Raw genomic sequence first — 60,948 nt, 5'->3', positions numbered from 1 at the left:
CTTTAATAAAAGGAAAATTAAAACACAACATTAAAACTCAACATTGATTTTACAAAAACTGATGTTAACATTGTCACGATAACACCAGTTTTTTAATAACTGATGTTAATATTGTCACGTTAACATCAGTTTTTTTAATAACCGATGTTAATATCACCACATTAACGTCATTTTTTAAAAAAAAATCGATGTCAACAAAATTAGTTTATTTACAAAAATGACACCACTCATTCGTTAACATCGATTTTATCAAAAATTGATGTTAAAATAGTGATGTTCAAAGTATTTTTTTTAGTAGTGTTATTTTGTTTTTTGTGTTGGTCATGTTCTGCGTATTTATATGCTACTTTAGGGGGACTTGCATTGTTGGAAATTTTGATTTTTAAGTTGTTTATAGATAAATGATATAAATCTCCATGGTCTTGTAGTCATGAGACTTCTAAACAACCCACCCTATATTTTGAAGTTGTATGGCTTTGAATTCTAAAACCATGTGTTTATTAACGCACTAGATAGTTTTTTTTTGTAAGCCTTAGTTTCAACCAACGATCTTTAAGTATAATTGTACATCAGGTACTTGAGAAATATAAAATCTGACATAATGTGGGTATTTTATGTTTGATCGTTAAACTATTTAATTATCAGATTTTAGAAATATATATATATATATATATATATAGTGTATATTATTTAATCTGTACCTGTCAATATCCTACCCACTTCACATTTAATGTTGCAAATATTTTATCCTAAGTTTTCAATGTGTGTTTTACTATTTGAATCTCGAAACTTATTTATAGGAACTACATAGCAAGTGGGAGGAATTCGGTTATTTATTTTTTAAAAAATCCATTATTTCCTTAATATTTTTCTTCAGGTTGTTCAAAATCATAATTATTTTTTTTATATAAAAGGGTTCAAATTCTGACAAGGTGGGTCTTTACACTAAAGTCAAGATAAGACTATGATAGCATGCAACTCAAGTACTAGTAGAGCTTTACTCAGGTATAAAAGATGTCAATCAGTCGATTTTGGTCAGATTTAAACCTAAGATGTTTAATCTGACCAAAATAGAACACTGTCATTCAAAATCATAGTCGACTGTGAACATCTTTATGTTAGTCAGACTCAGGCTCGTTGGGTAGTGGTTTAGTAAGGTGGTTTACGGCGGGTTTATATATGACATTGGCATAGAAGATAATGAAGAACGCAACTGTGAACGAGGGAGACCAGTTGATGTCAGAGAAGATGTCGATGATGAACTGACTAGTGGTGTACCAGTTGGTTTTGAAGAAGACATTATTGACGTTTTCGAGAAGGGGACCAAGATTGGCGTTGGTGGTGAATACTTGTATAACATGTTAGTCTTGACGGAGGCTTGGTTGGGTTACAAATGGGAGAACAGTGAAATAAAAAAAAAGGAGAAAGAAAAAAGGTATCATGAAAGTATTCAAGATAAAGAGAAATGCCTTGTCATTTGTTAAGCCTTGGCATAGAGTGCATAATCATATGCTCGTAGCACATGAATGCTATGCAGTATGCAATTAAAAAAATTAAGCTAGTTGTGTTTTGGGTTTTGTCGGGGGCAGACATAAATGGTTTTTTATTTTCAAAACAGCATCCTCCCAAATTATTCGTTTCTAATCGATTTTTTTTAGCTATCGCAATCAGAAGCCCCAATTTGATCGCCTAAAAGCATTATTTTTAAATAAGCTTTCTCGATTTACAGTAAGATCGATTATTTTTGCTCACCCCTAACCCAGGATGTCTTTTTAGTTTTTCCACCTAGGGAATGAGCGATGTTAAAAAATTGGTAGAATGAGAGATGTTATTTTGTAATGCTTTGTTGGGCATTACTAGTACTTCTTTTGGATTGAAATATATATATAAAAACCGATTGATATTAATTAAAATAAGTTAACATTATATTTAACTTTGATAATATTAATAAAAAATTAGTTAATTTCTTTAAATACTTTCTAAATTTTATTCATAGGATAGCTAGAAAAAGAGAAGGTTGTTGAAAATAAAATTCTAATTAAATGAAACGTATTTTAGAAATGATATCATTAAAAAGAAGAAAGTTAATTAAAATTTACTTATATTTTAATCCATCACACATAAATTATTATTATTATTATTATTATTATTATTATTATTATTATTATTATTATTATTATTATTATTATTAACTATAATAGAACTTTTTTAAAGTTATTCTTGGAGTAAGTTGATCTTTTTTTTTTTATTATTGGTTATTTTCTGGAGGGAGTACAAGACATGGAAATAATTTTGAATAAAGTAAAATAATATAAGTTGATGATGTTTAGCTTAAGAGTGTTGTTTGCCTTTACTTCTAAATTAGGTTATTGTTCTATGGTGCATGCTAAGTTGTGGGGCATTTTGTTGGGCATCCACATTGCTTGGAGTCAAGGATGCACAAGGTTTGTTGTTGAATCCGATTTGCAGGTAGTTATTAATTTGTTACGCAATGGTTGTGCGAGAACTCACATTTGCTATGGTCTTGTCCATAATATCTTATGGTCCCCTTCAAATAGAGGTAGTTTCTCTTGGTCTCATGCTCATAGGGAAGCTAATCAAGTTGCATATGCATTAGCTAGTTTTGCTCAATCCTTTGAGGATAGGCTTCGTATTTTTGATGTTGTTCCTTCGCTTATTGATCTTGCCGTTATGACTAATGTAACCTTTATTGAATTTCCGTACAATTTTTTTTAGTGGTTATTGGAGGTCTTTCCCTTAATTTCACAAAAAAAAGGTTTTTGGGTAGATATCAAGAATGCACATAATTAATTTTCACGACAATTCTATCAAAAGACATGGAACACTACTAAAAAACCTTTTTTTACGATGCACATTCTAAGACAGTTCTAAGGAACCGTCTTAGAATGTGACGCAGTGACATTTGTGTAATAAATGCAAATATAACTATGATATCTTTACACAACCGTCTTTGTAGGTAGGACGTGATGACACTTTTGTAAATGGAAGACTTTATTAAAGACGGGTTATAGAAGAAAACTGTCATTGTTAATGAAAAAAAAATAGTTGTCCGTATTTAATTTTGTAAATGTGTTTTGTTTGGTGAATAATATTCATTCCGTGTTTGTTTGCATTGTTAGAGTACTACCTCTGAACATTAACATTCTTGAATTCGAAGATAAAGCTCACAACCTACAAAGTTGTTTATAGTCTGGACAGTGGTTTACATCATTTGCAAGGTTATTTCTATGATACCATCGTGTGCCCTCAGTGAGATTATGGTCATGCCGCCCTGCCGAGGTCAGTCGCACAATCTCAAAGGTGGTTCTCGTGTTGCCCCGACTTCGTGCCTTGCCCTAGCGTCGAAGGTTTGTGTGCCCCTTTTAATTTTTGCCTTTAACTTTGTACCTTCATGGAATGTGCACACATTTTTTACTATTAATATGGCTTGTTTGTTGTAAGTAGTGAACTTAGTTAATGTTTGCAACCAGCTGGTACTGGCCCAAGGTCCTGTATGGTCCACCTTGTTTGTCTCTGCAATGAAATTGGGAAGTGAGTTCAAGACCAATTTATTTATTACATGATTTTTAATTTTGATACTTGGCACCTAGGTAGATCGTTGGTAGGTTTTTACAACTTTGAAAGTTTTCAATGTTCATGTAGTTGTAGAAACTTCATTTGTCTATGCTATAAATAGGACTCTATTTTGATTGATACAATTATTGTCCGAAGTACTGCCTTCCCCAATTCTCGGAGCTTTTGTTCCACATTCGCATGTTGTCAAGAGACATGTAGATTGCAGTCCATGACCTTGGATACACCTGAGTGGTGCATCTAGCAACTGCGTCTCTCAGATTGTAGTGTACTCTACTGTCTTTGTTGTCTACTGCCCGCTACCAAACCTATTATTCATCTCATCAAATCAATATGTTTGTTACACTTATATGGCTAAAATGCAATGCAAACTATATAAGATAAGACATAACCTACAACAAAGAAGGAATAGTTGTCGATGTGCTATGACTGCACATAATCGTCCCCAATTTTGGAACAAAATTTCCATGAATTCATGGAAATTATCCCCCATGATAGAAGTTTGGAGATAGGCATTATTGCCCCCGTTAGGATAGGTAGGAATACTTCCAAAATAGAAAACTCTCGGGATGTTGAAGTAGTCAACTAGTTTCAATGGGGTATCTAGTGCATTGTATGAGACACCATTGACGGCGTACCTCTGCTTGCCATTGATATAAGGACCAGAGTTTGCGAGCATGATGGTTCGACTTGGTTTGATCAATCCACATTGGTATGATCCCTGAGGGTTTGGTCTTTCCATTGATATAAGATCTTTGCACGTACTTATATTAGCAATTTTATAACTTGGAATAATATGAAAATGTCTGATATTCAAGTAACCATGCAATTATTTTAACAACATCCCCGAAAAGTAATAGAATAATAAGGCAACCATTCTCCGGTATCTGTTAAAAATCCTTACCAGAACGTACACAACCTCACAACACAAATTAACAAAGTAACAAAATACACTACTTTTCTGGTTTCTTCTCCCTCAAGTTTCACAAAGCAGTTGATGAAGAAGATCGAAGCCATTGAGAATTATATCCAGCCCCAGTAGCCTCAGTTCAGAGCAGTGTTGTGTTGATCGATGGTGATAGATTGAGGGAGGAGTGTGGGTTGGGGGGAGTGCATGATCCAAATAGAGCAGTCGTTCAAGACGAGTCAAGTCAAGTCATATGTTTACATAAAAGTAAGAAACATACACGACTGAGATGTTGGCATATGGAAGAATAGACCGTCGTTGTTTATTCAAATGTTGGAGACTTTAAAAAAGAAACCAAGTTAGTTTCTCTGCGAAAATGTGATTTCAGATGTGTATCTAAGCTTTGTGTTCTAAGGTGGTCGTGGAGGTCAAAAGGACATGGACAAATCCATGGTGGCTTGTGGGTTTTCTAATGCTGTGCAGTGGTGGTTTGTTGCCATTTTGTATTATGCGAGGGAGGAGTTGAGAGTCTCTTGTGTTGAGTAGTGTGAGCCTCTTATGGTGCGTGAGTTAAGAGTGAACCCTCTTTCTGTCTCATGTTGTCCATTTGTGAGAGTGGTTAGTGAGCCATTGAAAAAAAAATAGCGCGGTGAATGGAAAAAACAAAGTGTGGTCTATTGTTTATTGTGTTAGGACCAAAACAAGCAAAAGGAGGATATGCAAATAAAGAGCTCTTGATCTTTACTAAGAAAAGGACAAGCACTAGCAGGCAAATTGATCTAAATGGGTCACTTTTACAAACTAATTACCAAATAGGGTCCCTTCATAAACTATTTACGTAGGGGGTCTGTTTTTACATGCATCCCGCTACTGGCATTGGCGATACAGGGAAGTTCTGCTACTGGCATTTGTGATACAGGGAAGCCGCCACTGGCATTGGCGACATGCTGCTGACGTGGAGGGTGTTTCGCCATTGGCACCGGCGAAACACGTGAAGATAGGATTTAGCCAGCAGCTTTGGCGAAACAACTGCTAGTTTTAGAGGTCAGCGTGCAGGTGAGGGAATATAGGGAGCAGCGCGTTGGTTTCACTGGTCAACTATATACAAAAAATACTAAGAAAACTTTAAATAAATAATTAAAAAACTGTTTGGGCAAACTTCAGATTATTACTTCATTCTAACAAAAAATTATTAATTCAAATAAATAATTTCTAAATGCATTCTAACAAAAAATTATAACTTCAAATAAATAATTTATAAATGCATTGTAACAAATAAATTATTACCTCAAACAAATAATTTCTAAATGAACTTTGAAACTTGAAGAACTGAAGGCTTTTTAACGTACAAATTTTGAAGGCACCACCAAGGTTTTGCTATTTAAAAGGCAACCCATGCATTCAAATAAATAATTTCTAAATGCATTCTAACAAAAAATTATAACTTCAAATAAATAATTTATAAATGTATTGTAACAAATAAATTATGACCTCAGATAAATAATTTCTAAATGAACTTTAAAACTTGAAGAACTGAAGGCTTTCTAACGTACAAATTTTGAAGGCACAATCAAGGTTTTTCTATTTAAAAGGCAACCCATGCATTCAAATAAATAATTTCTAAATGCATTCTAACAAAAAATTATAACTTCAAATAAATAATTTATAAATGTATTGTAACAAATAAATTATTACCTCAGATAGATAATTTCTAGATGAACTTTGAAACGTGAAGAATTGAAGAACTGAAGCTTTTTAACGTATGAAGGCACCACCAAGTTTTGCTATTTAAAGGCAATGCACATTGGTTTAGCCATCCATGCTAACGATACCCTCTGTGCGCAGCTCCCAAGATTCCTTCACCTGCACACCTACACCTCTGAAACCAGCAGCTGTTTCGCCAAAGCTGCTGGCTAAACCCTATCTTCACGTGTTTCGCTAGTGCCAATGGCGAAACACCCTCCACGTCAGCAGCATGTGCCAATGCCAGTGGCAGCTTCCCTGTATTGCCAATGCCAATTGCAGGACTTCCCTGTATCGCCAATGCCAGTAGCGGGATGCATGTAAAAACAGACCCCCTACGTAAATAGTTTAAGAAAGGATCCTATTTGGTAATTAGTTTGTAAAAGTGACCCATTTAGGTCAATTTGCCAACACTAGCACAACCTGAATATCCTCATGCAATTTCTCAGTGATTAATATATTTCTTTTTTTTTCTTTTCAAAAATGATGTTTAGACATCCAAAGTACTATTAACGAGAAAGAGATAGGAAAAAAAAATATTGTGTAGGTGATGAAAAAAAAAGTGCAGCAATTTTTGTGTTCTTCAATGCAAAATAAACACTGGTGGTGGATGAGAATATATTTTTTCAACAAATCGCAGGCCCTACCCATGGACGATGATTTTTATAGTTAATTTCTAATCATCTATAGATTGCATGAGTTGAAGGCACATAATAAACTAATAAAGAACGTACAAATAAGGGTATAATAGCAAATGGCAAACATTTGTCCAACAGTGGAATCTTTTTTGCGCCTGTTGTGGGAAAGAAAATTGGGCGCTTCTACGGTAAAGAAGTATTGAAATGGTCCTCCATGGTGAAGTATGAAAATATTGTATAAGTGATTAAAATATTGATTTCTTTGTTTTTATATTTTATTTCAAAAATTGAAATTACTATTACACCCCTTTTTAAAATAATGGAAATGACATCTGTGCCCCGTGAATAATGTGGTAGGAGGAAGGGAGGATTTAAAATATTAAAAAAGTATATCTTTGTGGTGGTGGTGGTGTTGTATTTGTGTTGATTTAGGAAGATCTAGAGTGGCAATTTGGTGGGTGAGGGTGTGTTTGTGACTGGAAGGTACTTTTTGTGGGCAGCTCTGTTATTTGTAGGTCAAAGAAGGTAAGAGTGTTGCTAGGTGCACCCAGCATTATTGCTGGTGCACCCAACATTCTAAAAAAATGGCAAAATTTCCCTTGTTTGGTTTTCCTCTTACGGATCAAGTTGATCCGTAAGAGACTTACGGATCAACTTGATCCGTAAGTGACTTCCGAATCAACTTGATCCGTAAGAGGAAAAATAATTAAAATATACTTTAAAGATACAACATATTTATTTATAATATAATTAAATATATTTATTCATTTTATTAATTATAATATATTTATAAATATTTATTTATTATAAATAATTAATTTTTTAATATATTTTTTTAGAATAAATTTGTTTAGAAGATGATATTAAAAAACTTACCCAGTCCCATTATAATTATTATTAAAGGTTATTTTATACATATTAATAAAAATCAATAAATACATAAAAGATAATATTATAAAGAATTAATCATATCATTAATATTATAAAGAATATAAAAAAAATAATTAGTATTATATTAAAAATTAAAATACTAACTACTTTATAATACATTTTTTACATGATCATTAGTATAAGTGGGAAAATAGTAATTATAAGAGAATTTAAAAATATTAGTACGTTATATAAAATAAGGATCTTAGATAACGAATGATGTCCATTTTTTGTTTAATTTTTTTTTACACCCTTTTCAACTTCTTTATTTCAATTATATTTAAAGTTATATTTCAAATTATTTTTTATTAGTTGGTAAACTAAGTTAACTAGACCATTTTAATAACACGCGTGTATATAGACACAAATGGAAATAAATAAAACTAACATTACTAATGAAAATAAATAAAACCAACAATACTCATGAAATGAGTTCATGTACAATATCTGTATATACATGGAATATCAATATAAAATATGCACATAAACTACGCCTAATCCGTGCGCCGCCTGCGTCTAGACCTAACATATACAAGATGGTCCTGTGTCACACTCCTGGCCAACCTGAGGCATTCTTCGATCACCTCATGTGTCGATGAGCCAGGCGTGACCCCCCCTAGACTCAGATGGCGCTCCAACCTCTCAGCAATGTCATCACAAACTTCCTGTTACATACAAAACAAACTGATTACACAAATTATTATGTAAATATTGAGGTAAATGATGTAAATTATTAATATTACTTACCGTTGCATGTCTAGGCTCCTTCGCAGATGTCGACGATGCTCCTGGCTCCGGCACGCGAGGGATATCCGTCTGCGGGGCCTGAGGGACGACTCGGGGCTGCGGGGCGTGACCATGATGCAGAGGATCTAATGCGTGGCCTGGTGTCATGAAAGGATGGGAGATGCGGAAGAACCAGTCCATGTAGTCACTAGAACACTGGCCTGGCACAATCCACACCTCACCTGCTGGAACGATATGATCCTCGTAGTGCATCCACCTGTCGTGTATATCATCATACGAGACCCATGAATCGACAGAAGGAGCAGGAATGGTCTGCGTGTAGCCAAACTGCCGCACGACCCTCTCCGATCGGTAATAAACAACAACAGGCCCCCAGCGCAAGAGACCGGAATAACATGATCTGACATGGAAGTTCCGGACCTCTCGGTGCTCCCCATAAGGGATCCAACAGACATCCAGAATCTGGAGTCTGTCCAAGCGCTCCCTGTACGTCAGCGTACGAATGCTCTTCACGGTCTTCTTGGTCGCAATCCACCTACACGCACGCGGAGAATCCTCGTCGTACTCCTGATAAGCAGTGGAGTCCGCGATCGACGGAAAGTGCTCGTAAATCCAGCACTATAGATGTAACATCAAAATTATAAACATTAATAATGAAAGTGTAACAAAATTTAAAGTTGAACATTGTTGAGGCTGAACGAATAAAAAACATATTTGTTACCTGCAGCAGTGTGATGTAACCGCCAAGCTGTCAACTGTGGCTCATAGATGCATCGTTCAGCTGGTCGTACATATGCACCCAAGTAGCCACTCCCCAAGCGTACCTCTCCGTCATACTGAGGTCACGAAGGGCCTCCAAGTAGACAACATGGACATTGGTTGCACTCTTGTTAGCGAACAGAGTGCAACCCAGAAGGTGAAGAAGATATGTGCGAGCCGCAACTGTCCAATGACCTGCCTGGCATCGACACTCATATATATCATGTACCCATCGCAGGCGTACGTACGGTCCGTGACACTGGGCTGTCTCAGCCCTAGCAGACTCTGGAGAGACCATCAACAAGTCCACCAGCATCTGAACCGCATCGTCCACATGCAAGGGCTCAAAAGCGTGTAAGTCGCCAATCACGGGAAGATGGAGAAGCGAGGAGACGTCGTCCAACGTGATGGTGAGCTCTCCCACCGAAAGATGGAAACTAGACGTCTCCCGGTGCCACCGCTCCACAAACACGGACAAAAGTCCCTGATCGCCGGTGTCTACCGAACACGCGATCAGAGGACTTAGTCCTGTACCAACAACAAGTTCCTCAATGGCAGGGACATGCCTGCCTAAATTGTGGACCTTCCTCCCATGAGAGGATAGCTTCAATTCAGGACGCTCCTGAATTGAAGTATAAAGGAACGCAAAATTCGTTAAAATAATCATTTAAAGGAAAACTAATTTTAATCATAAAGTATAATTTACAAGTAACTAAAAATAAATAGTATAAATACCTCTCTCGTCCATACGCTGCAAGAAACGTGATTCGCATACAGGGTAAACACGGATGGGTCACTCGGACCACCCGAAAATCCCTTATGCTCGTCCTCAGCAGCCTCTATGCCTGTGTCCGCAGGAATGTCTGCCACAATGTCCTCTGCAGCAGTTGGTGCCTCCATCGGGTCATCCTGAACATCTGGCGCAGGGATGACTGGCTCATCGTGCGTCGCAGTCACAGCGACCCGCTGCCTCTGTGCAGATGCAGTATGCCGTCGACGCTGCGGAGCATCACCAGAATCATCACGATCTCCTCTGCCCACACCTCTGCCAGTAACCTGACCTAAGGCACGACCTAATCCTCTGGTCCTAACCATGATCTGCAAATGAGTGACGCAAATTCAATCACCGATTTCATTCACTCAAATTTCATTGGTCTAACGCAAATTTCATTGACTGAAAGTCGCGCAAGCTGTCAGGCTTTCAAGAAAGGCATGTCAAGAAAGGCTACACATGTTAGGCTTTTATCGGGTTAGTTTTTATTCAGTACACTATATGATTGAATGGAAATTGGTTATGGATCCGAATATTATTGATATTAGATGAACAAAGCCAAAGAAAGAAGAAATTAATCTTCTTGAAATGGAAGCAACTCCATATTGTTTCTTGATGATCCTTTATTCCCTCTTGATCCTTGGGTTCCTGGCTCATGATTTGTTCATGATCTTATCCTTAGTCTTTATAAATTTTTTGTTTATTGTATCATTTTTCAGTGAGGTGTGCATGTTTTAATAGGTTTTGTACACTTTTCTGACTCATTGGGGGAATATGCTTCTAATAACGAACAAAATAATTTGAAATCAACATGAGTGACTGGCGAAAAGGCTCTTAGTGGTTTGAAATTAACCGAGAACTAGCTCTTAGGATAGTTGAAGACAATACTTACTATCCTAAGCTCAAAGAATTCTGCAAACCACACAAATGTTATGTTGATGAGCACTATTTTCAGACAATGTTAACAATTAATACTCCTTATCTTTTGGCAAATAGAAGCCTCACTTATGTGGAATGGTCAAGCTTTATGCTTATTCATTTGGTTCAACCTATAATTTTTGGAGCAACTAGATAAAGAATGACCGATCAACATTCAAAACAGAAGACAACTTCTCATAGATTATCCCAATAAAAAAGCAAAATCCCTTTCCTCTCAAAGATATACTAGCACTTCATACATTAACATCTACTCCTTCTTCCTCTTGGATTTGAACAACATATTCAAAAGTATGGTCTTTGTTAATTAACTAGTGATATTGAAGATGAAGATTCCTTATCTAAACAAATTGATAAAAGCAAAAAAAAAAAAAAAGAAAAACTAGCAAGATCTTTTAGCCTATCATAGAGAAGCTATGTAGAATTGAAAGAAAAGATGACTAAGTATACCAATGTCTGGACAACCTTCAATAAGAGAGAAGGAATTATATGTGATGGGATAAAGAAAAGTTTAACTATCCACTAAAAAAGAAAGAATGAGAGTTTAGAAAAGTTTCAACAGTTTGGATGAAATTGCTAGATAGGTGTGACATTATATATTATACTAAAATGTCATAATCTTGGGTGAAATTGCTAGATAGTCTCAACAATTTTAGAATACCACCAAATTTTGTTACATTCCTACAAAATTATGATAGTGATGATTGAATATCACAAGATTTATTTATATCACAAGAATTGTATGGTTTTTCTTTGGCTCTCAAGTGACAAAGGTCATAAGCTTGTTCATGTCCTCATGGGCTTAAGGCACAAGACTTCTCAACTAATTGAACTATAAAAAAAGCATATCTTTGGCACTTGGGTACAGGCCTTACTTGGGAGCAGCCACATTTTTGTTTAAAATATGCTTTTCTATTTTGAAGCCTTTTAATAGCATGGAATTGTCAGAAAATGACAATTTGTGGTGGCTTTAAAAATCTTAAGAGATCAATTACAAATATTTTACAAGATCAACGACACAATTACTATTTTTTTAGTTTAGAGACCTAAATAAAAACTCCTAAATAGTTGAGGGAATTAAATTAACCTTGAATGAACATAAACAGACAATTTTTCACATGGATATGTAAATAAAAACACCAAAATTCCTAATTAAAATGAAGTTGTGACTTTTACGGATCACCTGACCCGTAAGCATGTTCTGGATCAACTTGATCCGGAACATGGTTACGGATCAGGTGATCGGTAAAGTATGCACAACAACTTTCCGTTTACGCCATGGCCGGCAACACTGGAAGCAACAATGCAAGCAATAACAAACAAGAAAAGGGACAATGGAAGCTTACCTCGATGAAGAACAGAAGAGCAGAACCTCGTGGAAGAATGGAAGAAGCGCACTCGAAGGAGGGAGAAGCAGTAGCTCGCGCTGGAGAAGCACAACTACCTCGCGCCGGAGAACGACTTGTGGAAGAATGAGGAAGGAGGAAGAAAGGGCCGCCAGCGGAAGAAAGAAGGAGAAGACGCTCGTAGAAAAGAAAGAAAAAGAAGAGTCTCGCGGGAGGGAAAAAAAGAAGAAGAAGAGGCTTTTTTAAAAAAAAAGAATAATAAGAGCATTTGTGACTTTTCACAATAAGTGCTGGGTGCACTAGCAATAATGCTGGGTGCACCTAGCAGCACTCAGAAGGTAAAGAGCAATTGTGAGGTTGGCGCGAAGATTGTTTTTTTCGTCAGGAGACTAAGTACGATATGTAATTTTTGGATGAGTATGTTGATGTGGTCGACAGCTTAAGACCTTTTTTTTTTATGTGGACTTTTTGGTGAGGTATTTGTTATGGGATTTTCCATGGATTTTAGCAAAGTTGATGAATGTTCCTTAACCGAGTCAAGCCAATCTAGCTCCATAACGATGAGGTAATTTTTATTTTTTGTTGAGTGTTGTAATGGATTGTTGTTTGTTATTGGGCATCAATTTAGTTTTGGGTGACAATTATTTATTGTAAATAGGTGTGAATTTTTTATTTTGTTTTTTAAAAGGTTTTGGATGATATTTCTTATGATATGGAAAATGGGGATATGGAAGATGGGAGTGATAGTGAATCTTTTGATGTTGAATTTATTGATGATGATGCATGTTCAATGGAATCATTTGAGGGATGTGAGAGTGATGGGTCAGATAATGTTATCATTATTCATTTTATAAATGACATATATAGTTTGGAGTTGAGTACCATGGTTCCTACTGATGCGAAGAAACTTTAATTTGTAAGTCTTGACATGGCTTACCTATTTTATTATTGGTTTGCTAGAACGAATGGGTTTGGTGCAAGAAAAAACAAGATATTTGTTAGAGGATAATTTTCTGATTCATATTGATATAAGAACATGTGTTCTTAAATATAATAAGGTAATCTAAAAAAAGAAACTCCTAAAATAATGCTCATCATTGTACCCACTTTTAATTTCTATAATTAAGGGTTAATGATTTCTAGTCATAAATACAAAATATGTAGCTAATCAACTATCCTAATAATGGGATTTAAATCCTATCTATAAATGGAAATAAAATATATAGTGAGATTCTGACACTCCCCATCAAGGTGGTGGGTGGATGTTTCCATTCCGAACTTGCTAACAATAGATTGAAATGTAGAGCCACTTAATCCTTTTGTTAGAACATCTGCTAGCTAATTTCCTTTGGATACAAATGGTGTACAAATTATCCCATAATCCAAATTTTCCTTTATGAAGTGTTTGTCTACTTCAACATGCTTGGTCCTATCATGTTGCACTGGATTATGTGCAATGTTTATTGTTGACTTGTTATCACAGTATAGCTTCATAGGTCCATTCCACTCAATCTTTAGGTCATCTAGAATTATTTTCATCCATAGGAGTTCACAAATTCCTAAGGCCATAGCCCAAAATTCTGCTTCTGCACTTGACCTTGCAATAATGTTTTTATTTTTTTGCTCCTCCAAGTTACTAAGTTTCCTCCAAGAAAAGTGCAATATCCGGAGGTGGATCTTCTATCATCTACAGATCCAGCATAGTCAGCATTTGTATAGACCTCCAAAGTCATTTCCTCCCCCTTTTTAAAAATAAAATTCTCTTTCCAAGAGTACCTTTCAAATACTGCAGAATGCGATAAACAACTCTAAGATGATTTTCTTTGGGATTATGCATGAACTGACTTACCACTCCCACTACATAAGCTATGCCTGACCTAGTATGAGATAAATAGATTAGTTTTCCAACTAGTTTTTGATAGGATTCTCTGTCCACGGTTGCATCTTCAACATATATTCACCCAGTTTATGATTTTGCTCAATAGGAGTTTCTACTGGTTTGCATCCCAATTTACCATATTCAGATAATAAATCCAGCACATATTTATGTTGGGAGATGAAAATACCATGACGAGAATGTGCCACTTCAAGGCCAAGAAAGTATTTTAATTTGCCTAGCTTTTTAATCTCAAACTCTCTTATCAAACACTCCTTTAGGATGTCTATTTCTGCTTGGTGATTCCCTGTTACAATTATATCATCCACATAGACAATTAGTGCAGTAACTCACCCTGAAGTTGAATACTTAATGAACAAAGTGTGATCTCCTTGACTTTGTTTATACCTCATTGCCTTCATCACTATAGCAAACATGCTAAACCAAGCCCTAGGGGAATGTTTCAATCCATAGAGAGCCTTCCTTAGCTTACAAACCTTTCCTTTCTCAAAGTTAAACCCAAGTGGTACCTCCATGTAAATTTCCTCTTCAAGGTTGCCATGTAGGAAAGCATTCTTGACATCAAATTGCTAGAAACTCCATCCATAGTTAGTTGCTATAGATAACAATATTCTAATAGTGTTCATTTTTGCAACAGGAGAAAAAGTCTCAAGGTAGTCAATCTCATACGTTTGAGTATACCTCTTAGCTACTAACCTTGCCTTATACCTTTCTAGTGTCCCATTTGCCTTATATTTAACAGTTAATACCCATTTACAACCAACAAGTTTCTTTTCTTTAGGAAGCTCTACTAACTCCCAAGTTTAATTTTTCTCTAGTGCATCCATTTTAATTTTCATAGCTTCTCTCCACTCTTTGTTATCTAGTGCTTCATTAGCAGTTTTTAGGATAATGATAGTGTTTAAATGAGTAAGAAAACTTCTATGATTGCTGGAAAGTTTATCATAGGACATGAAGAGAGATGATGGATACCTTGGCCTGTGTGTACATGTTCTAACTCCTTTCCTTATTGCAATTAGAAAATCCTCAACATCAATGGGCATATTCTACTCCTCCAAAATAATCCCATCAGTTTCAATGAGTATATTCTACTCTTTCAAGACAGTCTCATTAGTTTTAGTTTTAGGTATTAGTTCAGAATCTGGAACTTGCACAGGTTGGACAATAGGTTTTGCCCTTTGTGTGTAAACTTGTAGTGGACAGGCAACACTTGGAGTTTGTGTTCTGGTTGTCTTTGGACTCAAAGTAGAGGCAAGGGGAGTGTGTATAGAACTAGAAGAAATGTGTATAGGACTTGACTCAAGTATTTTAGATTTTCTTGGGGAGATGAATGAAAGATTCTTGAACAAATCATCCTTATGTTCCATGCATGAGTTCTCCCCTTGAAGATAAGGTTGGGAAAAGAAAGATTCAGCTTCAACAAAAGTGACATCAATAGACACAAAGACCTTTTTTGTGGTAGGATGATAACACTTGTATCCCTTTTGGGTAGGGGAGTAACCAACAAATATGCATTTGATAGCTTGGGGATCAAGTTTTCCTCGACGAGGAGAATGAATGTGAACAAAGGACACACACCCAAAGATTCAAAAGAATTGGTCATGATACCATTCTGATAATCATTAGGAGTTAGAATAATTAATATTATCAGTGGGTACCAACTTGTTGTAAACTTTGTTAATTTTGTTAAGTAAATGAATTATCAAGCCCATGTGAGAATTGACATGAAATGATTGATTAAATAATTAGTTATAAGTTGATTAAATTGAACGTGGAAAATATATATATATATATATATATATATATATTAATTATAGAAAAGTACCTAATAGACGACATTGCTTCATTTATCTTAGACTTCTTTGGCGGAGGAGCTGTATAAAAACATTATTACTTACTAGAGATCGGAGTAATAAGACAATATTATTAAAAAATTATAAAAACATTATTAATTATAAAAAAAAATTGTAACTTGAGTGGTGCATTAGAGAGTAACCCATCCACATCCAATCTCAAGAATTTCATTTATCTTATCTATTCTAGCCTTGATTTATTGAAGGAAAATTCTTATAAGACCTTTTGTAAGATAACAGCTAAAATACTAGTAATAAGATAGCAATCAAAGGCACTTACTTTTTGAATCAGGAGAGAGATTTTTCTCTTTTGTGCATCTTTCAAGTCTTCATCTTTATTCTACGAGGTAGTTTAACAAAAAAAAAAAAAAAGAAAGAGTATTAATCAGCGCTGCTCCAGAAATTGGAGAAATATTTATAATGTGAAATTCAGACTCAAGCATCAGATAGTTGTTTCAGTCTCCATTTAGGGGCAGCAACATCTCAGATAACATAATCTAGATTATTTTATAGATTTTTCCTTCACAATGATTCCCCTGAAAAGTGAAGACAATCAATCATTAAGCATCCAAAAGATATTTAGTACACTGCCAAAAGATCCAAGACGAATCTTTGATCTTCAAATTCGTACAAAAATTAACCAATATAGTACAAGTTGACATGAATTGCAGTAACAATTTAAAATAAATTATTACGGTAATAGTTAGTACTCTTCATTTGCTTTAGAGACATATTTCTTATTCCCATCCTCATCCAATAATAAATTATCATATAATTTAAAATTATTTATTTTTATAATATTTACTTTAAAAATCATATCTAAAATATTTTCTATAATATTAGTAAAGTAAAAACCTTTGTATATTTATAGGGCATGAAAACTAATTCCTAAAAAATATGAATAGATTTTTTTATATTGAAATAGTAAGGTTATAACGAAAAAAATGTTTATAACGATCTAATACATATACTTCCATGTGTCATGCTACCTACTTTGTGCCTCTTTTCTAAATCCAATAAAAATGAGCTTTTAATTCTTAGAAATTAAATCAGGCTAAACCATATATAATAGTAAATATTAATGAGCATTACAAGGAAAAATTAGGATCATATCGTGACGCTATTAATTATATATTATATAAAAACACAATATTATTTTGTGCAGCAATAATAAATTAGAGGTAGCAATTATGATTTTGTCATCCTTTACATAGTTTTTTTAGTCATTATTTTATACTTTGATGAAACTTTTTTTTTTGATGAATTAATTTGATGAAATATTAATAAATGTCTTTTTATACATTGAAAAATATATACCATGAAATCCACTGACATATGTACACGAAATCTTGAAAAGAATTAAAGTCTTCTATGAATGATATAACTAAATTATATAAAATCGTTAAGGTAAACATTTGATACCTGAGCCTGCTAGTATGGCTTAGAAGCCTTCCTTGAGAATTCTCTAACTTTGGGACTTCATGCAATAAAGCAAGATTTGAAGGTAAAGACAAATTTATTTTCCTTATGGCTACAATTAGGACTTGTAGAATTGGCATGAAAGGGTTTCCTTCAAAGTCTTCCCCACATAGAAAGCAATGATATTTAGAGCCATAAAAATAGTGAGGATGAGACTAGCAACTCCCCAGTTGACAAAGTCCTGAACATAAACAATCATTGTTGCCCCAAACAGCATTGCAACGAACAGTGTAAAGGTCCACCAGTTGAAGAAAGACATCTTCTTCTTTCGTTCTTCAAAGTGGTCATCATCAAATTGATCACCTCCAAAGCTTTCTAAGCACGGTTTGAATCCTCCAGTTCCCAATGCAATACAGTAAAGGGCAAGGAAGAAAACCACTTCATGAACCTTTCTTGGCTGATGACATCTCTCATTGATGCATGGTTTTAGACTTGGAATGAATTGAGACATGGTCAAGAGGCTTAATCCCTGGTTTGAGAACTAGATATGATGAGAGCTATATATAAACAAGAAATTGAAATTTTCTATCCAGCATGAGATATGTCAAATTGATCAAAGACAGGATATGAAGCGTAAAATCGTTACTAAGTTGCATGTAATAAAGGATTATAAAGTTAAGTTGGTAGTGAATAAAGAAGAAAAAAAGTAAAAAAGCCATAGTTGAAATTTTTTCATAAACAAATTAATATTTGTGGATAAAAAAAGTTGCACGTATACTACTAGAAAAATACAATTTAGCAACCGAAATTAGCGACCGAAAAATTTCAGTCGCTGTTAGCAACCGAATTAGTGACCACAAAGTTAGCGTTGCAATTGGCGACGGAATTTGCGACCGAAATTGATCATGATGTGTAACATGTGTCAGCAACTGAATTAGCGACCGAAATGAGTGGTCGCTAAATACTTATTTCGATTCCTGCATATGTAAAAAAAACAAGAGTACTTTAGCCACTGAAATAGCGACCGAAATGTAGTTGAAGATAGCAACCGAAGCAATTTCGGTGGCTATATGAAGATTATAGCTAGCAACCGAAGCAATTTCGATGGCTATATGATTGCTGATGATATTAAAGTTTTCAGGTTAGCGACCGAATTAGCGACTGAAATAACTTTTTTTTCTTTATAAGTGAAGTAACAAAATTTTTATTTATGATAAATTGTAATAAATATATAATGCACTTAAATATATTTTGTACTAGAAAATATTGAAATTAGTATATTAGTAATATTTTTCAATTAAGAATATAATATTTACATTATTTGATTAAGATAAATAAGCCATACTTATCATTAGTCTTTTAATTTGTGTTTTTTACAAAATAAATATTTAAAAATGATAATATATTCTGAAAATATATGAATATCAAAATTTATAAAATTAAGTAATTCAAAATTAAATATAAGGTATAAGTGTAACACCAATTATTCAATAAGTTTAAATATGACATAAGTAAAATTTATGCATTGATGAAGACCCAATTTGACTTTAGTACAACATGTGCATTGAACAAGGCCCAATAAGTTGCAATGCGTAATATATGCATTTACTAAAATCCCAAATTTACTTTAATTTAAGGCTTAATTGCAAAATATGTCCCCCTATTTTACCTATAATTTCTCCAAATTAGTCCTCCTATTTTTTTTTAATTCACTATTTTAGTCGGTGATTTTAAGTAGGGGTGGGTAAACAGGTTTGGGTCCATAGATCGGATAACAGGGCCTGTGGTTCGCGCAGACGACAAACCATTTTTTTTTTATAAAATCCATGGCTATGCAAGATTTTGGGTCCGTCCAGCATAATCCACAAGCTGTGTGGGTTTGGATGACGGGGTTCATGGGTTGACCTACAAACCCACAACTACTAACCAAGGCCAACCCAAACCAAATTAATCCTAAAAGTGTAATCCAAAATTTCTTTTCATTTATGTCAAAAATTTATTTGGTTGTGTTAAAATTTTTGTAATTGAGTATTTGTTAGAGAATCATTAAGATTTTTTTTTTAAAAATATATAATTGAGTGTAATTGACTCTTTTTAAGAGAAAAAACTATATTTATTTTCAAATTTAAGTGTGTCTTTAAAAACTAGTGCTGCGAGGCGGGTGCAGACCAATGTATTAAGTTCTTGTAAGAGTGCGGGATAGACTGGTCCATCTGCTATCAATGTGGGCTTCCTTGACGGTTAATAGGAGGGGGGTTGAAAAGAAGTTTCCTGTTAAAAAAATGTGGTACTTTCCAATCATTCCAAGACTAAAAAGATTATATTCTTCAATGGCCAGTGCATGTCACATGAGATGGCATAGTGAGAATCAAAGGGACCCAAATGTCATGTGTCATCCATCTGATGGTGAAGCGTGGAAGCATTTTGATAGAATGCATCCAGAATTTAATCAGGATCCTAGGAATGTCAGATTGGGATTATGTTCAGATGGGTTTAATCCTTTTGGTCAATTTGGGAAGACTTACTCTTGTTGGCCGATTATCTTAACTCCCTATAATCTTCCTCCTGGCATGTGCATGAAGAGAGAATTTATGTTTTTAACTGTTTTAATTCCAGGTCCATCAGATCCAAGACACAAGATTGATGTGTACTTGCAACCACTTATAGATGACTTATGCACCTTGTGGAATGACGACATCCCAACTTTTGATGTGTCATTGAGGCAGAATTTTTTGATGAAGGCTGCTTTGATGTGGACAATCAATGACTTCCCGGCTTATGGGATGTTGTCAGGTTGGACAACTGCTGGCAGACTTGGTTGTCCCATATGTATGGAACGATCAAAGGCATTCACAACTTCAAATTTTCACAAGGTCTGCTATTTTGATTGTCATCGCCAATTTCTTCCACTTAATCATGCATATAGGAGGAATAAAAAGTCATTCAAGAAGTTTGGAATAGAGCTGCACATTTACCACTCTGTCTTGAGTCACAAGAAGAAAAAGATTTTCCTGGTTATTGTGTTGAACATAATTGGAAGAAACAAAGTATATTTTGGTTGTTGCCATATTGGAAAACACAGCTTCTGCGTCATAACATTGATGTCATGCACACAGAGAGAAATGTGTTTATGAATGTCTTTAACATCGTGATGGACATCAATGGCAAAAGTAAGGATACACACAATGCTCGAATTGATTTAGCAGAAATATGTAATCGAAAGGAACTTGAGTTGGTAGATGTTGGTCATGGAAAATTCTTTAAACCAAAGGCAGCTTATGCAATGACCAAATCCGAGAGACTCGTTGTTCTTAAATGGGTCAAAGAACTAAAGTTACCAGATGGTTATGCCTCTAATTTAGGTCGGTGTGTGAATCTTAACAAAGGAAAAATTCATGGAATGAAAAGTCATGATTGTCATGTTTTCATGCAACGGTTGCTTCCAATTGCATTTGACTCATTACCAAAACCTATTTGGAAGCCACTTGTTGAACTTAGCCAATTTTTCAGAGAACTAACTTCGACAACATTAAATGTTGAACAACTAAGAGTTATGGAAAATAACATACTTGTGTTGTTGTGTAAGTTAGAACAAATATTCCCACCAAGCTTCTTTGATTCAATGGAGCATCTTCCAGTCCATTTACCTTATGAGGCAAGACTTGGTGGTCCATTTCAATATCGTTGGATGTATCCTTTCGAGAGGTATAAAATGAGTAAAGCCTTATACATCATTGTATTATATATATAGTTATTTTTTAAAATAAATACTTATTCATATGAATTTTAGGTTTTTACACTCCCTCAAAAATAAATTCAAGAATAAGGCTAGAGTTGAGGAATCAATTTGTGAAGCATACTTAGTGGAGGAGACATCTACCTTTGCCTCGTTTTACTATCCTGATGAAATTGCAACGAGAAGGACTAGGATGCCTCGAAATGTTGTTGCGGATGAAGGTTCTTCATCTTCTCCTCCTATATAAATTTTCAATTACCAAGGAAGAGTGAGTGGTAAATCCAAAACATATTTTTCAGACCAAGTTGATCTTCATGTTGCTCACTTGTATGTTCTTCAAAATTGTCTAGAGGTTGAGCCATATTTAGAGTAAGATGACATTAATACTTTTATAACTCTAATTAATATTTTAATGATATGTTATGTTGTGCACTTTGTGTAATTTGTTTGCTCCTTTGCAATATTTATGAGAATTTTTTGAGGGAGCTAAATCCCACTACTTCGGATGCTCAACTTAACCAAGACATTTCATCCAACTTTCCTACATGGTTCAAGCAATATGTAGGTTAACACCTTATATATTATTCAAATATATAGTGTTATATATGATGTTAATTGTTAAATTTTTTAGGTTTTAAATCCAGAAAATAATATTCAAGATTCAATATTGGTTAATTTGGCATGGGGACCTAAGAGAAAAGTTGAATCATGGCATATCTACATTATAAATGGATACAAATTTCAAACAATTAGTTGGAATGAAGGCATGAATTCTTCTAATTATGGTGTTCACGTACGGGGAACTGATGGTCAACTAGAATATGATTTTTATGGAATGTTGTCTGATATTATTCAATTGGAGTATACTGGCATCCCATTGATGAAGTTAGTTCTATTCAAGTGTGATTGGTTTGATAATACTCCTTATATAGGGACACGAGTAGATAAAAAGTATCAGCTCGTTGAAGTAAGGCAAACAAAAAGATATACTAAAGCATATGACTCATTCATATTTGCACAACAAGCAGAACAAGTTTATTACACAACATATCCCGAGGGACATCGAGGATGGTTAGCCGTAATGAAGACAAAAGCTCGCAGTAGAATCACTGACAATATAGTAAGTGAAACTGAGCAAGAGGCTCCATACCAAGATGATGAGCTTCTAGAGCTTCAAGTGTTGGAAGTTGATGCTGATATCATTAATGAGTTTCTTGTGGATGTTGATGGAGGTGGAGAAGAGATAGATGCAGATTTATTCAAACAACTAGACTTGCTTGAACCAAACGAGGATGAATGCATATTAAGTGAGAATGACATTGAAAGTGATTTTGATGATACAAATACTTCTTAGGTCATTCATATAATAAAGTTGATTGCATGTTTTTTACTCTTGTAGTGAATATGAAAAACAAGATAAGTGACCTATTTTGGTGTAGAAAACATTTTTATGTGAGCTTTCATAAACAAGTTGGATTTATTTGTTTACTAAAGTGTATTGCTTGTGGTACTTCACTTTTTATTTATTGTTCTTACATATATTGCATGCCTTATGTTTAGTGTGTGTGTAGTTTTACATTTGTATGACTATGGTTTGTAATAATTATTACTTTTACTCTTGTAGTGAATATGAAAGAGAAGATAAGTGACATATTTTGGTGTAGAAAACATGTTTCTATGAGTTTTCATTAATAAGTTGGATTTATTTGTTTACTAAAGTGTATTACTTGCGGTACTTCATTTTTTATTTATTTGTTCTTAAACATCATATATATATATATATATATATATATATATATATATACACATGTGTATCAAAATCGAACATGCAGATGGCAGACAGAGGTAGAGGTGGTGGTCGTAGAACATTTAATCGTGGTACAAGACGTGGTTTTAGTTTGGGAGCTCCAATTACCACCAACCCTTCCCCTTCATCTATTCACATATCAACCTCAGAGTCGATGGTTCATGTTGTTGCACAGACTCCAAACACACTTCCTACAACTCAAGACCAACCAAATCCTACCTTTGTAAGGGAGTTAGTTCCCACTACCCCAGTTAGAGATGCTTCACCTAAAGCACTAGATGATTCTGTTACACCTGAGTACCCACCAGATCCAAATTGTGAACATATTGTCAATGAAAGGCCTTTCATTCGTGCATATAAAGGAGAGTAAGTGCATTTGATTTAACTAATAATTTTTCTTAAAATATTTTTTAAATGTGGTATTGACAATGTCTTTGTACATAGGTTTCAACCAACATATGGGTGTTCTAGTATCATATCAAATATCATTAGGGCAAAATTTGATGAACCAGCTCCAAGTTGGTTGAAGGTGTCAATTGACCTTTGCGATAGGTGGTTTGGAGAGTTTAAGGTAACTCGAATTATGGTGTAATTTAAAATTTATTGTTTCTTGTATCATTTCTAATTTAGTTCTTGTTTCATATTTTATGCAGAAAGAGTATAGGTGGCACCCACAAGAAGAGCGAGCCATTAGAGCTGTTTTTGAGACAAAAGGTTCACGTATTTTAAAAAATGCAATGAACAAGATCAGAAATGGTCAAGATAAAGGAAAATGGATAACAACTAATGTTCGAGCAGCCTTGGACGAACATTGGGATTCTACAAATTTCCTAAACAAGAGCTCCACTGCCAAGGCGAATCGATCTATTGATAGAGGAGCCTCAACATACTGTGGTGGTTCCATATCTACTGCAACTCACTTCGAAAAGCTGGTAATTTTACTTTATATATATATATATATATATATATATATATATCTCATTGATTTTCAATTCAATGTAATTAATTAAACGTTTTATAATTTTAACTTCTTAAATTTATGTAGTCAAAGGAGTTTCAAAGACCACCAACTGCTTGGGAGGTGATGGAGAAAACTAAGAAATTGAAGTCAGGAGAATGGGTCAATGACAAGTCCCGCGAATTTTCTATAAGTTGTTTCTTCTAATCTTATCACTTTATTTGATATATAGTGGTTGTTATTATAAATGAACTTTTACCTTTGATGAATATCTCTTGAACCTATTTACACCTCTTAATTTTCTTTTCTTTAGTTAGTGTTAAATGTTTGTGATTGGAAAGTATAAACTTTGAAGCCTACTATAGTATATTAAAGTCAATTTTTTTCCTGTATTAGTGATGATTTTCTTGAATATTAATCCTTATATGTCTACACATTTAACAATTTATCTTCATACCTCACTTTATATTGTAGGAGAAATATCAACATTGTCGAGATGAAATCTTACAACGTTCGACAGAGGAAGGCACATCTACATAGGATTCCCCTAACACTGCTACTTCTGTTAATGATAATGAAATATATTTGAATGTTGTTGGAGGTCCAAATTACAAGGGGAACGTGTACGGCCTAGGTACTTTAAGCAAAAGGTTTAGTTGCTCAAAATCAGCTCCATCTACTTCTATTGCTCCTGTGGAAGACCAAATAGAGGAAATGCGTGAGACAATTAATAAATTGAATGCTGAGCTTTTGGCAAAGGCAAATAAGGAGAAAACACTTGAGAAAATGATGTTGCAGATGATGGAGAATCATGACCACCAAAGTCAGGAGATGCGACAACAGATGCAACAACAAAATGAGCAAATGCAGCGTATACTACAACACTTGCATATTTAGTCTATCATACCAGCTCCTAGTCTATCACCTACCATACCAGATGGAACAGAGCACCATGTTAATGATGCTCAGGTTGATCGTCCTCATGACATGAGAAATGATCATTGACTCTTAGTTATTGTTTACTTTACTTTGATTAGGCCACGTTAGTTATGAATTTGAACTTCATTAAACTTTTACGTTGCATTTGATTAAACTTTGAAAACTTTGAATTTGCACTTTATTAATCTTTAAAATAGAAATTTGTTATATTAGATATATTTACTCATTATGAATGTCCACTTTTGTTTATAATTTTGATTATACAATTTAATTAAAATTTATGTTTACAGTCGATAATTATTAAGCAGGTCAAAATGTAACTGGAAAAATAAAATATAAATTAAAAAATTTAATATTAAATAGCGACCGAATTACCAACCGAAATAAAATGAGTTCTGAAATAAATTATATACTAGCGACCTAATTAGCGACCGAAATATAATTAATTACTTATTCAATAGCGACCGAAATAGCTACCGAACACATTCCAAATTTATTTTATATTTAACTTTAATTATACTATAGCGACGAAAATAGCGACCGAATATTTTTCGATTTTATTTTAAATATAAAATTTAATTACATAGTAGCGACCGAATTGGCGACGGACAGATTTGGTTGCAAAACTGGTCCCAAGGAAAATAACAACCAAATACTCAGCCACCGAAATTAATATTTTAGTGCGTCACTATTTCGGTCGCTAAATTGCAACTGAAAATGAATTCAGTGACAATGAACTTAGCGACTTGGGTTTTTGCGACGTGGGTATATCGGTCGCTAACACTAATAGCGACCGAATTTAACGATTTAGCGACGGAATTTTTTGGTCGCTAAATCACAATTTTTTAGTAGTGGTAATAACATATTTAGTACATTGACAAATGCTCCCATGGCCCTGCTTTAACATTGACCTGTGTAGGCATCAGCAACAACTCCCCCAATTAGAGGTATCAAGGTTGTTGCTCCTTTCCAATTGCTTACATTGTTGGTTGCTATTTTTAAATAAGAAATTATGTAGCTTTTTAAATACTAATGGAACATGCAAATGTGCTAATGGCATATGGTATCAACACAATTTATGCACCCACCCCCAAGATGATAAAAATATCCATACACGGCAACTAGCATGGGAACAGAATCACAAAACATGAGAGCATCATAAATATCATTAAGAGAAAAGCAAATAAAGCAGGGCCATGGGAGAAAATGACATAATTTTAAATGATAAACTTCATTTTTCCAATGAGACAAACTGTATGTGAGATGTATTGTGAAAAAATCTCAACAATGTATGAACAAGAACTACAATCCAATTTGCAGAATGATAAAAGAAGACAGCTTAACTGCACAAGAGCCTTTAACTTTTTGTAGTCATATAAGTTAGTGCAAAGTTGTAGGCTAAATTTTAAATCCAGCCTAATATGCTCGGTGCCTGCCAACTCAAACCTAATAAATAACCTTATTTGCAAATCCCGTCCTACAATTCAACAATGTATCGTACAATGTTTTTTCCATGCAGGTACTCCATGCCAAAGGCCATATCCATTGTAATCAAGCACCACAAGAAGTTGGGAATGCCATCACCTGTCTAGAACAAGCTCAGTACAAGCACTATACAATTCAGCAATGTATACCTTTTCTGGTGTAGTATATCGAAATAAAGCAAGGCAAGCTCAGTATACCCCTTTCTGGCACTTGATCATGAGTTCCTTCAATTTGAGTGGAACCAACTAGGTATCCCAATGATGCTTGTTGCTCAGGAGTTCTCTTGTAAAACTTGATAGTTAATGATGGATCAGATGATGGTGCAAACATGTTCACATGTGTCTTCCATTTGATTAAAATAGCAGCAGCTAAAAGGTGTGACTAATGTTAGTAAGCACCAAATACAGGTAAGATTGCCTTGCGAACAAATACAGGTTTGTCTTGACTGATTTCAAATAAGTTATACGATATATTATGGAATGATTTGTTTTGCATCAATTCAATACAACAATCCATTAAGCCACCAAAATACACTTAAAAGAACATATTTCAAAATAATCAAGTTCCCTATTCTTTCTATGATAGTATGTATGATGCGATATGAAACTGGCTTTTATTTTCTTCTAGAAGGGTACATTACTCCTAATCAAATCTCATTTGTACAACATCACTTCAATCACATGTCTCTTCATTCTCTTGTTAAGTTATAGACAGAATGGAGAAAATTAAGAGACTCTTTCTTATTCAGGAATGGGGGTTACCAAGAGAAATTATCTTGTTAATTGGGATAAATTTTGCAAGCCTAAAATGGCAGGGCCTTGGGCCATGATACTTCAGTAATGAACTCTTTCATTGAACACGCCAAAAAATCTACTTAAGTGGGAAAAGTCCGCCTAACATATTTGAATCCCAATTATATTAATTACTTTTGGGGGGAATTAACGTAATATTATACTGTAGAAAACTTCTTTGTAAAAAAAAAAAAGTAGTGTTTTTTAAGTTATAATTCTGCTTCTCAACATGATATTAACTAGCGCTTCCGTAGGATTTGGAGCATCATAGAATGCAATAACGGCAAATCAGTTGAGATGCATGCAATCAAGTTGGCCAAGAAAATATTCACTCGCTCTTAAAAAAAATTTATGCTGCAATACAAAATTATGTGTACCTAAAATACTACATGTGTCTCTCTCTCTCTGTGATGAGTATGAAGGAAACGCTTCTCTTGTTGAGGAGACTTGGACAGTTTATTGATTCTTACAAAAAAAATAACGATAATATGAGTCCTCTCTCCTAACCTATAAATAAATTGTTTTGGATTTTGGCTACTATAAAATTAAATTTGAGAGAGGACTATTATTGTTGGGGCCATTAATATATATACGCACAATGCAAGTATAAATATCTCTAGTCCAGGTTAAGCTTCCCATTTCTTCTGCTAAGATATATCTTTGTTGCTATTCTGCTTCCTTTTCTTCTTTTTCATTTTCTTCCATTTACAAAGTCTTGTTGAAATATTTCATGGATCCATAAACACTACATCGCCTGTTCTCCTTGGAAGTAATTTTAGTTGGATCTTACTAGTTATAAGTGAATAGTGATCATGATGGCATGCTTTTATTACTTTTATGATTATTACTTTAATTTATTTTGTTACATTATCACCATTTAATATCTTATGCATGGAGAGATATGGATTTTATATTTTATTTAATCACTCAGATTCTTGCTTTTTTTCTATTTATTTAATGGCATGATTATGTCTATGAACTATGAAGAAAGCAATTATTTTGAATACATTAAATAACATTGTTATGAGAAGCTGAGATTAAAATGTATGAGATTGAGAATTTGACTAGTTGAAACAGATTTGTTACAACCACAAATCATTTTTACCACTTATTTTGGGGGTGGGGGATCCATGATAGAATCTTACAGTAGCATGTTTCACTTGGTTATGTACTCAGGGAGAAAAAGGCTATTTGTTAGATGGGGACATTGGTGCATGCAGAGGATCCAACAATATGATGTGATGTAATAAAACTTGAGAAAGGAAAAGGCAGCCTATTAGATGGAGTCCCCCCGAGTGCTGTTAGTAGAGCCTCAGATTTTGGAACAGCCTCAGATTTTGGTCTCTTGGGTGGCCTGTACAAAATTAAAACCCTCAACTTCTTTACATTTGACAAACTGTTAAGTTTTATTTTTACACATATTTCAACCCACACTTCTGAAATAAACACTATTATCCAAAAATTGTCAACTTGTAAGCAAATCAATCTATGAGCTCTACCAAGATGAAAATTTTCTTTTTTTTTTGTCATTTACTTATATGAGGATATCTTAGCCTCTATTTTTATAATCTCTTCTCTAATAAAACTACTCTTATTATTTATTATAAAAAAAAGAGATATGATCTCTTACGGGTTTTCAATGAAGCTGTTTCCAGCAGGATCATCAAGAATAAATGTGAAGGCTGATTTTCCTTTTGCATAGGCTCGCAGTTTCACCAAGAACTGATGAATTGCCTTAGCTGTCTTTGGAGCAACTTTATAGAAGGTAAAAAGCATAACATTAAAAATTATTAAAAGATAAACTAATATATCAAATAACAATATAAAGCATAAACAAATAGTACTTTGTGTTCCTCTTGAAGATCCTAAAGTTCATTGGCTGCTCTCATAAGTATCCCTTCCACCTATAATAACACAAAAATGATATTGTTGAATCATTTGACTACAAATGCTTAACTGTTCAATGTTCATGAATTTTCATAAAATACTGTTAGAGCTCCGTCACCCACAACTTACATTTCTAGTATACATGTATGGGCATTATTCTTGCTACTAAATAACGGGTGCATATAGAAAGTGCCAAAATTATGATATGATTGAAGAGTCAAACCTAAAGCTTCAGAAATCTACCCAAAATCAAACAAACAAAAACTAAGAGACTAGAAAGATAACAATCTTATTTTTAATCAAACAAACATTTTGATCAAATAAAAAAAGGACACATTGGTGTGCTTATTCACCAAATTTTAAATAGTCCGCTGGGCATGACAAAAACAAATGCAGTGTCGAGAAGAGATTTGCACTGACAAATGCAAAAACATGTAAACCCCTGCCCTACCCGGGAAAAAAATAAAATTGACCAAGCAAACCTGTCAATGATAGGAATGAGAAAAGAACAAAGTAAATTGGAATATGTATCAGAAGTATCGTTGATAGACTACCACGTTGAGCCTCTGGTGGAATCTCAAAATCTAGTTCAGGTATCTGCAAAATCATACATATAAGCAAGGTGCCTTTTGAATTTATTACACATTACACTTAGAATTTTCATTAATAGAACCACAATAGTTACTCAGTTTTAGAATCAATAGAGATGACTCTTAAAGTGCTTCATTAATTAAAAAAAACTGATGCTAACCATCTATCTATATATCTAGCTTAGCCCTTGACTTAAAAGAGACAAGAACCAGGGTGTCAATGAACTAAAGGGTTTTCGTTAACCTTATCATGGCTGTCAAAATAGGAAAAAGAGTAAACGAGTTAAAATAAATGTAGAGAAAAAAATAAACAAAACAAATTTGAGTACCTTAATGGTAGCATATTCGACTTTTACCACTTGTCGATTTAGCATCTACATTCATAAAACTTGTCAACAACACACTCTTATAAACAAATTATCAGAATAGTTAATGAAAAAACATGCTTGCAAATCAAAATCACAAATGACTAGAATAAGAGAATCCCAAATAAGCATGCATTGACGATACAGGCATTAGACCGATATTCAATAAGGCTATTTCCTGGAGGTTCTATTTCATGTAATAACACCAATGTCAAAATAGTTTGTTAAATTTAGTTTCTAGACTTTTCTAAGTTTGGCCATGATAATGTTGCACCATGGGAAATTAACTTTATTTCTTTCCCTATTTTGTATGACAAACACGCATATATTATTCGTTTATGAAAAAGCCTTCTAGCCATTTATAATCCCAGTTTGACTATTTCCTTGCATGGAAAGAAAAAGGGGGAGAAAAAAGTGAAATAGGATAGCAACATTCTTTCCAGTTTCCACCACTGAGATGCTTATCATACTTGATTCAGTAAAATGCACACAAAATACCAACCATGTCAATTGTAGTGCGTTTTCAATTGCAAACAACAATGGCAACCTAGGATGCTAAAACTGACAAATAAGCAAGCAGTGAAAATGGGTATGACCAAAAGATTGAAAAGAGATGAACGAACCAGAGGGATATAGCTGATGTTCATTCCTTCTATTTCACTAGATTTCCTGAGGAGATGAACAAAATAGAGCCGTGGCATGAATTTACAAAATGGGGGGACGTGCGTGAAAGAAACTGAAAACAAGCTGGCCGGGAACTTCGAGCTGTTAAAACAAGCTTAAAAGAACAACGTGAAGAGGCTAGGGATCGAGTCGGGTTGCTCAAGGTGCAAAGGAAGAACAAGGTGAAAAGGCTAGGGTTCGAGTGAACAGGGGGCGCTTCAAATGCGAAAGGACCGAGAAGGGTTCGGATCATGAACACGCTTTTTGCTTTTTTTAATTTTGGTTTACGATGATTATTTAATACAAACCGGCGTAAATTTCATTATACAAAACATTCTAAGACGGTTTTCAATAACCGTCTTAGAATGTGTGTCGTCAATTGTAATTTTCACCACAATAATTACAAAATTGCCACCGAACCACTTTCTAAAGCGGTTCCCTTTATAACCGTCGTAGAAACGATGTCATAAAAAGTCATTTTTCCAGTAGTGTCTATTCCTCTTATCTCATTAAACTTTATCTTATTATCATATGTTCTACTACAATATGTTAAACAATGTACTTGTTCTCCCTAAATTAGGTCTATTACGTTCATCCCAATTTCCTGATAAATGTATGTTTGTTTATCTTATTGTCATATTGTCAATTTGTAGTACAATAAGTAATACCTTGTTATGGTTCATAATTAAATACTTACTCTTTCAACTTTTACAAATATTAGGTTAAACTATTTTTTTGTACATCTCAGCTTGTTAATTGTGAAAAATGCACCTAGTCCTCGAAAGAAATATATTTTTGTCATAAACTAAGTAATTTTTACCAAATGATTCTATTAACTAATAAATATTTGAAGATGAGACATAAAATTCATTCTCAATTGTAAGTTCTTTTTGATCAAACAAGTAAACACTACTAGAAAATAGGTCGTTAACATCGATTCTAGAGGACATTCAATATCAATTTTGAACCAATGTTGAAACGACTATCGTTAAAAGTAGGTCAATTTTTACACCGGTTATAAAAAATGATGTTGAAATCCATAATCTACATCGGTTCTCCCCAGAACCGATGTTGTAATGTACTATATAACATCGGTTATGTCAAAATCGATGTTGTAATGCACTATATAACATTGGTTTGGTCAAAATTGATACTGTATAATGCATTACAACATCGGTTTTTGGCAGAACCAATGTTGTTTTTGCTACTATACCACATCGGTTTTGGTCAAAACCAATGTTGTATAGCATAATACAACATCAGTTTTGAGATAACCAATGTTGTTTTTTTTTAAAAATATATATATATTTTGTCTATTTGTTAAATGAAACCAAACCCACAACTTAAAATAAGAACCAATGATATTAATACAAATATATTATATTCAAATTATTATTGAACAAATTCTATAAATAAAGAAACAGTTAAAGTACATCAAACAATGATCTCAATACATAAATATCATCTATAACCTAAGATAAACATAACTCTAACAATTCTAAAATTCCTTAAACATTTAGTTCTTCATTTCTAAATCTTAGTAAACATTTTTCCCACTCAATGTTAATTTCCTTTATTTTCTCAGATTCCAAGGCTCTTGGATAAGTAAAATTCTGCATCATATAATAAAACGTAACTTAATCAGTATAATTAATAACAACTATAATAAATGAAATCAGTTATGAAATAAACAATTACCATTTTTCAATTGTCCTTGAAACCTCCTAAGACTATGGTTGACATCCAATAATAGTCATACTCATTGCTTCCTTGTTTCTTATTACACTAAATTCAATAAGAAATTCAAATTTATCCAAAAATTAGTGTACAAAGTAATAAAATATCATTTTGAAGAGATCAAGCATTGTTTAAATTACTTATTTTAACTCAAATCCATTTAGCATTTGCCTTGGATTTACTTATGTGTTTATCATTGAATCCCTTCAAAGCACTGGTTAAGAGAAACATGCATGTATATTGCAGGATTAAAATATTTACGTATAATACTAAGGATAATGGAAATGTGTTACAAATTAAAACTGACTTGTTAACCATTCCTTTCAAGTAGTTGTTAGACTTATTGTGCAAGGAACACAACCAAACGACAATATTGTCCTTAGGACATATAACCACCAGCTGTCAATGTCCATTGTATTAGAGAATATTAAGTTATTATAATGCATACATTATTTAAATGTATTTGTTAAATTTTACTTACCCATTTAAGAAGGCTCCTAGGTAGACATCTCTATGTGAATTATGCATCCATTTTTTTTAATATAATCCTCATATTCAAAATGTGATTGCTCTTATCTCTGTATAGATTATGGCTTAAGGAATCCAAACATAGATTCATTCCCCAATCATATAACAAACTCATTCAAATGCCTATTTTTGTTGAAGTAAAGTAAATTATGTATCAATTTAATACAATCAATTATGAAATATACTATAGTTAAAATTTACTTACATAATTCATAATTATATAACAACGATGTTTAGACATTAACCACCGTGTGCAATTTCCCCAAGATCTTTATGCTTTATGTACAAGGGAACATTATCATTGTACACCCTAAACATAGTTGCATCCCACAATACTTGCATAGGCTTAAGGAAAAGTTATGGGATCATCAAGGTCATCTTGTATATGGAATCATCATCAGTTTCCAACCTATCAATTGGCTTCATCAATCGCTTTGGTACCTACTTATCCTTTTTTTGTAACAAATCCTTTTTTAATAATAATAAACACAACAAAAAGGAAATACCATTTCTGAAAAAGGCTTTACAAGATGTTTCGGCCAAGCAATGAATGTGTTTAGGACATGCCCCACTAACTGAACCTTTTTAGTGGGTATAGAGGTGAGAGCATTAGCATCTCGAATTTCTTCAACACCCACCTTCATCATAAAGGAAACCAGGCGAGGAGGATTCTCATCAACATATAAACCATGCCTATCAAATGCATCAATATCTGGGTCCTGCCTCGAGGGATAAACATAACTTCCCTTTGTGCTGACATGAGCACCGGAAAAAGCTACATCTAGCTCATCTAGATGTATAATTCCCTAGGATTGCATTTAGCTGAACGACAACATTAGTTGTTTTGTCACTTTTTCAGTGATCGACTATTCCAGCTCGTCCCTGATATTCTGTGTCAACTCTTCTTTAATATTTTGTTTCAATTGATCTATCTCTTCTAGGCTTATCGATGTAGATGTGTGAGAGCCTTGTGATGGTGGTACAAAGTATTGTCTAATGGTGACACCGACTCTAGAAGCATAGACACGACCAGGGTGCTCTAGTCATCCAATGGTAGTAGTCAATACATCCTGACGTCCATGGGCTACAAAGCTACCATGTGCGGACTACTCCTACAGGGAATTCTACAACCAAAAAAATATGAAATTGTTTATGGACTATTATTGTTATTTTATATATAGTTACATTTGAAACTAAAAATTAACTTACAATCTTATCAACTATTTGGCATGTCTCCTCAGATGTCATCTGACCCAATTTTTTGTGCAAGCCAGCTTCCACTTCACATGTCATCTAATGGGAGATGAAGGATCAACAATTGTTTCACTACTCCCAGATTGGGCTACTTGCCCCAATCGTTTCTTTCATTTTTCCTCCATTAACCTCTCGTCAAGAAAGTCGTAACCCCCACGAGACATTACGTGAGGGGCAGTGTTGTGTTTCTGGATGCTTTGTGCCTTCTTTCTAACATCTTGTGAGAATTAGATACTATGTCAACAAAATGCTTAAATAAATTATAAATGTAAATTTCAAACACAATGGAAGTCAACTAACCTCCCATGAAGGGTCTCTACGGCTTTGACAAAATTGGTTCCACTTGTCTTTGTTAATACTGTAATTCTCACACACTTTGTCATCATCATCATTCTTGCCTTCTGCTAGATCCCATTTAGAAGTCAAATCTAACTTAAGTTGCCTCCATCGCTCTCCTACAGTTTGGTGGAATTTCTTCGTCATTTTATATGACGCTTCCAGCATATCAAATTCAGTTTTCATTACAAAATGACATATAATAGTTAGTGAATAACAACAATGTGCCAGATTAATACATCCAATTACAATAGCATACAAGGTTTAATTGAAATGCCAGAATATCTTCCCAAATCAAATCCTTCTGAGATACAGGAACCTATTTCCAGTTAATACAGGAACCTATTTCCAATTAATTTCTTTTTGTATGGACCAAAAACTTTCCCAATGTTAGGATCCACATGAACCAGTGGTCTCTCCAAATCCACAGGTCTGGCAGACAATGATCTGAGTCGTGTAGGTTTTCTAGTCCTTTTTCACATAGACAATTGATCGAGGCCGTACCCGAATCAAATAAACATGAAAATGCAGTAACTAGGAAGTGATCCTAGGTCATTTCCCAACGAGCAGTGACAAGCCAAATGTTCATAATATACTTGCAGTAACAGTAACAGTAACGATGGGGGGGGGGGGTTGTTTGCTTTTGTAAATTAAACAGCGAATATATGTGAATTAGAAAATATCATAATTAAAACACGTTGCTTCCCCTTGATTCACAAGCAAGTCTCTTATCCTAGGTTACGAGAGTTTATCCTTTATCAGTTTAACCACTTAATCTAACCCTAAATTAAATTACTAAGCGAAATTCAACATAAGGCATTCATTATGTGATTAAGCATCACATACACCAATTACTCATAAACGATCATTAAGCATGAACGTAAATTAAGCGCAGAGACAATTAATCAAGCACTAAGCATGCATGAATTAAAAGCAACAAATTCAAAGTAATTAGTGAAGAGGAAAAACTAAACAGAATTTAACAGTAATAATAGAACCTCAAAGAGAACTGTGCTTGATCCTCAAGGGAAAACAACGCTGCGGACTTAGCCTTCCATTAATCAAATAGAGAATGAAATTTTATTGATAAAACTAAAAGTCTGAACTGGAATTGTAAAAAAACGAAAATGAAAGAGAAAGAGAAGAGAGACTAAAACTAAAAACGAAAAATAGAAGAGAGAGAGGAGAGAGAGAGAGTCTCCCGCGAGGGAGAGAGGGGGGAGAGAGAGAGTCTCCCGTGAGGGAGAGAGGGGCCTCCTAAACTAGAACCTTGGTGCTGTTATATAGTTTTTTTCAGCCCCAAAGCTTACAAATATGTTTTAAATCCAAGCCCATAAGTAAAATCAAATCAAATCTAGATAAGATAAGATAAGATAAGATCTAGATGAAATAATATCTAGATGAGATCAAATCTAAATAATATCTAGATAAGATAAGATTTAATTTTATAGAATAAATTAGTCTGCCCTCTTCAAGTCCAAGCCCAATTCTAGATTCAAGCCCAATGCTAGATTCAAGCCCAATGCTTCATTAATTCCCTGAAATTAGATTAAAAACATCAAATTAGCTGAATGGGCCCAAATAATAAAACTGCCTAATTAATTGACAATTAAGACCAATCAATAATTAAAATGGTGCAAAAAGGGTTTAGAAAATAGAAGAAAATGATGGCACATCAACAATGAAGATGTTGAGTTAGGAGGAGGGGAGCTTGGTTGTGTAACCATATGCCTATTAGAAAACAACATTAATTAAAGTCAACTCAAAAGTATATTAAGTTATGTAATTGTAAATATGGAAACAAGTATATATAAAAAATGATTACATTATACGATTTGCATGTATGTTATCTACTTCATCTTCTCCATTAATGGTAGGCATGTGTGTGTAGAACAAAGTTTGACAAGTATCAAGGGTTGAATCATCATCATCAAGATTAACATTGTTTTTTTTGTGTAGAACCATTGACCACCTTTCATAACAAGGATCTTAAACATAAAAGGTTAATTCTTATAAGCTAGCTTCTTTAAATCTACAAAAGTAAATATGGAATCATCGATCCGCACACCAATATTGTTATCAACCCACTTACACTTAAAAACACACACAGTGAATTTAACATAATTAAGTTCCCATATTTCTTCAATGACTCCAAAGGCATGGATGCTAGACGGGGATTGTCATCATTTATAATAGCAAAGTATTGGGATTCAACCTTAAGACTAACCCCACTGTTTTGCACTGTACTTTTGTCATCTTGTGATTTGATGTAGAATGAATACTTGTTAATATCATATCCCTTCCAAGTTCAAACATTTTGTTTAGGCCCATCTGCTAACTTCCTTAATGTTTCAAAATCATTATCTTCACCAAAGATTGTATCTTTAAACCAATTTATGAAAGTCTTGTTATGCTCTTTCAACACCCTATTCTTGGTCATTTTTGGGTTACTTTCCTTCACTAAGGCTTTGTGACAAACTATGTATAACACAATTTGATTAGTGTTATTCAATATATACTAATGTACTTGATTCAATTCCTTTAGACCCGGAGTTATAACATTCAGTCCTCGTGAACCCTTACCTCCTAGTCTCTTGTCATGACGAGACTCGGGAAGCTCAATAGGTTTTTCCTTTTCAATGTACTCTGAACAAGACTCAATAGCTTCTTTTGCAATGTACATCTCAACAATATATGCTTCAGGATGATGTAGATTCTTGGTATACCCTTTTAAGATCTCTATGTATCGCTCAATCAGATACATCCATCGCAAATAAATGGGGACACACAATTTAATTTCCTTCACTAGATGAACAGTTAAGTGAACCATGATGTCAAAAAATGAAAGAGGAAAATACATCTCCAACTGACACAAGATAATAGTTGCCTCATTTTCCAAGTCATCTAACTCAATCACTTGGCTACATATAGCATTAAAGAATAAGCACAAGCGAGTTATGACATGCTTGACTTTGTTAGGCAAGATGTCTCGTATCGCCATGACCACACGTTGTTGCATCAAGTCATGACAATCATGAGACTTTAAGCCAACTAATTTCAAATCTTTCACTTGCACAAGGCTCTTAATATTTGAAGACTATCCCTGTGGTACTTTAACACATCACAGACACTGATAAAAACTTGTCTTCTCATTTATAAACAAAGTATGACATGCTGGAGGCTAATATATTTTCTTACCATCAGACCTTGGACGTAACTGGTCACGTATACACATCTCAGCTAGATATTGAGGAGTATTTAAACCATCCTTTGTCCTCCCTTTAGTGTTAAGAAGCATGTCGATTACACTGTCACACATTTTTCTCCATATTCATAAGATCAATACTATGTCTAACATCTAGATCATACTAGTATGGAATATAAAAAAATATCGATCTCTTCTTCCATATGAAATTTTTACTTGTCAAGTTCTTTTGGGTCTTTCCAAATATAGTATTGATGTCCTCAACCAGCCCAAAAACCTACTAATCAATTAAGCGTATCAACACAATTTCATTTTCTTAACTTCCATTAAAAGCTTTTTTCAATCACTGGTAAGGATGATGAGATTTGAGAAAACATCGATGCCGAGTGTATATTTTTTTTATACCATGTTTTAGTTTTACATAGCTTATCTCTTTTTCATAGATAAGGCATGCACAATGCCCCTTAACATTATATCCACTCAAATTCCCATATGCTAGAAAGTAATGGTACAAAATACCATTGCATGCAACTTGAATATCTCCTTTTGATTCCCATCAAACACATCAACCCCTTCATCCCACAACTTTCTCAAGTCTTCAATCAAGGGACTTGGATAAACATTGATGCCATTTCCTAGCTTTCTTGGCCCCAATATCATCATAGACAACATCATGTATTTTCGCTTCATGCACAACCAAGGAGACAAGTTGTAAATTACTAGCAAAACAAGCCATGAACTATGGTTAGTGCTTAAATTGCCAAAGGGATTCATTTCATCAGTGGCAAGTTCAAGCCTAAGATTTCTTTCCTTTTCCCAAAATTTGGATACAAGCAATTAATTTTCTTCCATTGGGAAGAATCAGCCGATGGTGGAGCATTCCATCATAGTTTCTCTCATCTGCATGCCATGTAATGTCTTTTGCGTCATCTCCAATAGCAAACATACCTTTAAACCTTGGAATGATAGGAAGATATCGTAACACCTTTGTTAGGGGTCCTTTCTTTGTGCTTTCATCACTACTACACTCGTCATCCTTCACTTTGTACTGTGATACACCACAATTGGGGCATTTATGCATTTTTTTTAAAAGTCATTTTTGTACAGTATGCAATCATTAGGGCATGCATGAAATTTATGATACTCCATACCCATGCGACACAATATTTTCTTCACCTCATAGTAACTTTTTGGCAACATATTTTCTTTTGGAAGCATATCCTACACTACCTTAAGCAATGATGTGAAGCTTTTGTCACTCCACCCATATCCGGCCTTCATGTTAACCAAACTTAACACCACTAAAAATAATGTCAATGACTTCTTACACCCTGGATACAAAGGCTTCTTCAAATCACTCTCCAGTGTATCATACAAAGGGGTATGTGCTTGCTTAAAAGACTATCATGAATCATGTCCTCTAATTGATCTCTCATTTCTATATTAACTTGCTCAGTTTGGGACCCCCTTTGCATGTTTATCAATTCACCATGTCATATCCATGTTGTATAATTCTTTTTAATCCCATCATAGAGAAAATGTTCTCTTATGTCGTCTACTACTTGTTGTCTCTCATTCAAACAATTAATACAAGGACACAAATATTTCCCCTCCTCATTCGATCGACTTCTTTCCAAGGCGAATTTCGAGAACTATTCAACCTCATTCTCATACGCAAGGCTCATGCGACTTGCATTCATCCAACTTCAATCCATTTTTCCTCTTCTGTGACCTTATCTCATTCAGGAAGACATTTTTTTATACTTGATTCATACACATAGGTTAAGTATGTTTTCTTAGATTTGACGAAATTTTGGCAGCATTTCGCTTTGATCTCCAAGTACACAACATGAAAAGCGATGACATCCATTCCACCACAATCAAGTATGCACCCAGAGAACAAAGAGAAATGCAATATACCAAAATTTGATCAAATTTAAGAAAACAAACTTAACATATACGTGTAAATCTAGTCTAAAAAATGATTGTTCCCTAACTGTCCAAATGAACAATTCAAGATTCAATATAACCATCAATCCAAACTGATTGTATTAATCATTATATTGAATCTCAAACGGGAAACTAAGGTTCACTCATAATGAACATAACTTGTATATAAAACAACTATCATTAATAAAATGAATAAAAGCTTTGCAAGTAAATCGGTTTTCAAGATTCATTAATGAAATTGCTACTATGACTACCAAGGATATTTACATTAAATAGGAATGCATATGTTTCCATCTATGGTGTAACACTGATGGGGAAACAAAGTTGTCATACAAGAAGTTCATAAATCAAGCATAGTAAGGTCGTCGTAATGGTTGAAATCATATAGCAGTATGGAAAAAGGCATAGAAATAGAGGATGTATTATTTCCATGTACCCTGTAAATGACATGTAAAATATGTGCATTTGTCCCTAACAAGAATATCTACAAACACCATGCAATTAGAACTCTAATAAATCTATAGTTTACAAGTTAATAACTATAAATGGAAGAAACAAAAGATCAAACTCGAAATTACTTACTTATCAAGTTATGAATACCCTTTTTAAGATTGTTTCAGTAATCAAGGTGTGAATATCTAATTGCAGAAATCATGCAATTAGTAATTTTTTTTTGTTTATTCAATATTACTACTATATAGCCACTTAAAAATCAAAATTAAATCAATTTTAATTGTAAGCTAGGATTCTAGTAACAGGCTACTGCCTTTGTAAAATCGAACAACTATTTAACCTTAATCATAACAGAGCAATTGTAATTTGTTTCAATCATAACAGAACAAAGATATTAACAATTTGCATCAATGGATAAAATTCAAGATGTGATCCTCCTTATCCATTGGAAGAGCATTTACTTTCTTGTTTGGTATTATGCAGTTTATGGCAACTATAACATGCTATATAAGGATTCCAAAACCTAAGAGTTCAATTCTAGTAGCTATGTACAATATCTTTTTGGTTATAAATCAAACATATCATTTACTCTTTAGGGTTTTATAGCATATTGATTCATAGCAACCATTGTTGGTGTGGATGATCCACTAGTTCTATTTTCTCCTAGTAAGTAAAAATATATCAGCCTTGCAACCAAAAGAACGCATACATCTAGGTGTTGAACAATTGTAGGTTTATAGTTTCAACAAATACGATTCAAAACATGAACACTATACCAGGTCAGAGCTTTCTTTTCTTTACAATTTTCAAATTGAATAAAGAGTATCCTCAATGCTCAATGCTCAATAGGAAAAAAAAACAGGTAAAATTTTAACTTAAACACCAAAATAAATTTAAAAAGAAAATTACAAAAGTAAAATATACGAACTTAAAATGAATTCAGTGTACCTTAAAAATTGTTTTGGTTGCATGTTCAATAGAAAGCACTACTATAAAAAAGATGTTTCTACATCGCTTCTATGGCATATTCAAAGACGGTTTTTGTAGCCAACGTCGTAGAAAGTCAAAAATTTCTAGGAAAGCTACACATTTTAAGACGATTCCTAGGAAAATAATCGTCTTAGAATATAATTTTTTTTTAAAAAAATTAAAATAATTTAGGATTCTAAGACAGTTTTTTTACCGTCTTAGAATGCCTACAATCTAAGACGATTTTCTCAGAGAACCGTCTTAGAATTTTTTTTTTTTAACAAAAAAAATTATTTTAGGATTTTAAGACGATTTTTTGTAGAACCATCTTAGAATGCTTTTTAAAAAATAAGAAAATCCAGACAGTATATTCAATTCATTCAATTCCTTTTTATATTTGTTTTTTATAAATTATTTTATAAAACAATTTATTTAAAAAATACAAATCAAGCAATCAATACTACTTGAAGTGTATAGTTGTCCATTGTGCAATTTGATCTAGCATTTCCAAGTGGGCACTGAAGCAATCGTGATTCCATTGAATAGCACACTTTTAAATTTTCTTCTTGTGTCCCTCCAAACTTTTTTGTAACATTAATTGGTAATATACTAATGTACAAACAACCAATGTACAAAGCACCTGGAGATATCTGAACAATAATTCACATGTTCATGGTATATGATATTATAAGAGGACAATAAGCAAAATCATTTATGAACTAATCCTTCCCCATTATTAATGTATGGATTTTAATACTAAGGCGGATATAGCTATATGCCATTATGCATCTCAAAGGAAATGAGACATTGAGCTTAAAGATACAATACCTATAAGCAAACAAAGATATTGTCGAAAGAAAAAAAAAAACTTATAGCAATAGTTGTTCATTTGTCAATTTCATAGTGATATTTTTTCTCCTTAGGAAAGCTCTGCTGGACCTCAAGACCATTTATTCCTAAGAAAAAGGGGGAACAAAAAGTAATTATAGTGGCACTACACAAGACAGTTTCAAACTATAATTAAGTAGTTAACTAGTAATTATCAGTTTTATTAATAATTGTATATAGTATTATGCTTAAGGAATCAAAAGTAGAAATTTTATAATTTTATTAATATATTTTTTTGTAATTTTTAATTAAAAAATGTAATAATTTAACCATTACTCATAGTTAGTAAAATTAATTATAAATTACTACTTTTAAAGAGTTCTTGGAAACGTATTCTCACAATTGTGTATGAACTAGAAGCATTCATAAACTGGTAAACTACTAAAATTAAAAATTGATCAAGTTGAAAACTAAAAAAATGTGAAAAATCTAAAGCACATTTTAGTCTAGACTTATACATCTCACAACACCTATCCTTCAATCCTTATATACATTATTATAGTGCATAATTGTGTATAAACTAATTGGAACTTGGAAGAGAAAAACAAACATTGATGATGATATAGCACATGTAGGTGCATGGAAAAGTTGGCAAAAAGGCACCTTGTAGGTTGTAGAGGATAAAAAAAGATTTAGTAATGTATTATGAGATGTATATATATATATATATATATATATATATATATATATATATATATATATATATATATATATATATATATTTATATATAAGACTTGAGATGCAGATTAATTTTCATAGAAATACCATTCAACATCTTCAGGTGTAATAATAAATATATAAATGTGATTAAACACGATATGCAGAATTAAGAAAGTCACAGATGTATCTAATCATAGTTATGCATAAACATGAAAATATATCTCTTTTTTCGTAAACACTACGAACTAGAACATAAAAATTTAAGGTTCACTTTGCAAGAATAGTCAAATAGCAATATTCATGCCTAATTAAAAATATATATCTAAACAATTAATTATCTTATTTTTCTATGCCCAACAACAATTGGATCTCAAAAACCAAGTTTCAAACACTAGAAACATGAGACGTGCTTTTTGAAGGAGTGATACTCATCATCAGCAATAGAGGCAATTTCAAGATCATCATCATCTTATATTCAATTTTCAACTAAGTGGAAGACAGGTTTTAAGAAAGGGAAGGCCTGGTTTAATATAGATTGTCATTTCCAATTTTGAACTAAGTGGAAGATAAAGTTACTGCATTCTTGAGCATTTTTCATTCTTCCATTTAAAACATTACACTAATGGTTTTTCAAAAACAACAGTAGAACGGGCTCAAGCAATCAAGCAATAGTGCTTCTATCAAGCAATATTGCTATTATTTTATGCAGGTTAAACTATGATTAGAACAGAAACAAGTGTACCATATAAGAATTTCATAGAAGGTAAGGCATAAGCACTTCAAATTTTATTTCTAAAAGAAACCACTAACCTGGGCATCTGCCCTTAATATTGTTTGTAGAAGGAACATGTAATCAGGTGTGTATCCAACCTTCAACAAATAAAAGGAAAAATTATATTTAACATCTACTATAAAAAAAAGTATTAGATTATGCAATAAGACCAAAATATAACTCATATTACTACTATTTTATGGTTCTATAAAATGAATCCTAATAAAAAATTTGTTTCATTACCTGCTTTGAGTGTATCATAATCTTGTCAAATTCCCTCCTCTCAACAAATGCTGCAACAACTTTCGGTGTGGCTCTGGCTTTGATAAATATTTTCAATGCAAGGTCATTATCCACTGTCTGCATTATATGCATGTCTCATAAGATTAAAAAGATCAGTAAAATAAAAAATAAAGCAAATTGAACACATTTAATTCCCTCCAAGGAAATAATAAAGGCAGTAACATAAATATTTGTTCATGGATAAACAACTTAAGAAGTACTTGATGGAGCTAATTAAAGAAGCTCTAGTGCTCTACTGTCATGTCATAATTGTGGTCCAACTAAATAAGTTTAATAGAGTATGAATAGACATTTCAACAGACAACAAAATCTTATAAAGGATGAAATTTGATAATTTTATTATGGTAAAATTAAATTAGTCAATACCTATTGCTTAAACAATTACCTTCCTAAGATGTATTCAGCTTTCATGGAGGCTTATTTTCATAATAAGTTTCAATTTATAGCTTGCAAAAACAAGAAAAAACAAATCATATAGTTGTTTCAAAAGTTATTTTAATAAGCTCAAGTGCCCAGAGTTTGAAAATTGAAATCAATGTTAGTATCCTCAAAGTGAACTAAAGCAGTAACCAGAAGAGCGAGAACATGGAGAATGTTATAGTTTATGTTAAGTGATAGGTTATCCTTTCAATTATAAAAATAACACTTGCTTTTTGTAACTTCATAATAATTAGTCTCAAATTTATATGAATGGTAATCAGAGTCTTCAATAAGCAAAGGAACATAGATCACATGAAATAACTTGTGTTCTAGCCCTAGCCCTAACCCTAAACTAAAATATTATATGTGTGAGTGTGTGTCTGTGTGTACTCAAATGATAAAGTGATAGAGAGAATTAATTTAAGTTTCTATCACAACCTTCGCAAGGTCACCAAGCTTTTCGTTGCATTCAAGTTTGTCCTCTACTAGCCAATTTTTCAGAAATTCTTTTTGTTTTTGATTTACCACAAGCCGTGACAATTCCAATGACTCATAAGAATTGAGTTTTCCCACTATTACAAAAAAGACTTTCTACGTCGGTTAAAATAGACATTCTACGTCAGTTATTAACCATCGTTGTAGGAGACGTCGTAAAAAATTTGTACTTTCTACGAATAGACAACTGTCTTAGAAAAAAATATCATTCTAAGACTGTTCTTAAATAGAAACTATCTTAGAAAGGTACCTTTCTAAGACGATTCTTAGTTAAAAACCGTCTTAGAAGGGTACAACACAAAATCGTCTTAGAATGCATTTTTTTTAAAAATAAAAATAAAAATATATAGAGGATTCTAAGACGGTTTTTTTGGAGAACCGTCTTAGAATGTGTTTTTTTTTTTAAAAAAAATATTTTGAATTATTGTAACTATCCACATCATTTGTAGTATAATTTTTTGAGTTTATGCCAAGAGTGCCCCATTACCAAATGTACCTTGCACACTATTTTACGGCTTCCACTTTGTCCACTGCAATAGAAATAAATAATAATCACAATTATACTCATTAGAAAATAACAACAGGATAACAAAGAAACGCATAAAGGAGTGATGATATTATGTGGAGAACTTTGTCCACTGTAATATTAGAGAAAATTATCAGAGAATCACTCTTCGATCACAATTAAATACATTGTTAACAGTTTGGCAAGTGCACCAAATGTCCAAGTAGTAAAACTTGGAAACCCGAGTGTCGAATTCCACAGGGATTTTGTGTTGTACTTATATTGAATACTTTTCAATTTTTAAGTGAAGAAACAATTAAAGAGAGGGTAGAAGAACAGTAAACAATAACAGGGATTGTAAATAGTAGAGAGTAAAAGAGTTAACTAGGGAATTCAATGGAATGCAAATGTTAGGACCTAACATGCCTTGTTTTCCTAACATGTATGATTTTAGGATTTTTCTTTATCAATTCAAGTGAATTTATCCTGCCCATATCTATTCATTTACTTGCCCCTGATGCCTCATGATGACAAGCCTATTTTATTTATCTATCCCCCAAATTCCTTTGAAAAGATTCAACAAATAAAATGCATGAAGCTTGAATTCTAGATGTGTGCTTAAATGCATGGGCATAAAGTTATCATTCTATGTCTAGCAATGATTTCCTTACGATATCTTTTCTTTTTGTTCTATTAGCAGTTACCTTCTGTCGAGCGTCTAACCCCTAAAACTAATGCATGCATATCTTCTTTATATCTTTATTAGAAGTTACCCTCTATCAAGCACCTAACCCCTAAAAGAATGTAAAGATGAATAATGCATATGAGGTAAATAGAAAAGACAATAGGATAGAAGACACATGTTGCATTAATAAATAGTGAGAAGTACATTATACATCGCTTTGGCTTTTTAGGCCTGTCAAACCCTAACTAGGGGTTTAGCCTCTCATGGTCATTGAGGGCCTTCCACTGGAATGGGGGTATAAGAACTAATGGAAAAAAGGGGTGAAACAAAGAAATGGAGAAAATGGTGAAAGAGAGAAGAGAATTCCTTAAGGAAGAGTTCTTAGGCTTTGGATAGTAGTGAGAATGCTCAGAGACTCCGTGTGTCATTTCCCCTTGACCTGACTCTCTATTTATAGCTATTGAAGTGGACTTGGGTTGTCGTACGCGCGCTTAGCGCGCTCCTCTCGCTCATTGCGGGTGTTGGATCTCGCGCATAGCACCTACTTCTCGCTCATCGTGGGTGTTGGATCTCGCGCTTAGCGCCTGCTTCTCGCTCAGCGCCACTACTTCCCTTCGCGCTCAGCGCATGATATGTGTTGAGTGAGTCTATGGGTTGGGCCTGATGCTGAGTTCTTTTTTTTTCTGTCATTTCTACAACTTTGTGCTTTCAGTCCCTCCAGATTTGATATCTGCAGCCAAGATTTGGAAAAACATCAATTCTTATCAATTATGCACAAATAACTGCTAAATAATTATTTTTAAAGACAATTTTGCTTTAGTTTCTATTCTCAACAGTACAATTATTTAGTAGTTATCAAAATCCCCCAAATTAAAAATTTTCTTTTCCTCAAGCAAAACAAAATAAGAGCAAACTCTAAATGCTCCAACACTTTCAATGGCTGCAATTTTTTCAAATTCCTTCGGCTAGTCCTTTTTGCATTTGTCTGAATCTCGCAATGGAAGCACAAACAACATTGAGATGAAATTGGTTAGTAGTAGAAATCAATCAAGTTGGCTTGCCTCACTTTCCTCACAAGGTTTAGTGTTTCCCTCTACGCACAAGTGTTTGGGGTGAGTGTTTAAAATTCTACGACTTGTAATTAGTGTACCCAAATTTCGCACTTCATTTCAGTTAAAGTTATTCTTACTTACACATAATGGATCACTAAGGACTTTTATTGGCTTGTAATGGGGCTTGGCTAAACAAAGAAATTATGGTTTTTCTGGGATTTCAAAAATTAGGGTTATAAGAGAGCATTCATCCTAGAAAAACTTCCACTTATTCTGTCTAGGCATATTTATTTTTCAGCCTCAATTTATCGTTCTAACAGCACTTATGCAATCTATTTTTCTCATTTCCAACCTTAACACTTATGGCACCTTTTTTTCTGCCCTTATTTCAAATTTTGTTTCTCTTTTTTTTTAAAAAAAAAAAACTTTAGGCCTACAGATTTTTGAGGGTGCCCTATTAAGTGCTACTTTCACCTTCCCAAGACCATCTTCATTTTATCCTTCCCCCAAATTAGGGGATTATTATGACTAAAACCCTTATGCTCTCTTAGAACCCTAAAACAAGGTTAGAGATATCACAAATAGGCTCAGGGGTTTTACTTAGAAAAATAATCACTAATTTTTGGCTCAACAAGGGTGCAAGGGATAAATTTCATCAAAGTTTGGCTTTTTGGCTAAGTGGCTCAAATAAAAGAAACATGGCCTTGATCATATCCACCTCATGTAAATAATCTAAAAGTCTAAGAATGATGCAAAATTAGGACCTTAAAAATAGTCATTCTCTCTCAAATAAGTTCACACAGCTCACCGGGATAAAATAAAGTTGTTGGCTTACTGGACCATGATTTCTTTCCACCATGCTAACCTTTTCTCACTTTGTGCTTCATGCTCCACCGCTTGACTGACTCTTGCTTTCAGGAAACCAGCATTTTCACATTTGTCATGCAACATTTCAAGTGTTGAGTCCTTTCAAAAAAAGCTTAAAAGTGACCTAATTATCATGCAATTATTCAATAACAGAAAATGACATAACTGAATTCAAATAGCATTATCTACATACCAAGTTCAATTTAAAGACAGAATTCAAATAAAAACATCAAAAGCAAAAACTAAAGATAAACATCAAAAGCATAAACTAAAGCCCTATGTCTTCTCCACCCAAGTCTGTTGGGCCCCAGCCAGCAACTGCCTGGTCTGCAATGATGTCCTCCTCAGCTCCGGCCATGGTGTCTCCGACTCTAGAAGGCTTACCCCTCCTATCAGTAGAGGGTTGGACTCCTGACCATGCGACCTGCTGAATGTAGGCATCTGGGGTCGTGAGAGGTGGGTCCATCTTCAGGTGAAGGGACAACCGATGAAGGTCTTGGATGATGACCTGTTGTCCCTGATATAAGGACTGGAGCATCTGCCTGTGTACGTCTGGCAGGGGTGAAGTGGAGGCCTGCTAATGATGAGCGGCCTATGATGGCGGGTGAGAAGGAGGTGGGGTGTCTGGCGCGGCGGCTCTGGCACGGGTACAATGGGCCCCTGGGAATGTGATGGATGGATCTGCGGGGTTCCAGCAGTTCTTCTTAATGTAAGCCAAGTTAATCATAGGACTTAGTGACTCAAATGTCAGGGTGTCAAAGACGACCCCCTGAGCGTCACATAGTGCAGTGATCAACATATATTATTCGTGCCCTGTCAACATTAATATCAGATGTGTGAGAAGTAAGGGCAAGGTTAAAATAAGAGATACGCTCCAGGTCTGTGCGAGCGTCGTCAGATGCTTCCTCAATAGCTTATAGGGGGCTTCATCAACATTCAGATGAGGGGAGAGTTTGCTCCAAATTTACCTCATTCTCAATTTCACTTATCAAACCTTGAAAATCCATTAAATTGAGGGGTTTTGGATACCTAGATTTTGTGTTGCTTTGGTCTGAAGCTTGTCCTTGGTTTAGACATGATTGGTACATGATTTGGGACTTGTAGGATTCAATTTGGGCAAAATTGGATGAGGGAAAGAGTGGTTTTCGAAATCTGCACTTTATGCAGAATTTTGCTGTTGAAATGTGTAGCAGAATTTTGTACAAGTGCAGAAAAATGCTTGTGTATGGCTGGTTGTGAAAAGGGTAGTACATATGGGGTTCTGGAAATTTACTAGCAGATCCCAACGGTCAAAATGTAGACTTATGTACTAGAGACTTCCAGTAAAATTTTTGAGTCGATCCAACGGTTAACGAATTGGACCGAAGGAAATGTTACTGGGGTATTTGTATGTGAAAAGCTATGATTTTGAATTGTGTTTTGGGCAGAGTTTTCTGCCTTTGCCCTGTTTTGCTTGGTTTTGTTAGTCCATGATGATTGGATGTGGAATTACCTGGATGTTGTGGAAGCTTGGGAGGATTGATGGGGACCCGACGTTGAGAGGAACGAGGATAAGGACTACGTGGGAGTGCGTGAGCTCAGTTGGAGGTGGGCAACAGGGGATGGTGGGTTATACGTGATTTGTGGATGTGGAGAATCGTTTTGCACCATCTCCCGACCGCCACCTAGTACCACATGTGATGGGTACCCCATAATACTACAAGCTTGAAATGAGGAAGTGTAGAAGGGTGAAACTTCCTGCTTTTATTTGTTGACCACAGAGTGGTACCTGGAGATATGTCGCGGGGGTCAGGAGACCTTGGGGACGTCAGGTGGGGTGCTATTGCCCAAAACCAAGCTTGACCAATCCCGACCCAACCCGGGCATAGTCAGTCAGTGAGAACCTGTGATGTACCTAAGCAGGCGAGCTCCTGACAGTCAACAGATAAAAGGAATTAAGACCACAAAGCAAGGAGGCTTGTGTGGTGGCTGGCCAGCTGTGAACTTTGATTAATATATGGGATATGGCCTCTGGTAATCGATTACCAAGGGTGGGTAATCGATTACAAGGCTTAAAAATGAAGACAGGAGGCTAAGATGGTCTCTGGTAATCGATTACCAAGGGAGTGTAATCGATTACCAGGCTTGAAAATGAGGTCAGGAAGCTAGGAAGGCTTCTGGTAATCGATTACCAAGGGGTGTAATCGATTACCAGGCTTAGAAATGAAGACAGCATGTTGTGGAGGCCTCTGGTAATCGATTACCAGCATGTGTAATCGATTACACAGAGGAACAGGCCACTGGTAATCGATTACCAGGTATGTGTAATCGATTACATAGTGCCTTTTTCAGGTTTACATGTCCTGAAGCTGTGTAATTCGAGTTTGGCCTCTGGTAATTGATTACCAAGGCTGTGTAATCGATTACCAGAGATGAAAAGCCTAAAGATACCCCTTTTACTTGCATGTAGTGGTTATGAGACGCATTGTGTTGCGGCGTAGTTAGATTTTCGTGAAAGAGTCTACCCCTTTCTTTTCTTTCTTGTAGATCATGATGGCGGCGCAGCTAATCCATGATAGAGTGGAGATGGAGTGCCTAGAGGGAGCTTGGGAGACCCTCGAAGGCAACACGAGGTGCCGATTTCGGGGCACGATTCGATTTACAGCTACTTCATTGGTGCATCCAGATGAACCCGCGCGCATGCTTCAGCGTACTGTGGAGTGGATACTACCCATGCCTACACCATACCGTCTAGTGGAGCCAGTCCAAGTGATTGAGGTAACGTCATCCGAGGAAGACCTTGAGGAGGATCTCGAGGAGCTACCTCCTAAGCCTACTGTGGATGCTCTTGACTTTCTAGAGGGTGATGAGGACCCACTCCCTGAGGTGGATTCTCCCGAGGACGTCATGTCGGCATCCGAGGCAGACTCTACGGAGGATAGTGGCCCTGGAGAGATGGCGATCAGTGGAGGCTCTTCATCATAGTAGACAATTCTATGGACTAGTTTTATATACTTTTTGAGGGTGGGTGTATCTAGGACTAACTGTTAGGTTTACTCTTTTGTTTTTGTATGGGTAGACCTATTGTATAGGAATTTGATGATTGTATACATGTGGCTGAAGCCACCACTGTGGACACCTTTGCTCTGGATGACACTATGTATTTTGTAAAACTCTCATATTTTGGACAGCTTTAAATGATGAATGTACTTATGTTAATCTTGTTATTTGAAAAGAAAGCATTAGCAAACTTTATTTGCAAAAGAGTTTACCGACCGTATTTTATTTTATTATTTTCACGTGATGACCTAAAGTAATGGCTGATATACTCTTCCTTTTGAAACCGCAAAATAGTTAGAGATTACGAGTGGTAAGAAAGAAATGACTCCAAATAGAGTTGTGAACTGGTCATTCAGGACTCTATAGTGAGGATTTTCCTTATGAACCTAATTATTGTGAAAAGAGAAAGAAATGAAAGAGAAAAAGAAGAAAAAAAATCTATCATGGTTTTTGCTATTTAAATCATTACTATTAAACCAGTCATTATTTTGGGGACGCCACATGCTTCCTTCAAGGGTCATTCAAATAGACAATGCTTGTCAGTCTTTCCAATTGTCTGCCATTATAAATTTTCAGAAGTTGTCAATTGACGATCCATCTCTTTTCAGGGTTGCCTCCTGTAGGGTCCATCAACTCCACTACTCTATGAGGTCTCACTTCTATAATCACCAATGGCCCTAACCACTTTGATTTCAGCTTTCCTGGAAATAACCTGAGTCTAGAGTTATAGAGCAAAACCTGTTGTCCTGGCTGGAAGTCCTGTCTCTGTAATTTCTTGTCATGATATGCCTTCATCTTCTGCTTATAAATTTTGGAGGATTAGTAGGCGTTCATCCTCATTTCTTCTAATTCCAGCAACTGTAATTTCCTCCTTTCTCCAGATGTAGCTTCATCAAAATTGAGAAGTTTAAGAGCCCAATAAGCCTTGTGCTCCAACTCCACTGGTAAGTGACATGCCTTCCCATATACTAGCTGAAACGGGGACAGTCCGAGGGGGGTCTTGAATGTTGTCCTGTAAGCCCAGAAAGTGTCATCTAGCTTCAAAGCCCAATCCTTTCTTAATGATGCCACAGTCTTTTCAAAGATTCGATTTAGCTCTCTCTTTGAGACTTCTACTTGGCCATTTGTCTGTGGATGATAAGGTGTGGCCACCTTGTGTCTAACATTGTAATGCTCCAGGACTTTCTTTAGTTGTGTGTTGTAGAAGTGTGTTCCCCCATCACTGATTAGGGCTCTTAGTACTCCAAAACAGGAAAAAATGTTTTTCTTTAAGAATTTTATTACCACCCTGGCTGTGGAAGCAATGTTGTCCAAGTTTATTTTGATGATGCCAAAGACTCAAGTCAAGAATCAAGAGTCAAGCAAGTTTCAAGAATCAAAGAGTCGTTCAATCAAAGCAAGTTTCAAGAATCAAGATTAAAGTGAAGATTCAAGAGAAGCCTCAATTAAGATAAGTATTAAAAGAGTTTTTCAAAATATTGAATAGCACAATTTTGTTCAAGAGAATTTTTCAAAGAAAATCTTTTACCAAGAGTTTTACTCTCTAGTAATCGATTACCAGAAGGCAGTAATCGATTACCAATAGCCAACATTCTTTTCAAACTGATTTACAAAACTGTAATCGGTTACCATAATCATGTAATCGATTACCAATGTTTTAAAATGTTAGATTTCAAATTTCAAGAGTCACAACTTGTGATAAAACATTTTCAAATCATTTCAAACTTGTGTAATTGATTACCAGTGTTTCTAAATGTTTTGATTTTCAAATTTAAACATGAAAAGTCACATCTGTTGATGTGTAATCGATTACACTATGATGGTAATCGATTACGAGTGACTTATTTTGAAAATTAAATTACCAAAAGTCACAATTCTTAAAATGACTAGTTTCTGAAGATTTTTTCAAGAGTCACAACTTTTAAAGTGACTAGTTTTCAAAATAGTCACAACTTTTAAAGTGACTAGTATTCAAGAGAGTCATAACTTTTAAAGTGACTAGTTTTGAAGAAATTGCCAAGAGTCACAACTTTTAACTTGGTTTTTCAAGAGCCATCAAATGGCTATAAATATGTGACCATGGCACGAATTTAAAACAACTTTCAAATTTCTTTCATTCATTCAAAGCATTCTTCTAAGAGTTTTTGTTCAAAACTTTCTTTATTCAAGAAAAGTTCATTGTCCAAAAACTTGTGCTATTCTTCTTCTTCATTTCTTCTCTCTCTTGCTAGAAGAATTCAAAGGACTAACCGCCTAAGAATTCTTTTGATTCTTCCTTCTCCCTCTTGCCAAAAGATTCAAAGGACTAACCGCTTGAGAATTCTTTTGATTCTTCCTCTTCCCTTTAAACAAAAGATTTCAAAGGACTAACCGTCTGAGATATCTTTTGTTTCCCCTTACAAAGATTAAAGGGACTAACCGCCTAAGAATTCTTTGTCTTAACACATTGGAGGGTACATCTTTTGTGGTATAAGTAGAGCGTACATCTACTTGGGTTGTAATACTGAGAACAAGAGAGGGTACATCTCTTGTGGATCAGTTCAAGTGGAGGGTACATCCACTTGGTTGTTCAAAGAGAACAAGGGAGGGTACATCCCTTGTGGATCTTTGCTTGTAAAGGATTTTGCAAGGTTATTGGAAATCTCAAGAACATGTGGTTGCTTGGAGACTGGATGTAGGCACGGGTTGTTGCTGAACCAATATAAATCTTGTGTTTGTCTTCTTCTTGCCTACACTCTTTATCTTTCCGCTATGTACTTTTTATTTCCGCTTTACTTTTTTCTAAGTTATTGTTTCTATTCTTTACTTTCTCATAACTTAGTAGTATAGCCTAATTGAATCTAGTAACATTAAGAAGGATAAATTTTTAATTAGTCAAGACACGTTCATAATTAATTCAACCCCCTCCCTTCTTAATTATTCCGATGCCACTTGATCCAACAGTGGCATCATTCTTCGGAGTGGTTATGGCTTCCACCCACTTGGACACATAATCTACAGCCACCAAGATATAGATATTCCCGTATGAAGAAGGAAGAGGTCCCACAAAATCAATGCCCCGACAGTCAAAAATTTCTACCTCCATGATGTTTTGTAGAGGCATCTCATTTCTTCTAGAAATCCCCCCTGTTCTTTGGCATTTGTCACAATGAAACACATAGTCATGAGTGTCTTTAAAGATTGAGGGCCAAAAGAAACCTGATTATAGCACTTTTGCTACCGTCCTATCTCCGATGTGGTGACCGCTATAAGGTGAACTGTGGCATTGCCAAAGGATGTTCTGTGCTTCCTCTATTGTAACACACCTCCTCAACAAATTATTTGCTCCCAGCTTGAACAGATGTGGGTCATCCCATACATAGAAACGGGCGTCGTGTAGAAACTTCTTCCGCTGACTCCAGTTGAGTTCTTCTGGAACGATCCCTGTGGCTTTGTAATTGGTCATGTTAGCAAACCAAGGTCTTGTGGTGACTTGTAAGAGGAACTCATCTGGAAATTCTCCCCTTACTTTCGGTTCTTCTTTAGTTACTCTTTCGTTCTTCAACTGGGAGAGGTGATTAGCCACCACGCTCCCAGATCCCTTCTTGTCTTTGATAACTATATCAAACTCTTGTATAAGCAGGACCCATCTAATCAGTCATGGTTTGGAATCTACTTTGGTGAGAAGGTGTTTGATAGCAGTATGATCGGTGAAAATTATTACCTTCGACCTTACCAAATATGACTTGAATTTCTCCAAGCCAAAGGCAATAGCTAGCATCTCCTTCTCCTTTGTGGCATAATTCATTTATGCATCATTGAGGACCTTGCTAGCATAGTAAATGGCATGGAATATCTTGTCTTGCCTTTGTGTTAGAACTGCGCCCACTGCATAATCATTGGCATCACACATCAATTCAAATTCTTTGCTCTAGTCAAGTGCGATCATTACTGGGGCAATTGCAAGCTTGTTCTTCAGGTTTTGGAATGCTGCTGAACATTCTTCATCAAATTTGAAAACAATGTCTTTGTTTAGCAGATTACTCAGCAGCCTTGCAATCTTAGAGAAGTCCTTGATGAACCTCTTATAGAACCCTGCATACCCTAGGAAACTCCTGATGCCTTTAACATTTGATGGTGGTGGCAACTTTTCAATGATATCTATCTTTGCCTGATCTACCTCAATTCCTCGGGCTAAAATTTTATGGCCCAAGACTATGCCTTCTTGAACCATGAAGTGACACTTCTCCCAATTTAACACCAAGTTTGTTTCTACGCACCTTTGTAGTACCATTGAGGGCCTTACACTGGAATGGGGGTATAAGAACTGATTGAAAAAGGGGTGAAAGAAAGAAATGGAGAAAATGGTGAAAAAGAGAAGAGAATTTCCTAAGGAAGAGTTCTCAGGCTTTGGGTAGTAGTGAGATGGCTCTGAGACTCGGTGTGTCATTTCCCCTTGGCCTGGCTCTTTATTTATAGCTGCTGAAGTGGACTTGGGCCGTCGTACATGCGCTTAGCGTGGTCCTCTCACTCAACGCGGGTGTTGGATCTCGCGCTTAGCGCCTGCTTCTCACTCAGCGTCATTGCTTCCCTTCGTGCTCAGCGCGTGATGCATGCTGAGCGAGTCTATGGGTTAGGCCTAATGCTGAGTTCTTTTTTTTTTTTGTCATTTTTACAACTTTTTGCTTTTAGTCCCTCCAGTTTTGATATCTGCAACCAGGATTTGGAAAAACATCAATTCTTATCAATTAGGCACAAATAACTGTAAAATAATTATTTTTAAAGACAATTTTACTTTCTTTTCTATTTCAACAGTACAATTATTTAACAGTTATCATACATTTAATTTAAAGCATAAAAAAATTTCATACTTATTATGCAGAGCAAGTAAGAAGATTAATAGAAGGATGTTATAGGAGGATTTTGAAATTAGAATTATTTAATAAGTTATATTCACATGTTTATGATATAATAAGCATCGTAAAAAAATGGTATAATGAGAAACACGTAATAACTTTTGCACCCTTTCCTAAATTAAATTATATTATTAAAGTTAACATATTTATACATAAAAATAACAATTCTGTTATAGTAAAAAAAAAAAAAAAGAATTCAGATTGTGATATGATAAACCCTTCACACTTTCTGTGATACAATATTTGCTCTATAAAGTATCCCACGCTTACTGCTTATTTTAGTCAGAAAAGTAATAATAGACACAAATTAATTAATTTAATTTATATCACTATTGTATTAATTGTATCAAACAATAAATTTGAATTGATTTTGCAATATGCATAATAATCCCTACTACTATCACTTTTATTTTTGGCAGTGTAATATCATTATCACTTTTATTATGAGAAACAATGAATTTAAAATCAGTTTTATAAAACATTATCGGGAAGGCGTCACTATTAGACCTGTTCACCTCCATCGTCGTGGTTGACAACCCGAGTGTCGCGGACGATCTGTCGTTCATCTCACATTTACACAAAATCAGTTCATTCATTCTGTCTCATACCGAGCAACAACACTAGTATACACAAACATCAAACTGAAACTCTAATTTTAATTAAAAAATAGTACTACTAAAAATACTTAAAAACTGCATCTAAGTTTTGTAAAAAAATGTGAAAAATATATTTTTATAGAAAATCTGAAAATAAGCAACTTCTGATGAATCTAAAAAAATGTGAAGAAAATATTTAAAAAATCATACTTAAAAATTGCATCTAAGTTTTGTTTGTAAAATAAATGTTTTTTTCCTACCTTATAAGCCATGTCATTTCTTGGAATTCTAGGATCCCTCGCCAGTATCAGAAAGTGAGTAATATTAACGTCTTCATCCTAGGAAAAAAAATAAAATGAATCAGCTTAACTTTAATCTTGAGATAACCAACAATATGTTTTTTTTTTGTTAAACAATCATGTCTTCTCATAAAAGCTGAAAATGGTATAAAACAATGAGCAGTAAGAAGTTCAATCATTCTTTGGATCTCCATGCACGTGTCTGCTTGAATGTCAAGGCCATATACATATGCTCGAATAAGCAGTAAGAAGTTCAATCATTCTTTGGATATCTATGTTAACAATAATGACACAATTAGCTATATAACTAAAACTTAACCTTTATACATACCAAACATATATCAATTATGTTAGTGATACTAGTCGCATTTGGTTATATATGTCATAGATATATTAATTAACTATCTCTAAAACAATCCTATTATACAAAGTCGACCAAAACATAAAATAATTAAAACTTAAATTTTATATCTACCAACATTTGTTATTAATTTCTTAAAGTAAGAAGGTTACACATGTTAACAAAAAAAATCACATATATCATTCTTTTTTTTAACATAAAAAAGTCGATCTTTCTCAATTTTTGTTTTAAATCTTACTTTATGTTGGATTGACTATCTTCTTAAAAAATCCATAACTAGACCAATGCCCTTTTACCGTAATCATTTTTTGTCCCTATTTTCACAAGAGAAAAAAAAAAGACTTCTAGAGCTTTAAAATGATAACATTTTTACTCTTACTGTAGCTCAAAATAACCAGTTTAAAGAAAACAAGAAGAAATGATTCAAGACATTCTTTATTCTCCAACAAGCGATGACAGTCACAATTTTTTGAAGAATAGTTGTAGCCACAAGCTAATGCTAAAGAAGCATGAAGTACTTTACAGGAGAAATTCCAACGAAGTTCGATTGAAAAATCACATTATGGTCAAAGATAGAAGAATATTTCGAGATATTGATTACTCTATCAAAGTCAAAGTTCGATTGAAAAATCATATTATGGTGGAGTCAAAAGGTAAAGACACTCATCTACTTAGTACACGGACATGTACAAGTAGTACAACTAAGTAATTACATTTGACAAGAAAAGATAGGAGTAATTCCTATATGTGCATCCAAAATATGTAAAAAATAACATTGAGGTTTAATTTGCAGGCATCTTAAGCATGGCCATGTGTAAAAAAAAAGAATTATTATATAATTTCCAACCTGAGGGTGGCTCATTACAGCTTTGAGATCCTCTTTTCTCACACCAGGTAATCCTAAGAGGCAGTGGTTAATTAGCAACTGCACTTCCCCAACAATGTATAGCTTGTGTCCAAGAAGTAAATCATAATTACGGTTGATGCTCCCACCAATAGAACTTTTGATGGGTAGAACAACTTTATCCACTAACCACGATTCAACAGCCTGCATGCAGAAAAGAATATATATATATATATATATATATATATATATATATATATATATATATATATATATATATATATATATATATATATATATATATATATATATATATATATATATATATATATATATATATATATATATATATATATATATATATATATATATATATATATCATCACAGAATATTTTAGTCAAGGCATCACATGGAGAAAGATGAAAGACAGAGAGAGATGTTAATTAAGAAACAAGAAATGGAACCTTGAATGAAGTCTCAAAGTCCTCACATGGCACTGTCTCACATTTTGGATATGCTTTCAAAGCTGCATCCTCAGTATATGCTCCTGGAAGGCCCTGTATCAAGTAATTCACTAGTTATGAGTAATTCACTAGTTATGAGTGGCAATGATGCTACTATATGAATCTTCTTTTTTTTAAAAGAAACTATCATGCATCATACCTTATAAGCAACGTGCAACTTTGACCCAACACTTTAAGGAAATTCATTACCCATTAATGGCTCTGCAGTTTAAGAAGTTGTATAGTCATGCCAAAAGAAATTAAGAAAAAGAAAATGAGATTAAATCACTTCTCTCTAGCAAACAACAAAGGTTGCATCCATTATTATATAATTTTCTTTTTTACATGCTCACACATGTGTATATGTGCATTTCAACATATATATCTTTACAACAACCATCAATTTTAAACTTAATACTCTTAATGATTCATTACAAGAAACATAAGTATAATATTTAGCTGAGTTTCTTAATTTTATTTCTTGAGTGGGCACAAGGATCATTCAACTTAACATATGTTGTTGTGATAAAATTCATATTAACTCAAAGTTAGGATTATATAATCCTTTCCATCATATAGAGTCAACATTTTAGATGGTGTTACCTGTGTTCATGAAGAAACACCGAACGAAACTGTACATTTGAGCCATGTCAAGTCCCTTCCCCACATGAAGAAACACCGAACGAAAAACACGCCATCAAGAACCTTTTGCCACGAGGCTCTGCCATATGAAACCTTGGAATTTGAATTTGTATTCACCCACCATAATATCCATCATCACGCCCACCTTGCCTATCCTCTCTACATACTTTGATCTCACCCGCTCATTGGAAACTACGCACACGTGTCTTCCGCACGTGTGAGACCTCGCCACTGCTAACCCCACGCTGGTGGTAATACGTCCTCCTTGCGACCATGTCTCCACTACGAGCTGAGAGTTCCACCCCGCCGCCATAGCCGAAATAAATTCCATCAATCCTGATTTGCGGAAAACCGAACATTACACAACACGAAAAACAATTAAGAGTTAGAAATGGAACACAACATTAGGAGGTAATGAAACTAAAATAAAGTGGTTGGTCGAAATCGGTAGCCCAGGCTCCAATGTTGCTCTAGGGTTTTAACATTTTGAGATCTTGAAAGGGAAGAGAAAATGGAGTTAGGCTTTTTGTTTGTCAGCGGGAGAGGATGCAGACAGAGGTGGTGGTGAGGCATATGGGGCGAGCATGGGTGTGGATGCATTCAAATATAGTATTGGTTATCGGTGTGGGTGAGGGAAGTGTGATCGTCACCACTAACCACACACTAGTGGCAATAAGTCCTCCCTGCGACCATGTCTCCACTACGAGCTAAGAGTTCTGTTGGACAAATATGGCCTCAGTTATCTTAAGAAGGAGTGAATTAATTTCTCACTAACAAACTTTTAACCCTCTTATAAATGATAGGCTCAGAATGCAGAAGAAGAAGCAACAATCAATTTAATAATGTTCTTTAAACATGCAAGACAAAATTGATTGCAATAAAATAAATGAGATAAGGGAAGAGAGAAATGCAAACTTGATTTATACTGGTTCGGCCACTTCCCGTGCTTACGTCCAGTACTCAAGCAACCCACTTGAGATTTTCCACTATCTTTGTAAAACTCCTTTTACAAAGTCTGAACCACACAGGGACAACCCTTCCCTTGTGTTTAGAATTCCTTACAATTTAAGAGACCTTCGGTCCCTTAATCAATCTCATTGAATAAGAAGAAAGAAGATGAATTCTCTCTTTAAGAGAAGGATATTACAATTGAAGTCCATGGATGAACTCTTAATGGATTTGCAAGTGTTTGCCCTAGAGTTGTTGATAGAGCATTTGGCAATGAAGTTCTCTTGGAATATCTCTCTCATTGCTTTTTGAAGTCAGACACACACATATATATAGGACCTCCATGCCTTTTCAAAATGGTTTGAAGAGATGTATCTTTTCAAAAAGCTTTTTATGAATTTCTTCACTGGTAATCGATTACAGGTTTCTGGTAATCGATTACACAGTTATATTTTGAAGGGTCAAGAGTTTCGTTGCTGGTAATCGATTACACACATCTGGTAATCGATTACAGGTTCAAATTTCAAATTCAAAACCCTTTTAAACAACTATTTTTCAAACTTGTCTTCTGGTAATCAACTACACTGTCTGGTAATCGATTACCAGAGCCTTGCATGTCTTGGAAACACTTTGTTTCGAGGCAAGGCTTGATCTTTAATGAATCTTGAAACAAGGCTTTGTTTGTTGAAGCAATCTTGTATTAATCTTGAAGCAATGCTTATCCTTTGAAGCAGCCTTGTTTGATTATTCTTTGGCATAATCAAAATTCATGTATTCATACATTCACATTCTCCCCCTTTTTGATGATGACAATCATCATCAAGAAAATTCTTTTTGACATCATCAAAACCTGCATGATTTACATTTCCCCCCTTTTTGATGATGACAACCACCTGTAGGTTAGGAGCAACAACAAAAAATATCTATTTGTATATAGTTTACTCCCCCTTGGTTTTGCAATGATTGCTTATATGAGAT

At 34.4% G+C, this 60,948-nt stretch overlaps 2 protein-coding genes and 1 pseudogene across 2 annotated transcripts; 1 reads left to right on the top strand and 2 right to left on the bottom strand.

Moving 5' to 3' along the window:
• Nucleotides 1-6,323: 6,323 nt before the first annotated feature.
• Nucleotides 6,324-10,413, bottom strand: LOC102666227 (protein MAIN-LIKE 1-like). Its single transcript, XM_006593030.1, has 5 exons — nt 10,054-10,413; nt 9,359-9,940; nt 8,560-9,177; nt 8,346-8,477; nt 6,324-6,533 (listed from the first exon to the last, which is right to left on the bottom strand). Exons 1-5 carry the CDS (start codon nt 10,411-10,413, stop codon nt 6,324-6,326), a joined length of 1,902 nt encoding a protein of 633 aa, XP_006593093.1.
• A 6,211-nt stretch (nt 10,414-16,624) lies between these two features.
• LOC102666100 (protein NRT1/ PTR FAMILY 5.6-like) lies at nt 16,625-19,754 on the bottom strand (annotated as a pseudogene).
• Nucleotides 19,755-23,103: 3,349 nt separating this feature from the next.
• Nucleotides 23,104-24,939, top strand: LOC102665965 (uncharacterized). Its single transcript, XM_006593029.2, has 5 exons — nt 23,104-23,450; nt 23,529-23,655; nt 23,738-24,016; nt 24,130-24,235; nt 24,644-24,939. Exons 1-5 carry the CDS (start codon nt 23,104-23,106, stop codon nt 24,937-24,939), a joined length of 1,155 nt encoding a protein of 384 aa, XP_006593092.2.
• Nucleotides 24,940-60,948: the final 36,009 nt, after the last annotated feature.

Source organism: Glycine max, chromosome 12 (assembly GCF_000004515.6).
Source record: "Glycine max cultivar Williams 82 chromosome 12, Glycine_max_v4.0, whole genome shotgun sequence".
NCBI lineage: Eukaryota > Viridiplantae > Streptophyta > Magnoliopsida > Fabales > Fabaceae > Glycine > Glycine max.
Note: the sequence above shows the minus strand (reverse complement) of the source record. Positions and strands in the feature narration are given on the sequence as shown.

Excerpts from the sequence above, each read along its gene's own strand:
- LOC102666227 (XM_006593030.1), bottom strand. The coding sequence starts at position 10,413 with ATGGTTAGGACCAGAGGATTAGGTCGTGCCTTAGGTCAGGTTACTGGC. Across the intron at positions 9,941-10,053 it reads GCAGCGTATGGACGAGAGAG|GAGCGTCCTGAATTGAAGCT; the intron begins GTATTTATACTA and ends ACTTCAATTCAG. Across the intron at positions 9,178-9,358 it reads CTTGGGGAGTGGCTACTTGG|TGCTGGATTTACGAGCACTT; the intron begins GTGCATATGTAC and ends TTACATCTATAG.
- LOC102665965 (XM_006593029.2), top strand. The coding sequence starts at position 23,104 with ATGCAGATGGCAGACAGAGGTAGAGGTGGTGGTCGTAGAACATTTAAT. Across the intron at positions 23,656-23,737 it reads GGTGGTTTGGAGAGTTTAAG|AAAGAGTATAGGTGGCACCC; the intron begins GTAACTCGAATT and ends TATTTTATGCAG. Across the intron at positions 24,236-24,643 it reads GTCCCGCGAATTTTCTATAA|GTCCAAATTACAAGGGGAAC; the intron begins GTTGTTTCTTCT and ends ATGTTGTTGGAG.